This window comes from Hyaena hyaena, unplaced genomic scaffold (assembly GCF_003009895.1).
Source record: "Hyaena hyaena isolate Hyena2069 unplaced genomic scaffold, ASM300989v1 scaffold_118, whole genome shotgun sequence".
NCBI classification, from domain to species: domain Eukaryota; kingdom Metazoa; phylum Chordata; class Mammalia; order Carnivora; family Hyaenidae; genus Hyaena; species Hyaena hyaena.
Genome location: NW_024080751.1, coordinates 1221880 through 1289098, shown reverse-complemented (window position 1 = coordinate 1289098; position 67219 = coordinate 1221880). Strand labels below are relative to the sequence as shown.

Genomic DNA, 67219 nt, shown 5'->3' with positions numbered 1-67219 from the left:
AGGACACAGGTGAGCGCGGCCAGCAGCACAGCTTGGGTCCCCGCCCGGTCGAGCGAGGAGGGCGTGGCGGGTGGCACCAGGCCACGAAGGCCCACGTGGACCCTGAGCCGGAGGCACTGGGGGTGCCCGCAGAGCAGTGTGGGGGCGGCAGCAGGGCCCCCTGACTGTGCTGCTCCTTGAAGGCTGTCCTCCCGCGCTGCAGGCCCGGCTGGACCCCCCAGCCTCCTCCTCTCCATGCCCAGGGGCTTCCTGGGGGGTTCTGCACCCCCAGGGCCTCCCCTCCCCAGGCCTGGCCCGCCGGCCACCGGCTCTCACTCTCTGAGAATTTGGAGCCCCGGACGGGGTGGGGCTGGAGGGCTGGTAAATGGTGTTTGCAACAGTGATGAATGTCACTTTTCAGGAGCTGCGTGTCCCCAACTCGGTGACCGACACCCCAGCACAGCCACGCCACCAGGGTGCAGACTCTGGAGCCCGGCTCCGGCCACATCCCAGGTCATTCCCGGCTGAAGACGGGGAGGGCCGCTGCGTGTCCGTCTTGGGCCGGGCTCGTTTTAGGTAACTTAAAAAATTCATTTCCTCCTTAAATACCACTCAAGGGAACTGGCAGCTGTCACCTCCCCCGAGTTCCTGAGGATTCAGCGGCGGCGTCTGCAGCACTCTCGGTCCTCGCCCACGCGTCCTGGGCCCCGAGTCCCTCGGCCCCAGATGCTGCGCCGGCCTTCGATCCGAGGCAGCCACACCCGCGTTTGCGCATCCACTTCTCTCCACTCACTTGCCTGGAAAATCAACAGGGTGGGGGCGCGAACACCAGTCTCACGCTGTGTAACCATCTGAGGCCGGCCGAGCGCACATCTCCCACCCCCACCCCTGCGTCCTCAGCGGGGTTCTGGGGTCCAGCAGGGCGGGGCTGCTGGGAATCCCTTCCGTGTCAGAGGGGACATCAGTGGAGGGTCCCCTCTTACGACGGCAGACGGGTTTGCCTTGGGAACCCACTCTGCTCTGTTCCAGCCCACGTATCGCAGGCTCGGCTGCCCGGCTGCCGTCCAGGGTGGGCACGTGACCCGGGGAGCTGGGGGGAGGGGGTGATTCTGGGCTGCTTCAATCCCAGTGAGGTGGATTATTGAGGACAGAGCCAATGTGGGGGGCAGAGAGAGGACAAATCTCATCTTGGCAATACACTTTAAACACTTCTTAAAAAAATATTTATTTTTGAGAGAGACAGAGACAGAGAGAGAGGGAGAGAGAGGGAGCATGTGTGCACAAGTGGGGGAGGGGCAGAGAGAGGGAGACACAGAATCCAAAGCAGGCTCCAGGCTGTGAGGCGTCAGCACAGAGCCCGATGCGGGGCTCGAACCCTCAAAGCACAAGATCATTGACCTGAGCTGAAGTCGGACACTCAACTGACTGAGCCCCCCAGGCAGGCGCCACACCTTCTAAATCCTTGATCAAGCTGTACCTGAAATTAGCATGTCCTGACCTTCCAGATTGTGTTTTCTGTCACCTGCAACTGAGGGTGGCCGGCCTCAAGCTGAAGCAGCAAGTCGGGGCGAGGTGGGGGGCCTCACTGGGCCCACACCCGGCAGCAGAGAAGACTCCAGAAGCCCATCATGAGAAAACCTCTGACAAATCCAACTTGAGGGACTTTGTACAAAGCACCAGTCCAATCCTCCTCACAACTGCCAAGGTCACCAAAAACAAGGAAAGTCCAATAGACTGTCCCAGCCGAGAGGGGCTCGAGGAGACGTGGTGACCGAGTGTCATGTGGTCCTGAGACAGAAGGAGGACACCGGGACGTCAGTGAAGCCCCGCCCCCGTCACGGGTGCACACGCTCCTTCCCTGTGACAGACAAATGGACCATCATGACGCGAGAGGAGAGCAGCGGCGTGTCCAGCTGGGGGCGCCTGGGGACTCCCACACTCACTTTGCAGCGTTTCTGTAAATTAAAACCCTTCTAAAATGTCCGTGTGTGTTTAAAACAGGAAGGAGGAAAACAAATCCCAATTTTAAAAGTCACCGAGGAAAACAGAGACCAGTGAGCCTTCGCTTGGTGTTGCTCTCAGCTCTAGAAGGAGCAGCGAGGGGCTGAGAGGCATGCGGCCGCCAGCGCGTGGTCGGGAGCTTTGGTACGGGTCCACGCAACCACAAAATCCCACAGAAAGAAAAATACAGGTTCCCGGGCCGGGATGGGGCAGACGCGCAGTCGGGGGTGAGAGCCGTTGGCCACGAAAAAGATGACAGTTTACATTCACGGCTGTTGTGCAGAGAACAGCCAGGGACAGGGGGTGGGTGAGGTCGGGACCCCCACCGACGGCCGGGCTAGGGCAGGAGAGGCCACCTGAGACGGCATCCCCCCCCGCCCCCCCCGCCAGCCTGTGGCCGGCAGGCTCCCAGGGGCCTCTCTAGGCCCGCACGCGATCCCAGCTCCGTGCCCCCTGAGCAGCCGTGGGGACAGGCCCGGGTGGGTAAGGACCAGGGCAGTGCCCCGCCCCCAGCTCAGGACACCCAGGAGGACGCGCAGGGTCTGCAGGAGTGCGGGACCTCCCTAAGGGAGCAGGTGATGACTCGCATGACCTCTGTCACGGCAGGAGACCTTCCGCAGGGGTGGAGCGACAGATCAGGTATTTTGAGGCCCCCACCCCAGCGGAAACCCGGCCCGGTGACCTGACGTCAGTGGGAGCCCCGGCCCCCGTGGGCTGTTCTCGTGGAAAGCAGGGAGGTGGTGAGGCGTCCGGCCAACACACCCCAGCTTCGCCCTACGGGTCCCCACCGGCCAAGGTCTTCAGGAGCGGAGCGGAGCCAGGGAACAGAGTGCACCCCAGCCACCGAGCGCCCCGCCTGCCAGGCCGGCGGCCACCGCGGCATCACGGTGATTGGCACCGACGCTAAACATGAGAAGATTGCTTTCCGGGAAAACTGCTGATACCCGGACTCTGGCGAAGAGAGAGCTGGAGGGAGACCGGCCTCCCAGATCCATACGACACGTGACAGCTCAGACTTTAATCAATTTTCAGCCCTTGACACGAAAATCATCTTGATTTATGAAATCCCACAAGTCAGGTCTTTTCCAGGCATCGCAGCGCAAGCAGGGGCGTCCCCCCAGGCGGCTCCGCCGGGTGCGTGGCAGCCTTCACTCCGGCCCAACGCCCTCCGGGGTGCCCGCCTGGCCCCTGGGGACTGATCTCCAGATGCAGCTACGCAGCCCAGGCCACACTCATGCCCGGCGTGTGTGAAGGACGCTGCTCCGGGCTCTTCCCTTCCGTCTGCGACCTGTGTGTGCACGTTGGGGGCAGCAGTGGCCCTGAGACAGACCCCGACCTCAGGGTCACTGCCCAGTAGGTGCAAGATCACCAGGTGGGGGAAAATCATTCTCTCCAACCAACAAGTTTGTTCAGGGCTGTTGATGAAGCTCTATAGACAACATTAGCCTCAATCCCTTTTAAACCATATAATTACATTCCATCTGCAATCATTGGTGACCAGTGCCAGACCCTCAGCTAATTATTTAAATAAGCAATTGAACCAAAATTTAGAAGTCTTGCATCACTGTCTACCCAAATCCCTGTGACAGAGAAAATAACAGGGATATGGTGAATGGTTGTATTGCTCCGGGATGGTGAGCCTGCCCAAGCACCACAAAGGAAAGACTGATATATTTGACCACAGAAAAACGTAAAACATCTGAATGGTTAAAGTTACCATAAACCAAAGTTAAAAGCAAATGGCAAACCAGGAGAAAGTGTTTCAATATATTACAAACGGTTAATAATGATCTCATAAGGCAATACATTTTTAAAAAATTTTTAATGTTTATTTTTGTGAGAGGGAGAGATAGAGCATGAGTGGGGGAGGGGCAGAGAGAGCCGGAGACACAGAACTGGAAGCAGCTGCAGGCTCCGAGCTGTCCGCACAGAGCCCGACGCTCAAACTCACGAACCGTGAGATCATGACTTGAGCCGAAGTCGGATGCTTAGCCGACTGAGCCCCCCAGGTGCCCCTTAAAGCAACACATTTTTAAAGGACAAGTGTGCCCACAAAAAATGGGCAAAAGACGTGAACAGGCATTTCACAAACTGCACTGCGGCCAGTGAGCTCACGATCAATACTTCATTTTGCTGGAGTCTGAGAAATGCCACAAAGGCATCAATGGCGTTCAGTTTATCTTCTGTCAAACTGGCAAACAATTCTGGCCAAAGAACAGAGAAATGACCCCTCATGCCCTGTGGGCAGAAGTATGTGGAGGATGGGGGTGGGGCGATGGGGGGCATCTGGATACGATGAACCAAAATCCTAATAAAATTCATAGAACTATGTCCTTAAAACACGCATTCCTGCGTGAAGATCTGCACGCCGGCACCTCATCCCACGTAACACCTGAAGCTGGAACAGTCTCCACGCGTAAGCAGGTTGTGGCTGAAAGGGACGTAGCCACTGAGATGCGGTAGAAGAACACTTACTGACACAGAATGTAACCCAGGGTGCGGCCGAGTGGGGTGGAGAGAGTTCCAGAAATAGCGGGCAGACGTGCGTGCAGTTCTGTGAGAGTCCGTCAAGCAGGCAGTGGAGGGCACGGGGCGTCCCTGCTCTCGGGCGAGCAGCGGGCCGTCCTAACTTACCTGCGGCAAATCAGAAGAAACGACCAGACGAGCCGGTCAGCGCCCTGCTCTGCCGCCGATTGCCCCTCTGTCTGTTCCCATCAGCCTTGTTCTCTAAGTCACTGTCAGCTGGGTTCACAAGGCAAGGAGGCGGCACGCACGGGGGGTGGCGAATACAGGGAAGGCGGGCATCCGCTCGCCAAGCTGGTTATTGTCGTAACAGGTGGAAAGAGCCGGGCGCGGAGGGGCCGCCGTTACAATATTTCCCTTGCAATTAAAACTGATTCTTTAAAAGGCAATGCAAGTGACGGAGAGGTAAACAATGTGAATGCAGACTGTTCCCCGCGGCGCCAGCGCCCACCGGGGTTGAATGTGGGCTCTGCGCTCGCCAGCGACGGACCCAGGACGAACCACCTGACTTCTCATTTTATCCTGATCTGTGACATCAGGGAAGTGATCGTGTCTGCCCCCTCGATGCACTTCACTGAGTTCGGATCCACTTTGGAAGGACTTGGTAAATACTCACGCTACAGTTAACCTTGGTGTTGCTGCCGTGTTTACTCGAGGAGAACACAGCCTGTTTCCCAGGGCACGTTGCATGGCACAGATCCCAGAAATCCGGGCAAGGCGTGTGCGTATCCAGGAGCCATCAACTCCGCTGCACCTCGCTCCCATCAGAAGCGCACACATGGGCTCACTGGTGCGCCCCCTCCAGCGGGTGTGGCGGTGCCGTTCAGAACGGCCCCAAAGTGGTCGGAGCCCAAACGCCCACAAACAATTTAATGGACAAATTGCCCTGTGTTTGTACAATGGCACACGATACAGCCAAGCAAATAAACAGGGTCCGACTGTGCGACAACCCAGGTGAGCCTCTAGAACGTGGCGTTGCACTCGAGAAGCGCGACAGGCAGCGCGAAGGACCCACAAATCCGCTTCGGCAAAGCACAAAGCGGGCGAGGCTGGAAAGCCGCTGGGCACTTGCTCACGGAATCAACCGCAGAATGGCCGTATGACCCAGCTCTCCCCCTTATGGGCACGGCCCCCGAAAGAACGAGAGCTGGGGCTTGAAGAGCCCCCTGCACGCCCGTGTCCACTGCCCCACTATTCACAGCAGCCTAGATGGGGCGACCGGCCAAGCGCCCATCGATACTGAATAGGTAAAATAGGACGTGGTCCGGCCCTAGGACGGGCTAGAATTTACCTTACAAACGAATTCTGACATGCCGCAACGTGGGTGACGCTTGAGGACGTGCCCTAAGTGGGGTGAGCCAAACACGGAAGGACAAATACTGTAGGATTCCAGTGACCCCAAGGTTACAGAGCAAGGTCACCTTCCACCCACAGCGCCGCGCTGAGGCCAGGGTCCCTGAGCTCCACACGGTGCAGACCAGCAGCGGGCCGGACACCTCTGGGCACCTGCTTCTGCTCATCCGCTCAGGGTCTGCCCTCTGGGCGCCGGCGCCCTGACCTGATGCCCTGCCCCTCCCCTCGCTGACCTGCGCACCGCCTCACACCTGCAGCCTCCGCAGAGATGCCCCAATGTCCTGTGGCCGCTGGAGCCAGTGGGCGGGGCAGGAGCAGGACTGGGCAGCAGCCTGCCCTGAGGCCCAGGGCCGCTCACATGCCCCGGAGTCAAGGGCACACAGAAGCGGGCTCCTCCCCGCCCTGCACACCGGCTCCCTCCTCCACAGTCCCCCTTCCTCAGGGGCAGCTTCCCTCTCAGCCACACCTCCCCGGAAGCTTTTCCAGGCCTGGGGGGGGGGGGTGGGAGGAAGAAGGTGGGACGGGGGGAGGGGGTGTCCAGCCCTGGACGCTGCGGGCCTGCCCCACATGTGGCCGTGAGCTTCCAGGGTTTTCGCTCGCCTTCCTGACATCGTCTGCCTTCTCAGACCCCAGCTGTGTCACCGACGGGTGACGGGAACTCGCTCCTCAGTGCCGCCTGCACTGGCGCCTCCCTGTGCCCAGCCTCCGGGTCTCCCGTCCCATGTGGTTGCCTGCTCCTCCCCCCACTCAGGGTGTGGCCAGGCCCAGGGGGCCACAGAGAATCCGAGACCTCTCTCTCCCCCTCCCAAGAGATGCTGGCTGCTGGGGGAGTCCGGGGAAGGCTGGGGGCCGGTGCCCAGGATGTGCACATGGCAGACACACACCCTCTGCTCTGACGCCGGGCTCGGCTCCTGGACCTGGGAGGCGTGGCCCCCGGGGGCCGGGACAGGGAGGGAGGGCCACTGGGACCCTGTGTTGTTAGGACAGAACACAAACTTTAAAAGACAATGGGACTTCGGCGTCCAACTCCCTCATGTTCAAGGTAGGGAAACTGAGGCTGGGAGAGCAGGGCTGGTGGAAGGCTCCGGTGCTGGCTTAGGACAGGCGGGGCCAGGAGAGAAAACTAGGGGTGCTGCTGGCACCGGGCCTGAGCCCAGCCCACGGGTCGGAGGCCAAGGATCAGGACTGCCCTGGGCGTCACTGCCCAAGACGTGACCGGCCACAGCCCCAGGGCCTCAGCCATGGAGGCCCCCCGGGATGTGCATACCGCCAGGTTCCCAGGCCCAGTGACCATGTGACCGTGGCAGGTGGCAGGGTCACCCCTCAATACGGCCCCCAGAATCTCCACCGCGTCCTGACCTGCTGCGCGGCTCACACACCAGCTCGCCCTCCCGCAGCCTCACAGAAGCGAGGCCTCCATGGGGAGCACCGTGGCCTCGTTTCTGCTGTGCCCTCGGATTCTCACAGTGTCAGTAACTGATGCTCAGGCCAGAGCTTGGCTTGGCCGGGACGTCGGCACAAGTCTCAGGTCAAAAAGGCAGTTCAGCCATCGTGGGTACGGCATCAGCGGGTGGGTGGTGCGGGGTCTGGCCCTTCTGCACTGGGGGTTTCACGCTCCAGGGATACCAGCGTCTCAGCCGTGGCCTGTTACCACGGGGCCACGGGCTCCGTCCTCAGGATCCGGAAACGGCTCCCAGAGAAGCGGCTCCCAGTCAGAGCCGGTCGCTGAGACGGCGGCACCAGAGCCGGGCCAGCACAGGGCCCCCCGCACGGTGACCAGGAGGCCACTGCGCTCCTGGGGCGGTTCCCTGGGTGGCCACACCGCCAGCCCGAGGGCCCCCACCCCGCTCAGACCACAGAGGTGCGGGCAGCCTGTGCCCCCCTGCCTCCCCGGGCGCCCCCCTGGGCACCAGGCATGTGCATCACGCAGGCAGGCCTGGACGGAGCGGGCGCTGCGGGCACCAGGCTGACCATTTGCCTTCCCTCTAACTCCTCAAGCCGTCAGCGAGATAGCGGTTACGTGTAGAGGAGCCTCCTCACTGCGGAATCGCAAGCGCAGCCTTGCAGAGCCGGGTGGGGTCCCAGGAGGAAGGGCACCTGCAGACGGGGTGGGGGTGGGGGGCGCTGGGCAGGACCTGAGGCCATGCGTCCCTGGGCCGGATGGCCTGGCAGGGCGGTGGCGGGAAGCCCACGGAAGGGCCCGACTGCGCATTGTCCACACCCGCCGCCGCCTGGAGACTCACACCTTCGCGATGGTGATAAAAACAGAAGCAAACACCAGGGACCAACCCAGTTTTCTTTTAAAATATGTTTTGTTTTGTTTTGTTTTGTAGGCAAGAATGATGCACTTAAGCTGCCTTTCCTGTAGGGGCTGTGGGCGGTCAGTCCCGCCAGCGCTGCGTGTTCTCCTGGGGAGAGGGCGCTCCGGCTTCCAGAAGGGCCGCCCGCCTCCTGCACCGGCGCCTGAGCGCAGCGACCCTGCGGTGTGGGCGGTGGGAACCTACTTAAGGAAACACCGTGGCCGAAGCCCAGCCAGCGGGTCAGCGAGGGGGGCGGGTGGGGAGGCTGCGGGCGCCTCCCCGGGGTCCCCCAGCGCCGGCCTCCAGGGGGCACCGGGGATGCGGGAACCTTCTGGGGGAGCCACGGCCCCGCTGCCCCCCCCCCACCCGCCCCCGCCACGCGGCGCAGGCCGGAGCCCGGCTGCTCGGCCGCCGCGGAGCCGGGGTTCCCAGGAAGGATTTACAGCCCCTCAAACGTTTCCACTGCAGCCCCGGGTCACAGCCGCGGTGACAGTCACTGCGTCACCTGCGGCTTCCTGAGCGCGAGGCCCGGGCTGAGTCATGCGGGGTCACGATGCTCCCGGAAGTGGCCTTGATGGGAGGGAGGGTGACGAGCCAAGCGGGGGCCCTTCGCCGAGGGAGGGGGGGTGAGGCAGAACCGCACCCCAACACCCCGACCCAGGGCCGCCGGCCCCCCAGGGATGGCCTCCTGCCCAAGCCCCCCGCCCCGCCCCCCCCTCCCGGGGCCGCACAGGAGGGGGCGGCGGGCACGAGGCGGCCGGGGACGGATGGGGGGGCTGAGGCGCCCGCGGTCCCCGGCTGGCAGCGGCTCCGATCCACCCGCGGCCGCAGGGCGCGGAGGGCAGCGGGCGGAGCCGCTGGAAAGTGCTGGTGCCAGACGGGGTGCCCGCGCCCCGGGTGCGCTGAGGCCCACGCCCCTGCTGCGCCAGCCGTGCTGTTTGCCTGCAGTTGACTTCGGGGTTTGGAGCAAAGGCCTCCGGCCACCCTGCGGGGACGGAGCCCCGCTCACCCCCGGGGCCGCACCCCCGCACCCACGCGCCTGCTCTCCGAAGAACGCAGTTCTCCGAGGCTCCACTAGGTGGCGCCGCAAAACCGCCGAGGTTTGGTTGGGTTTTTACACTTTGTGCACCTGGAATAAAATAGTCCAATAAAAATATAGACACGTGTGTAATTTTACATGAAATGGGCGAAGTTAATTTTAACAATATGTCTTACTTATCTGGGCAGAACAAAATCTGCCTTAAGGAAAAAAAAGAAAGAATATCTTGTTTAATCCAATAGAGCCAAAACTTATCACTTCCACATGTGATCAATATAAGGAATTACTGGTGAGATACTTTCCTTTTTTCTGTAAGTCCTCAAACTCCTGTGTCTATGTTACACTTACAGCACGTGTCAATTCACTCACTAAATTTTTATCAGATATGATTGTACTTAAATTTCATAAAATGTATCATCCCTAATGGACACTCATTTGCCTAAGTTTTTACAAACATACTTAGAGGTTTTCAGTAACTGAACTATCATTAACATTAAAAAAAATTTAATGTCTATTTATTTTTAAGAGAGAGAGAAACAGAGTGCAAGCAGGGGAGGAGCAGAGAGAGGGAGACCCAGAATCCGAAGCAGCTCCAGGCCCCGAGCTGTCAGCACAGAGCCCGATGCAGGGCTCGAACCCCTGAACTGTGAGATCACGACCTGAGTCGAAGTCGGGTGCTTAACCGACTGCGCCACCCAGGCACCCCCGTCATTAAAATTTATAAATCTGACTTAATTGAAGTCAGATTAAAGCACTCTGTGGCTGCTGAATGGGACTGGGGTTTCAAGAGCCATGTTGCCAGCCCCTGCCTGCAGGCAGCCCACCCGGGTTAACAGCCATGAGGTGATACTATCCACGTTCCAAGGGGTGAGCAAGGACTCGGAGGCCCCACAAGCTGGGCCACCAGGTGGACCCGGCTGCTCTAGGAGACCCACTCTGATGGGGTGCAGAGGCCCTGACAAGTCCTGCAGAAAGGGCCCCAGGAGCCCAGAGTTCTGCTCTTCTCTCTTCATCCCTGCGTCTGTGGAGGCCCCTCGCCCCCACCCCGGGCCTCTGCCCCCAGGCAAGGGAAGTGGCACCCCCAGGGGCCGGAACCCACAAGGACCTGGACTCTCCCCAGAGCCTCCGGAAGGAGCGCCCCGTGGACGCCTGCAGCCCAGTGAGGCCCAGGGTGGACTTCGGCCCTGGGACTCTGACGGTGAGTGTGTGTCGTTTTCAGCCCTGGGCTCACGGTGGTTTGTCACAGCGGCAACAGGAGGCTCCCGTGGCCTTTGAGGGAAGAAGTGTGCGTGTTGAGCAGGGGGAGGTCCCTGAGAACGTGGAGGGTTTGAAGCAGGAAGAGATACAGTCTAATTGGTGTCTCTTAACTGTGAGCACCAGCTGGGAGGTGGCCCCAGGGACCTTGCGGGGGGCTCACACGGCCCCTGCACCTGGTGGCACAGCCTTCTTCCCACTCCCTGCAGCGCAGCTGGGCCCCCATCTTACAGATGGGCAAACCGAGGCCCGGAGCGCTGCCTGTGTGCTGGCCTTCCTGGTGGGCGCTGGACGGCAGAGTGGCGCAGACGGGTGCCTGCAGGCATACTCAGGCGCCACGTGTGCCTTTGGCCGTGGGCTTTCTCTTTCAGTATCAAACTTGGCCTCGAAGCCCCTCGCTCGGGGGCCCTGTCAGGTTGCTGGGTTGTCCGCAGCTCCGCTCGTCAAGTTCACGTGCTGCGTCCAGGGCTGAGCTGTGCATGACTCCTCTGTGGCTTCTCCTCAGGAGCATTTGGAGCCTTCCCTGGCACTGACAGAGGGTAACTGTGTGCCGGTATGACGCCCACGTGGGCGCGACAAACACGCCAGCCAGCGAGGGCGAGGCGAGCGTCCGGACCGGCGGTTTCCACAGGCACGGGTGGCGGCACCGGCGCGGGGTGGCGAGCGCGGTCCGTGCTGGGCCCACCCCTCCCGGGACTTGCTGCCTCTCCTGGGCTGCGTGTGTTTTCTGTTCTAATGCTTTAGCTCCTGTTTAAGCTGCTGTAGGTATTTACCTGACTTTCAGGTACTTTAAAAAGGAAGTTTACCCAGGGAGGGCTGGGCAGGGATGTGGCTCCTGGCCACGTTTTGGTCATGTCAGGCCATCACTGGGGCTTCCCGTGCTTTCTGGAAGGAGGCCACTTATCTCCAAATACATGGCTTTGAGTCTGCACCTCACCAAGGACCGAGTTTCTCTTGCACAACTGGCTTGTGTCCGTGATCACAGTCTGGGACACAGCTTTCCTAGCCGCCCGAGAATCCAGAAACTGGTTCTAATAAAGACTGCCAGGTGGGGCTCCCGGCTGGCTCAGTCGGTGGAACATGCGACTCTTGATATCGAGGTTGTGAGTTCAAGCCCCACGCTGGGCGTGGAGCCTACTTAATTAAAGAAACAATTATAAAGGTTCCCGGGAGTCAGTGTTTCTCCTCACAGGCTGGGACCAACCTGGGAAATTCCTCTGTCAGACTGCCCAGGGCAGAAACTTCCCGTGCTTCCTGGCCTGGTAATTTTCCAGAGCTGCAACTTTCCTGTCCAGGGGCAGGAAGGGCATTCAGTAGCTGACAACCCAACCAGAAGTCACAACCGCCCAGAGTGGGATCCGGGACGTGACTCAGCAGCGCAAGGGAAGCCGGCGAGCAGGGGCAGAGGCAGCTCTTGACGGGAGGGGGGGGAGCGGATGCCAGCTGCTGGGGGGGGGCGCCTCTAGAGCCGTGGCAGGTGGCCCGCGGGGAGGTCTGACTGTCCCCCGCTGTCAGACCACGTGCATCTCTGGCCACACGTGAGCGTCACTGACCAGGTGCAGAACATTCCAGGGAGCCCGCTGTATGGGTGGCAGGGGCTCTGCCCCACTTCCCCCAAATGAACTCTGAACCAGAGCCGGACTATGCCGCACCGAGTGAGGGGGTCCTCTTCCGGGCCAGGCACAAGGCAGGAGGTCACCGCCCGCCCGCCTGGGGCCCACGTGGAGAGTGACGGGGACGCGGCGGTCTCCAGTTCAGCTAGGAGACCCCCGGACTCTGTGCGGCTCCTGCGCTCCTGCCCCACGGCCTCTGCCAGTGACGAGCTCAGCCTCCGCCCTGCACCCAGAGGCCTGTCCGATCGGGCCCCTGCCCGCTGCTCCCCCGGATGCGGGTGCGGCCGCAGCAGCGCCCTTGAGCGAGCCTCCTCTTCTAAAACGCTCTGGGAAACTTTGCATTTGGATATTTTTTAGGGAAGTTCTTTATTATTATCCAAGAATGTCACTAACAAAAAAGGGAAATGCCCGTCCATACCACAGTACTTCCGGTTTCACCAGAAAGACCAGACTGTGCTGCTACTGGAGCGTGGCCGGCGCGGCGGGCCCTTCACTGCAGGGGGCCCACCCTCCGCACAGGGCTGCCCGGGGCGCACGCGGTCAGCGGCGCGGGCACATGTTTTGGAAGCACCCATGTAGGCGCCCGGCTCTTACTTCCTCCCCAGAAATGAGGTCAGCGAACACTCAGTGCAAATCCCCACCTTCTGAGCTCAGTTGTCATCATGAGCCCTCCTCCCACTTGCAGGCAAAACCGCCCACGGCGCAGAGCAGGGCGCAGAGAGTGGCTAGCGGTGCCCAGCGCCTGCGCGCCCGGAGCCCGGAGCCCGGCCGGCCGCGGTCGGGGACCAGCGCAGGGCAGGCCGGTCACTGGGGGGCAGCGCCTGGGACCAGCGGGCACTTCTGCTCCGCCATGCACAATGGAATGCCCCTGTTGTGATCCTTCGGTTTAGAGCTTAATGTTGTCCTAACCGAAGACAGAACAAAACGCGACAGCGGAAAGCCAGCCTGGGCGGGCCACCTCGCCGTCCGCCCGGCCGCAGCCCAGGAAGAAAGCTGCTGGAACGCATTTCCTCGTGGGGCTGGTCCCACCGAGGGTGCGGTCGGGACCGGAGAGGGTGCCCAGGAAGGAGGAGGCCGGCCACCCCGCTGTAACCAGGCGTGCGTGGGGCCGAGGGCAACCCAGCCTCCAGACACGTGATCGTGAAGTGGGATGTCAGAAGAGACTAGAAAGACATGCCCCTCCTCTCTCCATGTCCCAGACACCCCCTCCTTCCCAGTCTCCTGCCTGCAAACCCCAAAAAAGGGCCCTGCTCTTGGTCTCGGTAAATACCACCTGTCACAGATAACACCCCATTTTCCACCTCCAGCCTGACTCTCCCCAAAGCCCAGAGCTGCGTGCCCAGCTGCTGACCTATAGTCACCATCACCACCGTCACCACCGTCATCACCGTCACCACCATCATCCCCATCACCACCATCACCACCATCCGCATCATCCCCATCACCGTCATTACCATAGTTTGCCTAGAAAGTGAGGGAGCATCTCCCTATACGTGGGACCCAGGAGGCTGAGTCACCCCAGACAGTTTCTGTCACTGTGAGGGAGACCTGGACGGAAGGAAATTCACATCTCCCAGCCATGTGGAGACATAGTTAATGGAGGTTCTAAGGAAAATCTTTATTAACATTCTTGGTGTTTTTCCATTTCCCTGATCTAAGGCAACTGGCTGTGAGTCACCCATCGCTAGAGGTTGAGTTAAGCAGGCCTAGCAGCCCCAACCTCACTCGGCCAAGTGTGAAACCCGCCATCTGCCCCCCCCCCCCCACCGTGCAGCTGCCCCACATCCCACTGAGCAGCCCACTGCACAGACACGCACATCTTGTCTGCCACTCCTCTGCTGATGCACGTTTGGGTGGCTGCCACCTGTTGGCGGTTGTGAACAATGCTGCTGTAAACATGGGTGTGCAAGGATCTCTCTGAGCCTCACTTTCAGGGGCTGTACCGAGAGGCGGGCTGGCCAGCACACGTGGGTCCATTTCTAGTTTTCTGCGGGACCGCCACGCTACTTCCACCGCGGCGACACCGTTTACATTCTCACCAGCAGTGCTTGGCGGTGCATTTTCCAGAAGCTCCTCGAAGCCGGGATGAGGGGGTTGCTCCACATGAGAAATGCTGACATGTGGCCTGAGAAACCGCGTCTGGGCAAAGATAGCCCCCGGGGCCTTTGGCCCCTGCAGGAGCCAGGTTCAATGTCACCTGCCGACAGGGAGAGAGGGTCCCCCGCGAGCCGGGGCCAAGGGTAAACCGGGACTCCACCTTGGCGGGGGAGGGGCTGACTTCCACACACTGGGAGCAGCATGGGGGAGGGGCTCGCCGTGAAGGGCCGGGCCCAGGGCGCCTGGTGGGCAGGCGTCACCCCTCGGCTGTCAGCACCAGGGCTGTGGCTCCCAGCGCCCCAGCCGACTTCCCATCTGAAAGCACGCTCTGTGTGGCCCGAGCTCGCTTGCCCACCTGGGCTGACCCCTCTCCCGGGAGTGGCACCTCTACCCAACCAGAAGCTGCCAGGGCCTCCTGTAGGGCACGGGGTAACGTGGGCACCTTCCCTGGGGTTCCCAGCCTGGGGTTCAGGGGGGAGGGGCGTCCTCCTGCGGGTGCAGAGGGACATAGTTGGAGCTGAGGCGGCAGGAACCCGCCTGAGGCTGTGCTCACGGGAGATGAGGAGGCCGGAGCTAGTGTGGACACGGGGCCTGGGCTCACGGGGCAGAGTCCAGGTGACCTGGGTGAGGAGCCAGGTGGAGGAAGAGCGGGGGGAGGAGGGAGGGGGGAGGAGGGAGGAGGGAGGACGGGGGAGGGGGAGGGGCAAGGAGGAGCCGCAGGCTGGAGGCGGGGCCAGAAGGAGGGAGCCAGCCCCTCTCCCGCGTGGGTGGCGGGTTGCCGTGAGCCTGGCCCGGCTCTGGACGGAGGTGAGTGGGAGGTGACTGAGGTGGTAATTGCTGGGTGCAGGCGGCCACCCAGGGAGCTGGCGCCAAGGCGAGGACGGAGCCCATCCTCAGGAGCGCGGACTCCTGGGCTCAGCCGGTCACCAAGTTCCCTTCTCCCCGCTGCTCCCAGGGGCCAGCCTGGGGGCACCTGGCTTCTGGGGGGCCTGGGCCCCCCTGTGCCTCTTAAGACAAAGGAATATATGACCAAGTCGGGGTGTCCAGGAAAAGTGTCACCTCCCCCTCCCCCTCCCCCTGCAGCCCCCTGTGCTGACAGCGGCCACCCTCCCCCACCTTCTGCTAAAACAGGCGCCGCGCACTGTGCAGGAGCGCGGCTGGGACCCGCCTTCGCGACACCGGCCTGGCTCGGGTGCGGATCTCCGTGTGCGGTTCTGTGCCTTCCAGGCCCGGTGGGGAGGCTCTGCCGGGCTGTTCCCCCAAAGCCTGGGGCAGGGGACCCCCACCAGTGCTGATGTCCCCTGGGCCAGCTCCGTCGGGGACACAGTCGCACAGGTGACTATGTGTACTGTCTGCATCAGCCGGCCTGGGGGACCGGCCCCAGCCACGTGTCCACACCGGCACGTGGCCGTCGGCAGGGGGACGGTCGTGAGGATGTGTCTACGTGGACGCGGTGTTGAGGCACGGCCACCTCCTGAGCTGCGCCTCCCCCACGACGTCACTGGCCAAGGCCAAGGGAAAACAAGAAAAATAAGGAAGAGCAGCCATGTCACGGAGAGACCTTCCTCCTTTAAACTCTTCCCGTGACCCCGCTGTCCTGTCACTTCGGCAGGTGAAATTCCTGAGACAAAGGAGGAGGCAGAGAGACAGACACGAATGAGACAAGGAGAGGCCGAGGGAGAGACAGAGACACAGGGACAGAGACGGAGATGGAGAGACACAGAGATGGAGACAGAGGCAGAGATAGAAAGACAGAGACAGAGATGGAGATCAAGATGGAGACAGAGACACAGAGACACGGAGATGAAGACAGAGACAGAGATGGAAAGACAGAGAGACAGAGATGAAGATAGAGGCAGAGAGATGGAGAGAGATAGAGATGGAGACATTGACGCAGAGATGGAGAGAGATAGAGATGGAAAGATAGAGATAAGAGACACAGAGAGCGACAGAGACACAGATGAGGGAGACAGAGACAGAGATGGAAAGATAGAGACAGACAGAGATGGAGACAGAGAGAGGAGAGATGGAGACAGACAGAGACAGTGAAACAAAGATGGAGAGAGATAGAGACATAGAGAGAGACAGAGATGGAGAGCAAATCATCGAGGGAGAAGAAAGCTTGGTCTGGAGGGAGGCAGGACCCGGGAGGGCAGATGGGGTCGTATGGAGGCTGTGGGATGTCCTGGCTGAGGGCTCCGGGTCTCCGGGAGCCCTGGAGGTGGGACGCTGGGGAGGGGCACGGATGTGACCGTGAACAGGGTGGGGACAAGCTGACTTTCTGAAATGCTGAGGTGCGCGGGGGGCTGTCTGCACCGGAGCCCAGAGCGGCCCTGGAATGACATCGGGGAGGCAGGCATTTCGCAAATACACGAGGATCCACCGGGGGACAGCGGGGGGGGGGGGACAGGGGTTCGTTTCTGAGCGGGTCCCTGGGGAAGACGAAGACACCGGGAGGGAGCCAAGGAGGAGGCCCCGGGCCGTGCCTGCGGTCAGGGGTCAGCGGAGAGGCCCCCATGGGCACCTCCCAGGGGGCGCGTGGGGAGGCCACTCGCGGGTCTTGGAAGTCAGAGCTCAGAGGACGCCGCTGTGGACACAGGTCTGGGGCCCGGGCCACGGTGAGCCTGCCTCACGGGCTGAGGGGACAGGAGCAGATGAGGGCATCAGGCGTGTAAGGGGGGGCGGGGTGGGTTCCCGGGAGGTGCCGGGATCCGCTGCAGGGAGGTGAGGGGTAGGGGCTGAGGTCAGTCTAGGCGGCGGGGCGAGGTCTGCACCGGAGGGTGAGGTGACCTCAGGGGGCCCGGGGGCAGGACGGAGGAGGCACCACCCAGGGAGGGGAGGGGTGAGGGAGGCAGGGGGCCTCGGAGGGCCTTGCTGAGCCCCCCACTTCCTGTGACGGGCAAGCCATCTGGGATCCGGAAATGAAGCCAGCTCTGCAAATGCCCTGCGGGCGTCCGTGTTCCTGGGTTGATAGAACATTCAGGCCTCTGGGCGAGCAGAACAGCGTTTCTACCCCGGGAAGGGGAAGGCGCCCAGCAGTTCTGCAGGACGCTGGCCACAGGCCACCGAGCCGTGGAGACTTTGCGAGAGATCTCCTCGCCACTGAGCGGGCTCCGGTGTTGGGGGAACTCACCCGAGCCCAGCCGGCCCCCGATCCCGCACGGCCCGGTCAGGGCAGGTCGGCAAGCTCGCAGGGTCCTGGTGGCCGCCAGGGCTCCAGGGAAGGAGTCTCCGGGACCAGAGGGCTCTCTCCTGACCCCTCCCCCAGGGCGTCCTTCCGGGGGAGGGGGGGCTCTGCCAGCAGCTCTCTGCTCACAGCCAGGGAGCCCGGGGAGGGCCTGGTCCCTCGGCGCCCCCAAGCCAGGCTCTGCAGGGCCACGCACCCCCTCAGGCAGAGTCCCAAAGTCTCAGTGCTCCCGCGAGGGTGTCCCCGGGCTCGAGGGCCTCCCTCACGGCCGCCTCCCTGTCTGCAGCGCGGCCTGGCTCCAGACTCAGTGTCCCGTCTCCTCGCAGAGCGCGGCCCCTCCTCTGTGCGGCTCCAGCCCTTCCCGCTGGCGCCCGCCCTGGCCCAGTGCACGCTGCCTGCCTGCGGCCGGGGGCTCCCCCAGCCGCCCCCAGAGCCCCGAGCCGCCTGCCAGCCTCGCGGAACCGCCGTGACAGCGGCGTCCCCTCGCTGCCGTCCCACCAGTCAGCCACCTCCTGGGAGGTGCTTCCTCTGGGAAAGGGGCTCCCAGGCCCCTGCAGCTTGTCTGCCGGGACGGAGCCATGTTGTCGGGATGGAGGTTGAGAAGGTCACGGGGCGGAGGGGGGAGCAGGGAAGAAGGTGGCCCGAGGACTCAGGCGTGGCTGACTGGCGTGGCTCAGCCAGACTGGGTGAGCAGAGCCACGGGGCTGGAAGGGCCCAGCTCAGGTAACCGTTCTGGGACCGCGACGAAGCCATGCCAAGCAGAGGGGACCCTGGGGCCGGCACCAGGCTGTGGATGGCCAGGATGCCTCCCACGGCGGGGAAGCTGAGACAGCCCGCTGGCGACTGTGTCTCAGGAACGCGTGTCTCTTCTTCCTCACCCCCAGTGCCTCACTTGCGGCCTGGGGTGTCAGATGCCGGATGGCCAGATTGCTGGAAGGTTCTGTAGGGAGCATGCGGCCTGGCAGGCACCAGGGTGAGGCCTATGCCCACGAACAACGACCTACAGGGCCCAGAGATGTGGCTTCCAGGAGCGGGGAGAGAGACCTGGTCCTTGAGGACTTCCCGGAGGAGGTGGGATAGAGGTGTCCATAGTCAGCAAAGAAGGGAACTTTCAGAAACAAGAACGCTGCAAGTGTGCGCACGGGGACGCGACGGCCCAGGCGGCGTTTGTGGTGCGGGGGGGTCCCGGCTGGAGCGGGAGGGCGGGCGGCAGGTCGGCCTGGGCAGGGGGCGTGAGACAGGACAGGGACACTGGACAAGGGAGGGCGGCCCACGCGCCCCACTGAGACGCAGAGGCCCCGCCCCCGTGTCCCCGCCCCAGTAGGGTCTTTCCCTTCCTGCGGCCTTCGGTTCCTTTTGTTGATTGTCCCGAGTAGCCGTGGCGGTCGCGAGGAGCCTAGGGGCAGGGGTGCCGCGGGCAGGGCCCTGCCCACCCAGGCCGCTGAGGCTTCCGACAAAATCAAACATGGAGAAATGCCCAAGCAGGCCCACAGATAACTGCTGACGATCTGAATGTTTGCTTTAACTGTTTTCAGCACAAAACGGCCTCCGTGCAGGATGACCTCGCCCGTCAAGGCTTCACACAGGACGGCGCTCCCTGGGCGGGCGTGAGGGCCGGCGGGGAGGCTGCACCCCCCCCCCCCCCCCCCGCCTCGGCAGATCTGCGAGGCTGAAATAACAACTCACCTAACGTGAGGTCATTCTGGAATGCGAGGTCTCTGCCGAATGCACCTTCTGACCCCACCCCCCGGCCGGCCGGCGGGGCAGGCGCGGGGCAGGCCTGGGTGCTTCCCGACGGCCTTCCTGCTGGCACAGACCCTTGCCTCTGCGGAAGCGAAGGCAGAAAGACCGCACAAGTGGATCCCCACGAAAGTCAAATGATCCTTCCAGGGAAACGCTGGGCGCCAAGGCCCTGGGTCTCGACGAGGGCTGGGCTCCGCAGCCCCGGGAGCCTGGCACCTGCTGTCCGGCGGCGGGGCCGCCAGCGCAGAGGGGGCTCCTCCCACTCCGTTGAGTCTGCCTTTTCTGGAACTCATGGTGCCCCAGGCGTCCTCAAGTGACATCCTCAGAGGGCACGGCCGTCTGCTCAGGCAGGAAAGTCTGGGCTCCTTTCTCCACCAGAAGCTAACGTCTAACACCAGCTTCTCTGAGCAGTGACTGGTTCATCGCTGGCTCCTAACAAGAACACGACGCCTCCTCTGCCTGCCTGTCCAGCGTCGGGGGCACTTCTGGTTTGACCGCTAACTTGTCCCAAGTCGTGGGGAGAGTTTCTCCCTCTGTCTTGGCCTCTCTTCTGATGGCAGGAGGAGATGCGCGGGTAAATCCAGCGGGCGGACATGGACAGGGGGTGTCGGCAGAAGCTTGCGCATCTCTGTTCTCTAGGGGCATTGAGAGACAGCCCACAGCCAGGGCTGACAGTGAAGATGTAAAGTGCCTGATGCAAGTCTCCTGGAGGGGCCCGGACACACGGCGGTGCGCCCCCCGCAGGACCACAGGGGAGCCTGTGCGACTTGGGTACTTTCTTTTCCTTCTAGTAACTTCCTCACCCTGCCCCCCAGAGAACTGACTGAGTTCAGAAGGTTCCAGGGCGCTTTATCAGGCTGACTTGTTCTCAAAGGCCACTGTGCGGAGTGACCTCTGCAAGGCCTCCTCCCTGCTCTCCTGACCCGTCCCCTGCAGGCCAAAGGACAGGGGTGGCTTCTGGAGAGCAGTCCCACGGCGCCAGTGGCCCGGAGTGTGGGCCAGCACTTTCGTCCCCCTGACACCTGCCCGCGGCACCACACTGCCCCCTGGGACAGGCCGCACAGGGCGTGGTGTCCAGCGCACAGCGCTCCCGGCCCCTCGAGGTACCAAGGCACTGGGTTAACATTTGAGAACCAAAGGCCTGAGTTTTGCATCGATGTGCCTGGAACGTCCACTCCTGATTTACCTTTCAAATTGCGCCTGTGGGCGAGTCCCGGAGGAGGGGCCCCGGCTGGGAGACTGTCCAACGTGACCCTGGGTTCGGTGGGGCCCACGGGGAGGGCCGTGAGCCCAGGCTCCCTGGGGCCAGTGCTTCCCTGAGGTGGACCAGGGTCACCGTGGCGGGTGGGTGACGGAGACAGAGCCTGGACAAGGGGGAGCGGAGCGAAAGTGAGTCACAGCCGGACGCAGCTTCTCTTCCCCTTCCTCACCCTGCCCTCTGGCCAATCCCGTCCAGGAGACGGGCTCCCCTCCGTCAGTGACAGCCGTCCTGGCACCCGTCTCACGCCAGCCCTTCTCCGAGCAAGAGGGCCCGCGGCCGGGGCTCAGCAGGCAGCCGTCCTGGCTGGGGTCTAACCCCCTCTCCGCGTCCTTTCAGCTGTGTTCATGCTCCGTGATAAAGACACGTTCACCTTTTTAAAAAGAAACTCACTCTTAGTGAAATGCATTAATTGTCCCAAGGAAAATCATCGCATATACAACAGTTTCAAGGGGTAGAATCCCAAATGAACTTGGAAACAGTCAGTCCAATCTGCTCCTGACATCTGAAATGCTTTCATGGCATCGGCCAGCCCTGTTCCCACACTTCCCAGGATGGGGAGCTCACTACCTATCAAAGGCATCTCTGGTCAGCTCTGCTGGGAAATGCGGCTCCCCGCAGACTCCACACGGAGGCCGGGTCTGCACAGCAGCGCAGCGCCCTTTCCTCAGGCAGGGGTCTCTGCAGACAGCATGCCCCCATCTCCCCACAGCCTCCTCTTCCAGGCAGACCAGCGAGGTTCCCCCACCAGTTCCTCACACTCTCAGAGAGAACGTCTCCACCTGGGAACCCAGGTGGTGGGTCTTCCTCTTAAAGGGCCGTGCCGGGAGTGGAGACCGATGCTCCAGGAGTGGCCAGACCTCGGCCCAGCTGGCAGGCACGGAGGCTGCGTGGAGACAAAGCCAAAACCAAGGACCCGGGGGCCGCTTCTGAAGGCAGAGCATTTCATAAATAACGGGCAAATGTGGACATGACCGTAAGGCCCAGCACCACCCCTCCGCGCTGTGGCTCTCCCCCCCGCTCCCTGCACACACAGGAAGAGGCCAGCACCCCTCCACTGCGGTTCCGCCCACCCCAAGCCCTGGTGCCCCCTCACCAGCCGAAGGTCAGGCTCGGTCATTTCTCCCTTACTCAGCCTCCCTCAGGATTTAAACACACACGGTTGTGAGTTTTGTAGGATAAAATAAATTCTCTTAAAATAAATTCGTTTTGTGGAAACTGGAAAGGTAAAAATTGTGTGACTGTCATCTGCAGTTACTACATGAGTTTGGCAACCCTGGGCGGGCCTCTGTGGACCAGCACCCCCGCCCCCACACACACACTGTGCGGAAGAGACCACGGCTCAGAGAGGCCAAGCCATGTGTTCAAGGCCACGCGGTGAAGAGCCGGGCAGAGATTCAAACAGGAACCCCCTTTCCACGGGGGTGGGTCTGGTGCCCTCACCCCTGACAGCGCTGAGGTCTACAGACGGATCATTTTACCAGAAGGATGCAGGCAGGAAACGGGGCTCGCCAGGCAAGGGTGCTGGCCTCCCCGTCTGCCAGGGCGAGCCCCCAGACCGGCACCCCCCCCCAACTCCTTGGGAGCGCAGGCCGCCGGGAGCCCCCCTTCCCCCACCCGGCCCCTGGAGGCCTTTCCGAAGAGTCGGGCGGGAAACCTCACTTCCTCCTCCACGGCCGCCACCGCCGCCTGGGTCCCACACGCGCAGGTTCAGCTCTGAGTCACACACGCGCGACCTGGGGCTTCACCGCTGCGCCCCAGGTTTCCGGCCCTCGGCCGCGGACGCCGGTCTGTCGCGCTTGGGGAGGGGTCGGCCGGCGCGCCGGGCAGGGACGCCCCGGGCCCGGGGCCGCAGGGGCGCGCCCCCGCCCCGCCCGGCCCCGCCCCGCCGCTCCCCATCGCGGGGGGCGGGCCCGGGACGCGGCGCGCCCATTGGCCGGGGTAGGCGGGGCCCGCGCCGCGCTCCGGGCGGGGGCGCGGACGGCGATGAATGGAGCGGGGCGCCGGCTGCGAGCGGCCGCCAGAGCGCGGAGCGCGGCGCGGCGGCCGGGCCTCGGGACGGTGAGTGCCCCCGGGGACGCGGGCGCGGGGCGCCGCCCGGGCCTGTGACGTCAGGAGCGCGGCAGGTGCCCGCTGACGCCGGGCTGGGGCCGGCGGGCTCGAGGCGGCGCGGGCGGGGCGGGACGCCGGGCACCGGCGGCGCACCCCGCGGCCCGCCTGCCTCCGGGAAGTCCGAGGCAAACGCACCCCGTGGCTGCCAGCTGCCCAGGCGGGCAGCCTCGGGGGTGGAGCGGAGGGCGACGGGCCGGGGAGGCCAGGGAGGGCGCGGCCGGGCTGGAGGCCGGGGCAGGTGGCTGCGCGCGCGCGCGGGTCCCGGACGGACGCGCCTCCCCAGGGCGCAGAGTGGCGGCGAGCCGGGTCCAGGAGGGAGTCGCCAGGCGCAGGAGTTTCTCGCGGTTGGCCGGGCTTTGTTCGCGCCGACTGCGCTGGAGACCCCCGCGGCAGGGGCGCGGCAGGGGCGCGGGGGGCGCTAGGCTTTGGGCCGGGCACGCGGGGCCTGTCCCCGGCCCCTCTCCCCGCGCCACCACTCCAGGCGCGTGGAGCCCGGCGCGGCGCGCGGCGGGGGGACCCGGGCGCCCGGGTGCGAGCAGAGAGCGGGGTGGGGGATGGAAACGAGGGTGCGCACCCGCCTTGGGCGCCGCGGGGGCACACTTGGCCCCCGACCGGGAGACCCGAGGCAGAGCGAGCTGGCCGCGTGGACCCGGGCGGAGACCGCGTGCTGGGCCCTGCGGGGTGGGCGCCACGAGGGCGGAGACCGGCCGCGTGCACGCGCTCCCCCGTGGGCGGCACACGCGGCGGCGGGCACAGGCCTCCCCGCAGGCGCGCGGGAGCCGCAGTAGTTTTCCATCTGACCGAACCAGCGTCTCGCTGTGCTTTTGGGAACCCGGGTTCCCTCCGTCAGATGAGAAACTGGCTCTGGGGAGCCCGGCGGGACCCCCGGAACCACGAAGATCTTATTCCCTGTGCAGGGTGGGGCCCATGCTCTTCAGAGGAGAGAAAGTCTCTGGTTTGAGCCGGCTTTATTTTCGAACCTGACAATATCGATGGTACTAACGGAGGAGAAGCTGTTTGCTGAGCACTGAACATGGCAGGTCCTGTGCTAAGTGCTGTGAGCGTTGCCTCATGTAAGCCTCACGGCAACCGCGTGAGCTACTATCACTCCCGTTTCACAGATGAATAAACCAAGGCACTAAGAAGTTATGTGACTTGAGCATGGTCACACTGCTAGGACATGATGGAGAGGTTTTATTTAATCCAGACTTGGTGACTCCAGACCTTTTGCAGCTCTGATGCTGGGGGGGGAGGGGGGGAGCCAGCCCAGGTGACCAGGCCTGACACAGAGCAGTGTCCCTAAAGGTGGGCCCGTGGCTAAGGGGACTGGAGCATCTGGCGGGGATGGCCAAGGCCCATGGATGCAGGGAGAGGAGGGAAGGGCCCTCTGGTTGGACCCCGGGCTCCTTGCCGCTCAGCCTCAGTACTGCCTTCCTGCTGCGCAGGGCTGGTGGCCACTACCTGGAAAGTTTTTATGGGGCTGCTTACCTCCTGGGTGGCTATGACCTAATCCACTCTGGGCGTGGCTCCTCAAGCAGGTGCCTGGGCAGGTCCCCACTGAGCCCCTCCCAACACCACGGTGAGGTGGCTGCATGCCTGGAGGTCGGGCTTGACATTGGCCGAGGGAGTGGCACTCAGGGCTGATGTTCTGTCTGCCGGAGCACCTGACTCTGAGTGATTAGGCTCAGAGTCTGGCTCTCCCGAGTCTCCCTCCAATGGGCCCTTGCCCTGACGAACCACTGCTACAGTCTGGGCTCTGGGTCAACGTCTGGCTTCCAAGCGATCTAGAAGTGTCTGTGAGCGGCCATCCATTTCCCGGATCAGTGCTGCTGAGCCGGTACTGGCTCCAGGCTTCACGGACTTGAGCTTTGGAGGCAGCGTGGCGCCGGGCGCCTCCCCAGGTTACCGGCAGGTAGCGGAGCAACGCCCGGTGCTGGCGGCCAGGAGGCCGCTCGACAGCTGGCCCGGCGGAAACCCAGGAGACTCGCCCGGCCACATTTCTGCTTCCTCTGTTGTGGACAGAAACCACGAAACGATTCCCTCCTGAGCCACATGGCCTCCTGTTCCCAGGCGTGGCAAAGAGCCCATTGTCTGCTTTTAGAAGGGGAGGCACAATAATCCTCAGAAATCCAGCTGCTTTTGTTCTGGAACATTGAGCTGCTTGTCTGGCCTCGGCATGGTCGTGGTGAGCCCACTTTGGGGCAGGGCCCGGGCTCCAATGCGGCAGGTAATCGACCAGCTCACCAGGACCCTGCCCGTGGGCACAAAGGAGGCACCAGCCCCGGCCCCTGGTGACTGGGGCTCTTGTGTGTCAGTGGAGCCTGGGGCTTGCCAGCCGGAGAGGAAGCCGGCCTTCTGGGCCCCGGGTCATATCCCCTCCTCGGCTGGTCATGGGGACTCTTCCTGCTGCGGGCCCTCAGCCTGCTGTTCTCAGATACCCCTCATTTCCCCTTTGTGGCCACAGTGCACCCCCCCCCCAAACTAGCATTACACAGAATTAGCCTCTTGAACCACATTTCTCGGGGCTGGTGGGCCCTTTGCACAAAGCACATGCCTTTTGAAGATGGTGCTCATAGCGTGGCCAGGAGGGGCCCACGGAGGACCAGGCACGGAGTGGGGCCTGGCTGCTCCGCTTCGGGCTGTCCGGACAGTCACAGGCTCCTGGGCTGGAGAACTTCAAACGCGTCCTCTCCTCCCTCAGGGGCCCCCTTTCCTCACTGGCTTTTTATCCAGGGAGCATTGGGCGAACTCCAGGCCGCGTCCCTCGGCTCAGTGCCCTTTAGGGCTTGGGATCAGCTGTGCTGAGGGCGGTGCCTGTCCCCCCCCCCCGCCCCCCCAGGCTCCTGTGCAGTCTGTGCATTTTGGCCCGGCGGTCTGCCTCTCAGCAGCTGCTCCCAGCCTGTACTTGGACCCCCAGGCCGCGGAGGCCACCTGGATGGGGCCGAGCCCCGCGTGTGCCCCGGCACCTCCAAACCCTGTGGGGGCCCTTCTGCAAGTCCCCATTTCTCATGAGCCCCAAGTGGTGCCCAGACCCACCTGAGTCGAGGGGCTGGGTCCTTCCCCTGGAGGCTCACTCCCTTCTCCCCGTGATGCCACACTTAGTTTAAGTGGAGAAACTGAGGCACGGAGAGGGCCCCCACCTCCCCAAGTGGGAGCACCCGCCTGTCTGCAGCGCGGCCTCCCTTCGTCCCTCCACAGACCGAACACTAAGAGCCGGAAACATGAGTGAACTTGGACCCCCCTCTCTCCGGCCCGGCCCGCCCCCGCCCTGCGCTCCTGCCCACTGGTGGAGACAAGGCGGGGGCGGGGGCGTCCATGCGGGACAGCCCCCGAGGGACAGGTCCCCGGCTCTCTCAGACAGCGCTTCGTTGTTGACCTCCGCACAAAGTGGCCGGCTTCCTGCTGACTCAGGCACGCACGTGGGGACGGGCCAGCCCAGAGCCGCCGCCGCCTGCTCTCTCAGTAGCCATGGCCTCATCGTGAACAAGTGGAAGCCCCTCCTCTCCCTCAGTCAGAGGACAGGACACCAAGATGGACCTAGGAGGCCAGAAAACAGCTGCCTGAAGACTCCCCGAGTCACAGGGGCAGTGGTGCAGGGGTGGGGGGGGGCGAGCGAGGGAGGGGGAGGGGCAGGAAGGGGACCCACGTGCAGGAGCTCAGGCAGGGCTGCCCTGCGGTGTGGCCCATGTCACAGTGGCATGGGCTGTGGCTGTCGACCTCAGGGCCATCAGGTGCAGCGAGGGAGCCCTGCCGGCTGGGGCGCGGGAGGAGGCAGAAGTGACGCCGGTGTGTGTCCCTGGCTGCCACGTCCCCAGGGGGCAGGGCCCAAGATGGAGCCTGGGGACACCTAACAGGAAGGGGCAGGCCCCGCCCGGGGGGCATTTGCTGGCCGAGGAGGACCAGCGGCGTCGGGTGGCCCCGTGTCCTTCCCGCCTGCTGAGTCTGCAGGCCGACCCCAGGAGGGGAGTGGGCGAGCGAGCAGAGGGGCCCGCGGGAACCTGTGCCCCTGCTGCCCTGGGTGAGACCAGGGCCCCGAGCCTCCCGCACGGTGGCCCCGGGCCCACGCGGCAGCTGTGGGGGTGGGGGGCGGGGACGAGCGGTGCCCGGGCTTCTTGGAGCCCAGTGGCTCGGACTCGGGCAGGTGGAAGGGATGTGTGTTGTCCTCCTGAGCGAGTTCACACACACGCACGCACGCACCCGCACCTGCACACGCACACACGCCCTTGCTCCGCCCCCTGAAGCCGCAGGTGCAGAGCCTACCGTCGCTGCTAATCCTAGGCACCTAATCCCACAGGGTGCGTCTCCCGCGGGAGCAGGCAGAGGGCCTCTGGCGGAGCCCGGAGGGTGGGCTGAGTCCCCGCGCCCCTGGGCTCCCTGTGAGGGAGCTGCCTTCTCCCTGCGCAGCTGGAGGAGGAGGGCGCCTGGTCTCTCCTCCCGGGTCTGGAAAGCGCTCCCAGCCTCCTGCGGAGCGTCTGGTGGCCTCCGACGCGCCCCCTGGAGGCTGAGGGCAGCCGAGCAGCAGGGAGAGTTGGCCCAGCCTGTGAGCAGGCGCTGCAGCTGGTGAACGGGCGCTGGACGGAGCCCCCAGTCTGCTCCAGTCATGGGGGCTCCGCCCTGCTGCTGGCACTGTTGGGGGTCACACGGCTGGGGCTCGTGTGGGGGCCGTGTCCCTCGTCCTGGGGCAGCGCGTGGGGCTCCATGGTAAAAGCCCCCCCCTCCCTTGAGACTGGGGATCTCAGTGGCTTATGCGCGCGTGGGAGAGGCCTCAGCCGGCGCTGGGCCGCAGGTGCCCATGACCACAGTGGTGGCAGGTGCCCTGCCCGATGCCCCTGGTCTCCTCCTTCCCCCCGGGGCCCCTGCGTGCTCTCCGCAGCCTGTGCTGCTGTGATTGGTAGCGGGCAGTCTGCAGCTGGCTCTTAAATGCTTCCCTGGGTGTAGGGGGGCTGTGAGCTCCTGGTGGAGGGGACAGTGTCCTGGGGGTCCCCAAGCCCCACTGCCCGGCACAGCCTCCCAAGCAGCAGGTGTTGGCGGCAGTCAGGGTTCTCCAGAAGAACACAGTCAATTGGAGATATTTATATGGAGAGATTTATCATTAGAAACTTGGCCGACACATTGTGGAGGCTGGCAGTTCCTAAATGTGCAGTCGGCAAGCTGGGGCCCCAGGAGACATAAAGCTGTGGGTCTGGCCTGAGAGCCGGCAGGGCGGGCTCGAGACCTGGGAAGAACAAGGTCCTAGTTCAAGTCTACACTTGATCGTAGCCCAAAGGCCGAGAAGTGATCCTAGTTCAAGTCTAAAGTCAGGAAAAAGCCAATGTCCCAGTTCAAAGGTAGCCCAGGAGGCGACACTCAGGGAAGGGTTAGCTCTGCTGCTCCGTCCTGCCGTTCACCGGGTCGGACTCAGTGCACCCCCTGCACTGAGTCCGCCAATTCAGACACTAGTTTCTTCCAGAAGTGCCCTTGCCCACACATCTCGTGGCCACCAGGTTGACAGGTGGAATCCACCATCGCGCTGCCCTTGGCTCCAGGCCAGGCTCTGAGCAGGGGTCTTTGGGGAAGAGGGGGAGGAGTCGCCAGAGGTGAGATGCTCTTGGGGCCTCCTGGGCGAGGATACCTGTGGACTGTACCTGGAGCCCCCTCGCGGCCTGTCCCTCCCGCTGTGGGTCGGTCTGCCCCTTGGCTCCCTGCTGGGCCACCTCATGTCTCGACACACTCCCCCTCTGCCGTCCGGCTGCACTGCCCGGCCCCTCTGCACCGGCTCCAGGGGGTACCTTGGCTCCAGCCAAGCCCGGCTCAGCTCCACAGTCAGGCCCCAGCAGCAGATGGGAAACAGACACACGTTTTGTACAAGCCGGTTCGCATGGACAGAAGCTAGGCGCCTGTGCACGTGCTCACGGGAGGAAGTCCCCGACCCGAGCCCAGCTGTGGTTCCCGGTCCCCGTCTCCACATGCTGTCATCACTGGGTCCTCCCGTCCCTGGCACCTTCTCACCGGCCAGCCCGCGGGGGCCTGACATACAAACAAAGGTCAGTGGCCACAGAGCCACCGGCAGGGAGTACAGCCGTGAAGTCACCTTCTGGCTGAGCCACACTGGGCATCAGCTCTGGCCTTCATGGAAGCAGATCCTGGAAAGAAACGCCTCTGGGCGACCTGAGTCACCCCCTCGTCACCCACAGCATTGCGCACAAGGGAGCTGCTGACCAGGAGGCCGAGACAGAGCAGCTCAGTGCCCGTCGGCTCGGCCACGATGGCCACTCCTCTGTGTAGGACCCCGTCTTCTGGCAGGTGACACGTCGGCAAGCTGCGGCGTGACCTTCTGTGCATCCACATCCAGAGCAGAGGCTCTGACAGACTAAGCTTGCGCTGGTGCCCAGACCCTGGTACAAACTCAGAAATGTCCTCCCCAAGCCCCGTGACACTCGGGACCATCCTTGTGGCTGTGAGATTCCGGGTGTTGCTTACCCCAGACTCGCTCAGGACCCCGCCACCTGGCTGCCGGGAGGAGACGGTGCTGCCAGGAGGGGACAGTGCCGAGCACCACCCACTCCTTGCTCCCACTTTAGTGCCAGGACACCGGGCAGGGGCTGCCTCCTCATTTCCGACCAAGAGGGCCCGTAAGGGTGAGAGCCGCACAGAGGAGGAAGTCCAGCCTCCAGACGGCACAGGAACCCGGGGGCAGGACCACAGGTGTAAGACAAGGTGGCAAAGGCTCTTTACAGCTGCTGACCTGGCGGGGACAGGTTGTGCCGGAGTCGGGCTCCCGGCGGAACCACCGTGTGCGGGTGGCAGCCACACGTGGGTCATCAGCTAACACCCCCACTGGCGGCTCTGTTTGCTAATTTAAATAATGGGATGCAGAGGATTTGGCTTGAGCTGTATATACTCACGTCCAAGGTCATCCACGGTGCTGGTGCCGGTGGGGTTTCGCCACTGACTCAGGGTTCTTGTGTGGCTTTGATTTCAGACCGTCTTGCGGCGACATCCCTACTCACAAAAGTGGCTATCCCACCGCCTCCTGAACGCTGCTGAGGGCCTCATTCTTCCCAGTCACCTGCCCTGCGGCCCCCTGCAGGGGTGGAGCTGAGTGAGGCAAGCCCCACGCCGGCACTGCAGCTGTCCGCTGGCGGCTGGTGTCTCCACCGCGCACTGGAGACACCGACCCATGAATAATTACCAAGGCCCCGATACTGGCCCGTCATCCCCGCCGGCTGCTCTGCTTCGGGGCTTGTCCCAGACAGTGCATGCATCGTGCGTGCGACGGTGCAGATGGCTGTGTGTGCACACGCTGACCCGTACGCACTTGTGTATTGGTACACATTGTGTGTGTGTGTGTGTGTGTGTGTGCACGTGTGCGCGCATATGGAGGAAAACCCAGTGTGGCGTCAGCACAGGCTGGCCCGTGGGCCTCCGCATTTTGGGTAACGTCCATTTGTGGTACTTCCTGGTATGGCTGTTTCGGCAGCCCGCTCGCGCCGGGGCTCACACTGGCTGCTCTCTTCTGCGAGGCCCCCGCTGTGGTCCGTGTGCCGGCACACTCAGTGTCTGGGTGGACCTTTCTGGGGAGACCACCATTTGCCCCATTCAGGGCCCAGTAAGGCCAGGCTCCCTGACCGGCTCCCTGACAGTCTTGGCTGGCAAAAGTGCACAGGAAGGCAGTTCCTGATGCCCTCACCTCCATGTGTGCTGGGGACTGGGTGGAAGTGAGTCCCTGTGGCCTGATGCTCTGAGGCCAGGGTCTGGGAGCAGATGCCCGAGACGGAGTGCGGCCGCGAGGGAGGACCTGCTTGGGGCCTCTCGCCTTGGCCGCGGGCCAGTGTTCTCGTGCACACGTGGTGTTCGCTCTATGTGTGCCTGAGTCCAAACACCAGTCACAGCGAGCTGGGGCTCACACTGATCCCCGGATCTCACCGCAGTCACCTCTTCTAAGGCCCTGTCTCCAAGCACACCCCCGTTCTGGGGGGCTGGCGGTCGGGGCTCCAGCACGCCGTCCTGGGGGGGACACCGTCAGCCCCTGTGAGCAGAAGCAGCTGCACTGCAGGGGATGTCGGGTGTCTTCTCCTGCAGGAGCGAGAGCAGCTGGCGGTTTAGTTCCGCGGGGGCGCCGGCCCAGCAACCGGGCACGGGGAAGCCGCCATGCACCCAGCGGGGGGTGCTGCCCTTTCTAATGGCAGGTAGGGTGGGGGTGGACGGGGGCCCCCGGGAGCCTCGAGGTGCAGGGTTGCCCAACCCCAGCCCGGCTCCTTGGGTCGGCGGCAAGTGCGGGCGGGGAGGGAACAGGGCTGGCTGGGGCTTCGGCAGGAGCCGAAGGAGCGTCTGCCTTCCTTCTGACTCGTCCGTGTTCCTGCGCACATGGTTCGCGGCTACACTTTGAAAAACCTGCTGTGGGCAGCTGGGTAGCGAGCACAGCAGCCTCAGAACAAACCAGACCAGCTCTGAAGCCCCTTTCAACCTTCTCGCGGGCCACGCCCCCTCCCACGTTGCTTTCCAAGCGCTGGACTAAAATGTGTGTCTCCTTCATGCTAAGGGCACAGAAAGCTTGCAGGGTGTGAGTTTAATGGGGAACTGAGGCTTGATGGTCAGTGTGGAGATTGCGTGCACACAGGACGCCCCTCCCCCGCCAGCGGCAGAGCACACAGCTCAGCAGACAGAGCCCAGGCCAAGGGGGACAATGTGGGTGGGTCACTGGGTCCCGCTGGGCCTCAGCCCCTCTCCCCGACTGGCTTGCGCACGTGTGTGGCTCTGGGAGGTTTGGCCCTGGATTCAGGAGAGGGCTGGTCAAGGAAGGTTAAATCCCATCAGACTGGGTAGTGGGCACCAGAGCCATCAGCTGCCCCGAGGGACCGGGCACGGGGGGTGGGGGGGCCATTCAGTGCGTTCAAGGGTGGATGGAAGTTTTCTAACCCAGAAACTCTTCTCACAGAACAAACCAGCCACCGGAATACTGTCCAGTGACTTCCGTGACTGCTCCTGGGATCTCCTGGGCGGAGATGCCTCAGCACTCGATGGGGGACAAGCCCCTGGTGTCCATGCCACAGCTGGTGTTCCCGAGCCCACTCTCAGCCGTGGACAGTGGGAGTGGCCACAGCCCCCCAAGCAGCCGGGCGTCCCTCGGCTCGCCCCTCAGTCACGGCGTCCCGTGCTCCCCCGCCCACAGCCCCCTGGACTCCTGCAGCCAGCCGCTGTGCCAGCCGCCGGCCGGGAAGCGTGAACCCCGGGCGGCCCCCGAGATGTGCTACGTGGCTGCGGGGCCACAGAGCATGGCGTGTGGCTGGCGGGCCTTCGCACCCAAGTGGCTGCAGGCCTTCAACACGCCCAGGGGCTTCCTGCTCTTCCTGTGCGCAGCCGCCTTCCTGCAGGGCATGACGGTGAACGGCTTCATCAACACGGTCATCACCTCCATCGAGCGCCGCTACGACCTGCACAGCTACCAGAGCGGCCTCATCGCCAGCTCCTACGACGTGGCCGCCTGCCTGTGTCTCACCTTCGTCAGCTACTTTGGGGGGACCGGCCACAAGCCGCGCTGGCTGGGCTGGGGCGTGCTGGTCATGGGCGCCGGCTCGCTGGTGTTCGCGCTGCCCCACTTCACCGCGGGCACCTACGAGGCGGAGGGCGCCCAGGGTGTGGGCGCGTGCCCAGCCAACCACAGCCTGGCCTGCCCGGGCCGCACCTCCGGCCTGTCCAGCTACCGGCTGGTCTTCATGCTGGGCCAGTTCCTGCACGGCGCGGGCGCCACGCCGCTCTACACGCTGGGCGTCACCTACCTAGACGAGAACGTCAAGTCTAGCTACTCCCCAGTCTACATCGGTGAGTGGGGCGGCCGAGGGCACGGGCGGGCGCAGCTCCCTGACAGCCACGTGGGGTCGCAGGTGAGGCAGCAGGTGAGCGTCACGGGGACCACCGTGGGGGACGGTGGTGGTCCCGGCCGACCTCAGCCTGACCCCCAGCGCATCTTGGGGGCCTGGGGGGTGCACGGAGTAATTAGGCCCACGGCTGGCTCGTGCCCCAGGTCAGCCAGGCATTGCCATGCGGCCCCTGGGGCTAGGCTCGAGGCTCATGCTCCCGCTAAGTCACCCACGTTTATGTGGGGTCAGATTTCGGGGTTTTCAACCTCATGGCACCACGTCCCTGCGTCCCTCCTGCTGGGCCCGGCTTTCCCAGGGAGAGGGGCTTGGGGACACTCACAAGAGACTGACTGGCACTCCAGGGCCATCCCGACCTGGCCAGCTGACTACAGCCTCCTTTCCACCTTGTGCTCGGTCCCTCAGTCACCTAGCGGTGCCGACCAGGGACGCTGGGGTCTCCTTAGTCCAGTGACACCCCCGTGGGCCTCCGATGTGGCATGGAGCCCCCCGCGTCCTGCACAACTGGGCTCTGGGGATCTTTGCTCTTTCAGGAAGAAAGGGTCCAAATGATATCTGCGGTTGGCTGGGTCAGGAAAATTTAAAAATGTTTTTAATGTTTATTTATTTATCTTTGAGAGAGAGAAAGAGAGAGCGCAAGCAGGGAGGGGACAGAGAGAGAAAGAGGGAGACAGAGAATCCCAAGCAGGCTCCACGCCATCAGCAGAGAGCCAGACACAGGGGCTCGAACTCACCAGACGTGAGATCGTGACCTGAGCTGAAGTCGGACGCCCAACCGACTGAGCCCCCAGGCACCCCAGGAAAATTTTAAAAGCAGCCAGATTTCAGACACCACGGAGGCTGCACGGATGAAAACCCTGCTCTAAAGGGTCCGTGTCGCAGGGGCAGACCCACGGAGCCGGGGCTCCTCTCAGGTGGGCTCCCGTGGCTTCTGAGCGCCGGTGGCTCACGAGCCCCCCGGGTTGGTGGATGCAGCCGGCCTCAACCTCTCTGCTTCTCCCCAGCCATCTTCTACACGGCGGCCATCCTCGGCCCTGCCGCCGGCTACCTGATTGGAGGCGCCCTGCTCAATATTTACACAGAAGTAAGCCGACGGTGAGTGACCCCAGCTGAGTCTACCCCGCATGGATGGCACCTCATCTGGGCAGTGGCTCCCTCAGAGCGGGACACACAGCAGGAGGAGGCCTGGGCTGGCCCTGCTGTGGTGGCCCCAGGGTCTGGGGGGCAGTCCTGGGGTCTAGGGGGCAGCCCTGGGGTCTGGTGGGGCTGGCCCTGCTCTGGTGGCCCCAGGGTCTAGGGGGGCAGCCCCAGGGTCTGGGGGGGCAGTCCTGGGGTCTGGGGAGGCTGGCCCAGCTCTGGTGGCCCCTGGGGTCTGGGGGTGGGGGGCAGGGACCCGGAACCAGACGAGACCAGGTCACCATTTCTCTAATACCCTTTGCGGAACTGAGAGCAGATTTTGTGTTGCCGGTGTGAGCTTCTGTGTGGGGTTTTCCACACCAGGCGGGTCTCTTCTGACATCTGTCAGGGATCCCAAATTCATCTCTGGCCTGACAGACTTCCCGGGGTCAGCACGGACCTCACGGGTGAAGGCTCAGCCCTAGGAGACCACCCCCTACAGACTCCAGCCTCAGGCACTGAGTCCCCACGACGTCTGTCCTGCCTGGCTACAAATCGGGGTTCCCATGGCCCCACCCTTGGGTTTCAGGAGCAGCTAGGACAGCTCACAGAACTGAGGAATGTGCTTTACGCATCAGATTGCTGGTTTATTAAGCAGATTATGACCCAGGAGCCGCCAGATGGAAGAGACACAGAGGCCAGGGGTGGGAGGGGGTGCGGGCTTCTGTGGCGTGCAGTGCTCCGCCCCCACACCTCCCCGTGTCCCCCCGCCGGGAGCTCTCCAGACCCCTGGGTTAGGGTCTTCTGGACCAGCGTGCAGGCTGCCCAGTGTGGGCGCCCTGAATGCACGTGGGCAGGACGCTGACCCCAAGTGTCTCCCCCCGCAGGACGGAGCTGACCACCGAGAGCCCACTGTGGGTCGGCGCCTGGTGGGTGGGCTTCCTGGGCGCGGGGGCCGCCGCGCTCCTCATCGCCGTCCCCATCCTCGGCTACCCCCGGCAGCTGCCAGGTGGGTGTGTCACTGTCCCCTCCTCCTTTGGGCCTGCGGGGCGGGGACCCCGGGGGAGTCCGGGCTCTTCTCCACTGGCCTGCCGGGCCCCCGGCCACGTGCAGCTGAGCCCCAGGCCCCCCAGCCATGCGGCTCCTCCCCGCGGGGGCGCCCAGGACAGCTGGTTTCAGCCTGAGCGAGCGCCCCCCTGGCTGCTCCCAGCGCGTGTCCTGTGTCCCGTGACCTTCCTCTTCTCTGCCAGCTGGTCACCGGTCACCGAGGTGCACGCCCACGCCACGTCTGTCCCCACGCCCTCCATCCACGGGGCCTTCCCAGACCTGGGGGGCGGGGGGGGCTGAAGCTTGACGTCTGTGTCCTTCCAGGCTCCCAGCGCTACGTGGTCATGAGAGTGTCAGAAACAAAGCAGCTGAAGGACAGCGGCCACCAGGCGGCCACCAACCCCGACTTTGGGAAAACCATCAGAGACCTGCCTCTGTAAGCACCTTGTGGGGGACCCGTGCCGTGGGTCCCGCACATGCTGGACCTTGACCCCTGCTATGAGAGTCTGTGTGGCCCCTCCAGGGCTGTGGTGAGCACACAGCTTCTAAACCTCCTTTGTGGCCCCGCAGACTCGAGGCCTCAGCCCCGAAATCTGGTTCTGATGGAGGGCCGGGGCCCCAGCTCCTCACTCCACTGTGTCCTTGACCTTTTCATTAAGGTCACCTGCATGTGCCTGGGGTTCCTGGGCCCGTGCCCTCTCTCTGCCTCGAGGTCTGAGGAGCCCGGAAGGGTCAGGACTGTCTCCCGCCCTCTGCCCTCACTGTCCTGCACCAGCCCCCACTGCTCCTGTGCGTGACCCGGTCTGTCCCCTCTCCCTCCTGTGTGTGACCTGGTCATGTCCCCTCTCCGTTGTGTGTGGCCTAGTCTTGTTTTGTGGCCTTGATGTCCTGTTGGGAGGAAATGACCTTGGCCTGCTCTGGTCTCAGGGAGACTCGGAGCCTGGGGGACTCCTGGCCGCCCACACCCCTCTTCATGGGACGAGGCAGTGCACAGGGGACTCTCCCGGGGGTGGGGAAGGAGGCCCCCGGACGGCCACCAGCCTGACTCCTCGGCCTCACCGAGTACTCCCCTGGCCTCCTGGACTCTGGAGCCAGAGCCCAGGAATGGCCGTGTTTCACTGGCCTCGCGGGGCCAGGGGACGTTGGTGGCAGGAATGAGTCCCCGTTGCCTGCCTTCCCCAGGGAGAGGGTGAAGGGGCACCGGGGCCAAAGGCGGCCTGCGAGGGAAGCCCCTGTGCTGCAGCTGTCCACGGCCCTGCTTCCCCCGTGGAGAGTAGGGTCTCCCCGCACCCACAGCGAAGTGCTCTGAGCCAGAGCAGGGCCGCCAGTGGCCCGCACACGGCACTCGGGACCTAGCAGGTCAGCAGCTCTGGGGACAGCGGGCCGAGAGACGGAGGTGTGTGTCCGGCTTAGCCCCCCAGCCGCCGCCGGGGACGAAATAAATACTGGCGCGTGTGCTCTCCGTCGGCGTCACGGCGGGCTCTCCCGCAAGTCCAGCGCAGGGTTTCAGCAGAGCAGCCTAGAGCCGGGGATTAAGAAACGTGGGAGCCTGTGCACCCCAGGGAGGGCCACCCGCCCTCCCCCGCACCCCCCAGGGAGGGCCCCCCGCACCCCCGCACCCCCCAGGGAGGGCCCCCTGCCCCCCCGCACCCCCCAGGGAGGGCCACCCGCCCTCCCCCCAGCCTAGCCGAGGGCCCCGAAGCCTGGGCCAGTGTGAACACGGCTCAGGGTAGAGACCAGCCAGACCCAGGGCGTCCCCCACACACGGCAGGGCCTGAGAGCCCCGACAGAGGAGGGGGCCCCAGAGCCCCTGCCCTCCAGCACCCCTCTTCTTCCCTTCAGGGACACGGGACCCAAACAATTAACCAGGAAGCATCGTTTCCAGTCCTCCAGCTGGAAAGTCAGTTTGCAAGTGTGCCGCCCTGGGGTGGGCCAGACGCCGCGAGCCGCGTGGAATTCTTTCCTTCGCTCGCTCGCGGCCGCGTGTCCCGGTGCAGAGCCTGGCTACGGCTGCTCCGCACACCCTGCTTTCCAAGGTGCAATTGCTGGCCTGCGACAGGTCCCCCGAGATGTGAGCAGGGCCGTTGGGGCCCCTCCCAGCGTGAGCCTCACCAGCAGCTGGCTGTGCGGGGCCAGGGCCCACGAGGGCGGGCTCCCCCCACGGCACAGCCCTGAGCTGCAGACTCGGGGGGTGTAACCCCCAGAGCCGCCCCCACGGCAGGCTAGCGATAGTCATGTAGTGCCAGGATTTGCTTTCTCGTAGGTGCGGGAGAGGGAGGGTCTGCGCTGCCATGACCCGGGGCTCCAGGGAAAACGCTGCCCCCTGCCCGCACGACCCCTGGGACCAGGGACAGAAGCGCACCAGCCGGCACCTCTGTGCACACGTCCCGGCACCTGCCGCCCGGCTGCTGGGAAATCAGAAAAACAGGCGCTAGAGCCTTGTGCTCAGGCGACCGGCTCACCCCCGCCCCCGCCCCTCGAGGCTGAGCTTCTGAGCTTCCGGACACCCTGCAGCTGTAATTCATACGTTTCCCACTCCAAGCTGCGTGTCCTTCACTGCCCCGCGAGGGCAGTGTATTGTGTTTTGTGCTGCGCGTGGAGTCGGTGCACCTGGGCGCCTCCCCTGCTCGGCCTGAACCCCCAAGAGGGAGTGAGCGACCCTCGGAGAATGTGCACACGCGAGGGCAGGTGGAGTGGGGCAGGGCCTGGTGCCCAGCCCGCTGCTCGGCGAGGACACAGGCGGGCAGCGGGCCGGGTGCTCACAGAGGTCTCTCCACCCCGCGGTGAGACCTGAGGCCAAGAGCGCCCCCAGGGCCGTGCAGGGCTCCCCTCCTGATCTCCAGACAGACGCAAGGCTGGCCTCACTGGGGAACGGGCAGGTTGGGGCAGAGGTCCTTCCTCAGGACCCACAACAGCACCCCTAAAGTACACAGCAGCCTGCGCCACCCAGAGGTGCCTTGGAGGGCCCCCCGTCCCCCCTTCTCCAGGGCTGGTGGCTGAGAAGGGACCCTAGCTCTCAGTGCCAGTCCCCGCCCACAGGGACCTGGCCAGTCCTGGACTTGGGGACAGCCACCTCCCCCAGCCCCCCGCTCCTGGCTCTGCCCCCAAGTGATTCCACAGTGTGGTTGCTCGGGTTTCTCCCCATGCCAGAGCTGAACTGTGGCCGAGGCGGAGATAAGGTTGATTTAGTGGCTTCCTATCCTGGAGCCGGTTCTCCACCAGCCTCACACCCCCTCCTGACTGCTCTGGGGTAGATGCGGAGGCCCCCAGCTCCCCAGCCCACTGATTGCCCTCTGGACGGGCACTTCCCCTCTGGCCTACTCTGACCCTCTGTCTCTTCTCTCTCGTCTCCCCATCCAGCTCCATCTGGCTCCTTTTGAAAAACCCCACGTTCATCCTGCTGTGCCTGGCTGGGGCCACTGAGGCCACACTCATCGCTGGCATGTCCACGTTTGGCCCCAAGTTCCTAGAGTCTCAGTTCAGCCTGAGCGCCTCAGAAGCTGCCACCTTGTTTGGTGAGAAAATTCACTGGACCTTGGGTGTCCCCTGACTTCATGAGTTCTCAGATGAGCGAGGGCTCCTTGGAGTCTCATTACGAGTCCACACCACTCCTCTCCTCCTGAGGACATGCAGGGTGTGTGGTCCTGCAGGGAAGGCTGCCGGAGTGGGCGTGGGGCTGTTCGTGGATCTGATGGTCCTTCCCGAGAGGTGGGGGGCACCGACCGCGGGTGCTGACCTCCTGGCCAGGATCCGCTTCAGCTGGGAGGCTCGGGCCAGCTCAGCTCGTCTGTGCCACTTGCTCAGCACCTCCATCATCCCTGGCTTGTTGCAGAAAGGGTTTGGGTAGTGGCGCCCCCTGAGGACCCAGACCCTCACCTGGCCTCACCCGTGAGCCAGGTGGCTGGCGTCCCAGGATTTCATGGGACCGTGAGGCTGGAGCCCCTGGACCTGCCCAGCCAGAGCCATTCTGTGGCCAGAGCCAGGCTGGCCTCCCCGAGAATGAGGGCCCTGCTTAGGGTGCCCCCTGACCTTGCCGAGAACACACCAGGCAGGACGTGTTACCAGACAAGGGGGTGATGTGCATCCTGGCCGGGAGGGTCAGCACCCCATGTGGAAGGTGGGGAGCTTCTGAGCAGCACATGGGCCAGTGCAGGCCGCCCCCGAGCCCTCAGGGTTCTGTTCCGGCACAGGACCTAGGCGTTCGATTAGGGGCCCCATTCCCCCATCTCATGCCCCCAAACACCCCTCCTTGCCTGGCCTCTCATCTCCATCCACAACTGCCTCCCCTTCCCCAAAGCGGCCCCCGCCCTGTGCCGACATCCCCGCCCAGAACGCCTCTTGCTCTCGGGTCCCCTGTGCTGCACCCCCAGGGCTGGAAGGGGTCCGTGTCAGAGCTGGCTTTGGTCCTTGCTGGAGAGACAGGCCCACCGAGCCCCCCTCCCATCTGCGCCCTGTCCCTGGATGGCCTGGGAGCCACGTGCCAACAAATCCCAGCTTCGTATGAAGCGGCACCTGCCGCAGATTTCCCCGGATGGGGCTCTCGGGCGGGCTCAGCAGAGGCTGAGGTGTGCTGGACCACAGCTGTCCAGGGCGGGCCCCGATCAGGCGGGCAGGGGGCCGCTGGCGTCCCCCCAGCCCTGCCCCACCCCTGCGGTCCCCGAAGCCCTCACCGAGCCCATCCCCTCTGCTGCAGGGTACCTGGTGGTGCCAGCGGGTGGCGGTGGCACCTTCCTGGGTGGCTTCTTCGTGAACAAGTTCAAGCTTCGTGGTGCGAGCATCATCAAGCTGTGCCTCTTCTGCACCGTGACCAGCCTGCTGGCCATCTTCGTGTTCTTTATGCACTGTCCCAACGTGCCCGTGGCGGGTGTGACTGCCGGCTACCACGGCAGGTAAGGGCCACCAGGTGCCCAGGGGAAGCGGAGACTCCAGCACAGCCGTCGGAGGTCCTGGGGCCCAGGGGGTGGCGGCAGTGGGGTCGGGACTCGGTCACCATTTGGAGAGGGTCACAGCTAAGGGGCATCCAAGACAGTCCAGCATTGGCCCTTTCGAAGCCCCGGGCTCCGTCCCAGCCCTAAGCCTGGGGTTCACATCGAGACCCCGGCCCCCCAGCTGCTTTCCACGTGTGGACGTGGAAGGTGGCCCAGTGTCGGCTCCCAAGTGTGGCCGTGTCATGGGAACGTGAGCACAACAGTTGTCAGGCGAATGTCTAAAGCAGCACCGACAGGGTCAGTGGGGAGGCGACGGACTGGACCCCCACGTTCCCCACAAGAGGGCTCTGCCACCCCGCGAGGGAGGTCAGCCCCCGGGAGGGTGCTGGGGGAAGCAGGAAGGGTCAGGAGGGGTGTGGGCTTTTCCGCTTGAGTGGAGAAGAGAAGGAAGCCCTCGTACTTGTGATCGCCACTACGGCACACATCCCTGAGCCGAGCGGGTGCACAGCCGTCCGGGGCTGGCGCCTGGGGGTGGGGGGGCTTGGCCCCGTGCGCTTGTGCTGTCCGTGTTTGGCGCCCCCTGCCTGCCCATCAGCCAAGTCAGGGGAAGCGCGCCGCGCACACAGAGAGCAGAGCGGAGCGTGAGAACGCCCAGCGATTCTACGGGCAGGAGGCAGGGAGGAAAAGGCGGGCATGGCCGGAGGGCTGAGTCCCCAGGGCTGGGCGCCCCACCTGGCCCGGCCCCACCGCCCCCTCGCCTCCCCCCTGCAGCCTCCTGCCCGAAGGCCACCTGGAGCTGACCGCCACCTGCAACGCTGACTGCAACTGCCGGCCTGAGCTCTACAGCCCCGTGTGCGGCTCCGACGGCCTCACGTACTTCTCGCCCTGCTACGCGGGCTGCCCCGAGGCGGCCGAGCCGGGCCCCGGCGGCCCGAAGGTGAGTGTGGCCACCACGCCCAGCCATCTGCACCCCGGGGGCCCCGCCCCTCCCTCCGGTAACAGCGCTGTTTGCGCCCCCAGGTGTACCGAGGCTGTAGCTGTGTCCCTCAGAATGTTTCCTCTGGTTTTGGCCATGCTACTGCAGGGAAATGCACTTCAGCTTGTCAAAGAAAGCCCCTCCTTCTGGTTTTCATATTCGTTGTAATCATATTTACATTCCTCAGCAGCATCCCTGCGCTGACGGCAACGTTACGGTAAGCCCCGGGCCCGGGTTTCGCTCTGGTCCAGAACCTTCCCTTGCAGCGCGCCGCGGTGGAGCTCTGCAGATCCCGCGGGGCGCGTGCCGGGCCCCCTGAGCACCGCGGCAGGAAAGAGCCACTGCCTCTGTGAGGTGCCTGCCACCCGGGGAGGTGGTGATGCAGCCTGGGGCCTGGCCGGGACTGGCTGCTGGCGTGGGGCTGTGGCTTGGCAGACGGCCACGCTTCCCTGGGCGCTGACGCCGCTGTCTCACCTTCCAGGTGCGTCTGTGACCGGCAGAGATCGTTTGCGCTGGGAATCCAGTGGATTGTGGTTAGAACTCTAGGTACTGTGCACTAGGAGCAAGCCACGCAGGGTCGTGTGGTGTGGTCGCTGCACGAGGGCACCCAGCGTGTGCCTCCGCACGCAGCCGGTGGGCTTTCAGAACAGCTTGCGCCCCCTTTGGAGAAGGACGCCGTTCCCTAACCGTCCACTAGGGGGACCCACGGTCATGTATTTGCCTTTTCCTCATTAGCACAAAGGCTCCAACGGAGGGAGTCAGAGGTGGTGGGAAGTCCCCCGAAACGGGACACTTAAGTCCAGTTCGCACCCCCTGAGAACACCAGTGACTGACGTCACCTTTCTGGGTCTCGTCACCGCCCACCCTCCCCGTCTGGCCCCCGTGCACGTTGGGTACTGAGTGAGCCTCTTTCCGCAGGGGGCATCCCGGGGCCCATCGCCTTCGGCTGGCTCATCGACAAGGCGTGTCTGCTGTGGCAGGACCAGTGCGGCCAGCCCGGCTCCTGCTTCGTGTACCGGAACTCGGCCATGAGCCGCTACATGCTCGTCGCCGGGCTGACGTACAAGGTGAGTGAGGCCGACGCGCTCCCAGGGGCGCTGCGGGGAGGGCATCCCGGAGTCCCCTCCAGGGGCCAGGGGCCTCCCCCCGCGGGGCCCCCGTGCCCGGTTCCCAGAAGTCGCATCCTTTCCAAGACACCACGTGGCCTGAGAGCCCCAGGCCCACGAAGCCCCTGCCCACCGGGCCCCCCCTGCCGCCCTGGGACTCTGGTCAGCTGTGGCTTTGCAGACATGAGACCCGGCTCCGTCCTGTGAGGGCAGATTCCCGCAGGCCTGTCCTCATCTGGGGGGCGGGGGTGGGGCTTGATGGGCCCCTGAACACTTCGCTCGTGACCTAGCTTCAGCCTGACCCTGTGAGGAGAAACTTCCTGCTCTATCATGTGGCTCGGGGCGGGGGCGGGGGGGGAGCACAGTGTTTATAGTTTGGATTTTCCCTGATTGGAGGGAAAGACAGAAAACCTTCACCATAAAGTGAAATCCTGGGGCCAGCCTGTAAGAGTGTCCCAGTTTCCTTCTCTGGGGGCACCTCTTGCGTCCGGCTGGTCTGGGAGCATCTCCTCAGTCCCCTGGGTTTATCTCCACTCGGATTAGCATAAAAATAGCCACGTGTGCAAAGGGATTTGCGTGGCTCCGAGAAAGGCCAGGGGGCAGCTGGAGAGGGAGGTGGCCTCCTGGGAGCTGCCCCCCCGGCTGTCGTTCTGTTGTACGCCACCCCCCCCCCCCCCCCCCCCCCCCCCGTCCCCAGAGCAGCGGCCGGGACCCGGGCCGTGTGTCCAGCCGCTGACAACCCCTTGGCGTCAGCGCAGTGGTTAGAATCGCTTCTCGGGTCAGTGCTGGGTGCAGCGGGAGGAACGCACAGCTTCCCGACTTGCCCGTCCGCTCCCTGCGCCAAAGCGACACGGGCACCAGGCGCGTCAGGCCGGGCGACGCTCTCAGACACACAAGGGTGTTCCCGCCAAAGCCCAGCATCAACATGTTAAAATACACACACATACAGGGCGCCTGGGAGGCGCAGTCGGTTGAGTGTCCGACTTGGGCTCAGGTCACAACCTCATGGTTCGTGGGTTCGAGCCCCGTGTCGGGCTCCGTGCTCAGAGCCTGGAGCCTGCGTCAGATTCTGTCTCCCTCTCTCTCTGGCCTCCCCTGCTCGTGCTCTGTTGCTCTCTCAAAAGTAAACCTTTAAAAAATTTTTATAACTACAGATATGTATTTGTTTCTCAGTTCTGGGGGCCAGAGGTCCACATCAGTCCCTTCCGGGGGCTCTGACGGAGGGTCTGCTCCAGGCCCCGTCTCTGCCTCTGTGTTGTGTGGCCTTCCCCCCCGGTGTCTGTAGAGTCGCTGCCTCCTCGCCCCCGTGAGCACATCTGTCACCGCTGGGCCCCCTGAGGTCCCGGTGATTTCATCTCAACCTGATTAACTTAATTACATCTGCCAAGACCTCAGTGTGACTATCGGTCCTGGGGGTGGACACTGGGACCACTCTTCGGGGGGACATGTTCAGCCCATGACGAGCTCCTACCCCCCATCTAGTGCCAGTCTCTAGTCTCATGCTGTTGTCCATTCCCTCACTAACAGTACCGCTGTCCACGCTAGAAGCGAGTTATGCAGAAAAGATGGGTCTTCTTGCGGGAACCGGGACCTCAGGAGGACCCGGGGCCAAGTAGGCTCCCCTTTCTCCCCAGGTGCTGGGTTTCCTGTTCTTCACCATTGCCTGCTTCCTGTACAAGCATCCGTCGGAGTCTCCCAATGGCCTAGAAGCTTCTCTGCCCAGCCAGTCCTCAGCCTCCGACACCCCCATGGACCTCCAGGATGCCCCCTCGGCCCTCCAGCTCCAGAGTGATGTCTGACCGCCCATCCGTCCATCCGCCCAGGGGCATGAGCCAGCTGCTTTGCACTTCTTGCAAACCCTGTATGATTTCTCCCCGGAAGGGCTCACCCCTTGCCAATGGATGCCCCATGCTGGAGACCCTCCAAAAACCTCCCGGAGGATCCTGCGGGGACTGAGCTGGTGGGGGCCACACATCTGAGTCTCAAAGGCACCGAGGAGAAAGGACGCAAGGCACACCTCCCTCCTGGGCCGGGGGGAGAGCGTGGCGCTCTCTCCGGCTCAGGAAGACGGAGGCCCCCACCCCCTCCCTTCCACCTCACAGTCCGTGAAGGGACAGAGCCGCAAAGCACTGAATTTTCCTCAGGAGCCTCAGGGACCCCGGACACGTTAGCAGCTGTGATTGTCAAACCATCTATGCAATTTGAACCGCACTGGTCCCGTGCGGAGCTGGCGGCCACCGGGTGGCCCGTAAGTTACCGTTCTGTCCCGGAGCCTGGAGCAGCGCCTGTCACCACCTGTGACGCGCACACAGGGCTTGGGCCAGCTACTGCTCTGTAACACCGTCAACGCCGAGGGATGGGAGTCGCCAAGCGCTGAGGCCCCCGCCGTGGGGCGTGTCGCCAGCCGTGCTCCTGAACGGGCCCGGTTCAGCGCGTCTTGGGGACCAGCCTGGGCCCAACTTCCTGTGTTTCTCCTGATACAGGGCAGCTGGGTGGCCGGCTGTCCCCAGGGGCGCGGCCCCTCCTGTCCCCTCCCGTCCTCAGAGCTGCGGCGGGCAGGAGCGCTCGCATAAGCAGATATTTATGGACCGATGCTTCGCAGAACCTTATTTATAGAATCTGTTTTTTACCTGCTGGTGTGGGGGGCATAGCGGCCAGCTCAGCGGACACTCGTGAACTCTGCCTGGAGGACACTGGGACTTTCAGGGAATGTGTGGATGGCCTCTGTTAAAATTATGTGTAAATAAATCTATTTTACTATTTAAAGCAAACCTTTCTGTCCAATGTGTTTTCTTTGTATGGATGTACAGAGTTTGGTGTGTGTGTACACATCCTTCGTGAGGGTTTTTGTGAGTCTGTGTCCCCAAGCCGGTGGCAGGCTGCCCCTGAGACGAGCCCTCTGTCGGCCCTGAACCCTCCTGGGAGGGCCCCTCCCCACCGGCCCCGCCAGTGACACCGCCCCCATCGTGCCCCAACAGCCCCCTCCCCCGGGGGCCCAGCACCAGCCGGGTGGGCCTGAGTCCTCAACCCGGGCCCGCACCTTCCTGGTGTCCTGGAGTGTCAGGATTCAGATGGGGACGGCCGGGCACAACAGTGAACACAGGAGAGGTGTGCGTGTGCGTGTGCGCGTGCGTGTGCGTGTGCGTGTGTGTGTGCACGTGTGTGCGTGAGAGGGGGCAGAAGGGAGACCCCGCGCCCACTGGGCTGCCTTCTCCCTGGATGTCCAGCTCTGATGCAGCGCCTCCCGGGGGAAGCCCAGAGAGTCTGCAACCATGGCCGGGGGGGGGGTCGGGGGGAGCTCAGAGGTGTCCTGGAAACCAGTCTCACCAGCCGGCCTTGGGGGCCCACATCCCAGATGGGCCTTTCCCTCCACTCCCCAGGCTCGGATCCCGACCTGCCGCTCCCGCTGCCCCCGCTGGCCAGCGTCTACGTGGGAGCAGGAAGCAGTCTCCCGGGCCTTCTGGACCTGGTCCGAGGGTTGACGCGCACCTGCTTCCGGCCTGGCCCTGCACGGAGGGCTCCGGACGGCAAACCCGGTCTGGGTGGGAGGGCGTGGGGACAGACCGCTGGGGTCGCTGCGACCCGCCACGGGTGGTGGCTGGGACCCTCTTAGGTCCCCTGATGCCGTCTCCCGCAAACACCCTTCGTGGGCCGGCCCGCGCCGGAAATGCGGAAGCCACCCGGCGTGCTGCCACGTGGGCTGTGCAGCCCCGACGGAAATCTCTGCGGTTCACGCTCACGAGGGAAAAGTCTGTGGACACGAGATGAGGGAGAAAGGGAGGACAGTGGCCCCGGGGCGCAGGGGCCACCGTGGCCGGGAGAGCCCCGCCTGGCTGCTGCCCCGGGGCCCCCACCGCCAGCCACGTTGGCCGGAGGCCTGGGGGGGACAGGTTACCTGCAGCACCAGGTGGGGGACTTCCCACAGGACACCTCCCTCCAGAGTGGGGGCTGCTGGGTCCTGAGCACCACGCCCGCCGGCCCTCCCCAGATCCCCCATGTGCAGCCTGGGGAGGCCGCCCCTCCCGGGACGGCGGGAAGCCACCCGAGGGCGCCCACCGTGCTGCATCTGTTCACATGTCGTGTGCACGTGTGACCCTGCGCCTGCGCGCACAGACACGCGTTCACTTCTAAAGTGCTGACGTTGGGCCGGGGCTCCCTTCCCTGCTCTGGCACTAAAAGCGGCTTGACCTTGAGCAAGCAATGCTTCAGTGTTCCCATCTGCAAATGGGCCCGGATGGGGACCCACCCCCCGGGGTGAGGCAAGGAAGAGCTGATCCGTCTGGGTGGAGCTCTGGGGATGCCCAGCCACCCCTGGTCGCTGCAGGACCCCAGGCAGCCCCTTTCTGGCCTGGCCAGAGGCCAGTGGCGGTGCTGGCGGGCGGTGCCGGCGGTTTCGGGCGTGCCCTGTGCCGCTCCCTGGGGCACAGAGGCGAGGTGTGGAGAGCAATTACCCTGAGCCATCATTTACACTAGGATTTATTTTAATTGGCAGCACATTAGAACGCGCTTCTGCTGGCCCCGTGGTGCCTGTTCCGTGTAACTACGTTCTGTGCTTAATTCGTAGCGAGATCGTTTATGCACATCGTGCGGGCCGTCCCCCGGCTCTCAGGAGCTGCACCAAAGGAGGACGTCGCCGGGGCCCTGGGGGGCGACCCGCAGGCAGCCCCGACTCAGGGCCGGGATGGAAGCCCGCACAGGAGGCTCCGGGGCGGCCGGGGCCACGATGGTGATGATGAGGAGAAGAAAGCAATGACCCCGGCCACGTTAGTAACTATAACTGAGCGGTTCAGCCTGCGACGTGTGCACACACTCAACCTCCCACACCCCGCGAGGCCGGCTGGCAGTCAGCGTGAGCTCAGCAGGCAGCAGGCCTGGGGCAGACCCAGCACATTCACTTAGCCTTCCCGTGCCTCAGTTTCCCCACCTCTAAATGGGGCTGATGCCACTGTGGTTGTGAAGACGAGGGTCCCTGGGTCAGGACTACAGGCTGTGGACGTGTTAATCAAATGATTAAAATAATCATCATCCTTGCTTGACAAGTAAGGAAACTGAGGCATGAAGGGCTGAGCAGCCAGCCCGTGCCAGTCGGGGTCCCCAGAGACACAGAACCGAGGGAAGCATGTGTGTCTGTGTGTCTGTCCGATCGGGGAGTCCCGCAGTCCACGGCAGCAAGATGGAGGCCCAGGAAGCCAGTGGGGCCACACCCGTCTGCGTCTGAAGCCTGGGGGCCTGGGGACCGACAGCCCGAGTCTCAGCCTGAGGGTCGGAGCAGATGCCCCTGCTGCACTCCTGTACCAGCCATGCCCACGGTGGATGGGACGGGGCCCACCGGCTTCCTGCTGAGTCCCCAAAACACCCCCCAGACACCCCGGGAGAGCCTGCCCCCCCGGCACCGGGCCAGGGAGGCCGGCACGTGGGGTGAGACTTGGCACACACCTGCCAGGCTCTGCCGCCCCCCGCCCCCCGCCTCACGTCCCCCTGGACCCTCTGTTGGCGTCCCAGGGCTTCTCGGGGTTTGTGACCCCAAGACCAGGTGGGAACCTTCTCTGAAAGGCCGAGCCCCCTGCCCGCGGAGCCCCTGCCCTCCGAGCAAACCCTGGGGAGGGTCCTGGCCCCTGCACTTAAGGAACAGCCCAGGCCGATCCCTGCCCTCAGAGCTCCCAAGCTCACGGGGGCACCCCTACCCACCCCAGGAGTGACTCACATGCACAAGAGCAATGACGGGCCGTCGCTGCCCCTGGGAGTCCCTGCCCAGGGGGCCCCAGCCCTGTCCCCTGTAGGCCCCACCTGGGCTTTGGTGTCTTCCCAGCACCCACAGTAATGCAGGCCGCTCTGGCTGCACTTCCCACCCTCCCGGGGAGACCCAGAGCAGCAGGCATGAGCCCCGTCCGGGGCCAGCAGGGGTCAGGCCCGGGCGCACAGGTCAGGGCAGAGGTGACCCCTCTTCTGTCTGAGTAGCGCGGATGGCAGGTGATGGAGTGACGGGAGGGGCGGGTGGAGCCGGTGGGGCCAGAAGGGGAGGGTGAGGTGGGACGGGAGGGTGGGGGAGCCGCTGCTCCGCCCCTGGACCTCCCCGGGCGGCCTGGCTCCCCAGAGGCGGCCCGTGGGAGCAGCTCCGTACACTGTCCCCGGGCCTGCTGTGGCCTCCCACGGCGGCCGTGGACCCGGCAGCGCCTCGCAAATTCCGTCCGCCCTCGAGCGACCCGGGAGCGAACCGCAGTGCACGCCCACGAAGGATTTCACCGGGCAGCCCGGGGGCGTTCTGTCCTTCCGTGCGGCTCGCGTGCTGGTCAGAGTCCAGACGGGGCACCGCACACCGAGCGTGCGTCCGCTGGGGCCTGCGCTCCCCGTCCACACAGCCCGGCAGCTGCTGAGCTCTGGGGGTCAGAGCGGCACTCAGAGCAGCAGGTGCCTGACCCTGGCGTGTTCGGGGACGATCATCGCTTCCCGCTGCCTGGACCGGTACCAGCCCCACCCAGGCGAGCAGTCGGCCCTCGGACGACAGTCCCCAACACCCCCCACCCCCGCCCGGGCCATCCGCCGCCTGGCGCCTCCTCAGGAAATAAACACGTTCTTGCTGCGCCCACCTCACCCTAGAGACACTGGGGCTCGGGCTTAAAACTAAGGTTTGGGGCGCCTGGGGGCTCGGCCTGACCCTGATCTCAGCTCAGGTCATGGCCTCGGTTTGTGAATTGGAGCCCCATGTCGGGCTCTGCACTGACAGTGGGGAGCCTGCTTGGGATTCTTTCTCTCCCTCTCTGCCCCTGCCCTGCTTGCACTCTCTCTTTCTCTCCCCTAAATAAACATTTAAATAAATAAATATATATATAAAATTAAGGTTGTAAAATGAACATGTGGGGAAGTCTGTCTCATCACAAGGAAATACCCAGGCGTAGTGTACATCTTTGCAAGGAAGGTCCTCCAGGACACCCCTCCCCTCCGCCCCTCCCCTCCACCCTCCCCTCCACCCCTCCCCAACCCTCCCCATCCCCTCTTCTTCTTCTCCCTCTTCCCCCTCCTCCTCCTCCCCCCTCTCCCCTCCCTGGCTGCCTCTGACCCCTGACGACAGCACCCACGCCATGAGCAAGGACTACGGAACAAAGACCAGAGCTGTGTAGGGGACGGTGCCCTTTGGGTGGGGGGGGCTCGGCTCTGAGAGCCCCCGGGCCCGTATGCCCAGTTGTCTGGCCACAGGCATCTGGCTGAGCCACTCCGTCTCCGTGTTTGGGGAGAGGACGCTTCTGGGAAATGCCGCGTGTCTCCGTGTGAATCCAGCCCCGCGAGGAGCCTCCCTGGCTCAGGATGACAGGTGACGTCTAAATAGCTCTTGACTTGTTATCTCCAAACAGCAGCTTAAACGAGGCTTTTCTCTCCTCCCAGCTGGGAGTACGGCAGCCCCTCCCCGCCTTCACCAAGGACAGCGGCCGGCCGACTGTGGAGAGGGAGACGCACAGCCTATTACTCTTCTGATGTCCCCAGTTGTGACTGAACATCATGTTCCACGGTGTCGGGATGAGGGTCCCGGTGGGGGGGGGGGGCGTCACTGGTTCCCCTGGGGCCAGTCACAAATCTGTGATTCCTTTTTATAAAAAAGCCCGGGTGGCTCAGTCAGCTGAGCATCTGACTCCTTGTTTTTTTATTTTTTTTTTAACGTTTTATTTATTTTTGAGAGACAGAGAGAGAGCATGAGCAGGGGAGGGACAGAGAGAGAGGGAGACACAGAGTCTGAAGCAGCTCCAGGCTCTGAGCTGTCAGCACAGAGCCCGATGTGGGGCTTGAACCCACAAACTGCGAGATCATGACCTGAGCCAAAGTCAGACGCTTAACCGACTGAGCCAGCCAGGCGCCCCAAGCATCTGACTCTTGATTTTGACTCAGGTTATGATCCCAGCCAGGGTCATGGGATTGAGCCCCAAGTTGGGCTGCACGCTAAACATGGAGCTTGCTTAAGAGTCTCTCTCTCCCTCTCTCCCTCTCCCTCTGCCCCTTTTCCCCCCAAATTAAAAAATAATCTTATTATAAAAAATAAATAAACTTAAAAATCTTATTATAAGATATAAAGGAAAAGGCCACAGTAAGACTTAGCAGTCATTTACCTTTCAGTCTGAATTAGATTCAGCTATTTCACCAGCAGATTTGGATGATATGGGGCAGGGAAGAGTGTGGCAGAGTACACGGGGCCACAGAGGAGAGGCAGATGGAAAGGGTACCCGCTGTAAGAAAAGTTCCCAGAACAGGCTAGGAACCTCTGAAGACAAATGTCTTCATTTTCCTTCCTAATTTGGGCCAGTCTCGGGCTCAGACTCACAGTGCTCCAAAGGTCCGCGAAGGGGGCTGAAGGCCAAGCCGCCACGCGGAGCGCAGCGAGCCTTGGTGCCTTCGGTCCGTGAGCAGACGCATGCCGAGCCTGGCGCGGCTGCTGAGGACGGAGCGGCGGGCAGCTCGGGGCCGCCCCAGGCGCGCGGTCCTCTCCCACACGGGGTACATGCTGACATCTGCCGAGTGGGGGCTGCGGAGGGGGCGCACCGTGGGGGGCAGGGGGGCAGTACAGAGCGTGTTTGAGCCGACATCCGGGGAGCGGCAGGCATGGGCGGGGGCATCAAGACTGCCCAGGGCCCAGACAGCGGGGGGCGTCTGGGGAGCCGGGACAGCCGCCCTCCACCACCCGCACTGTGAGCCGAGGGGGCAGGCGAGGGCGGCCCGAGCCACGGGCTGGGCCTCCCGCGGTCCTCGGCCATGCCCCCAGGGACCCCGCTAGGGGACGACCTCTCTAGCCAGACTCCATACCCAGGGGCAGGGCTGGGTCTCAGCCACACACACCTGGAGGCCTTGCAGAGTGAGAGGCACCCCGAGCCGGTGCTGCCGTGTGGAAGCGATGGCCACAGCCAGGGGACCCCAGGGCTCCCAGCGGAGGGCAGAAGCTTCCAGCGTCCCTGAGGTGCCCCCCGGCAGGGCAGACGGTTATCGCTCCCTGAGAACCCCACCGTGAGCACGCATCTCAGCCAGGAGCACATCTGTACGGAAGTCTGCAAAATCAGACTCTGCTGAGCTTCCCTCTTGCAGACAGTCCTCGAGGTCCAGGCCGGGCAGGGCGGGGGCCCCCACCCCTCCCGTCGGGGGCACAGCCTGGGCATCCGAGAACCAACCGTCAGCCTCTCCCTCCCGGATCCGTGGACTGGCTTTGACTTCCGCCTCCCGGAGGGTATCTGGGGGCAGCCGGGATGTCCACACAGCGTCTCCCTTTTCCATTCACCCTTCATGTCATCACAGGAGGCTTCATGGAGACGCCGGAACGGGGCGGACGCCATCCTGGGCACGGAGGACACCAGCCATGCGGACAGACAGGCAGACACTCAGGGCCTCCTGGAGTGGACGGCAGATGGTGGGAGGGCGTGGCAGAGGGGATCCCTGGTCCCCACCCGAGCTCAGCGGTCACTCTTGAGAAGCATCTCCATCCCCCACCTTCCGCTTTTATGGGGTCCAGTCCTTTCCAAAGACTTCCTAGTGGTCTTAGATGCCCAGGACTTTCCAGAAAGTCCTAGAAAACCATGGAAAGTCTTAGAGGCTAATGAAGGGGAGCGGACGCTGGCCTGGCTCAGGGACCCCTACTGTGTTCCAAACAGAGGTGGCCGGCACCCTCACTGCCCAGCACCTGTGTCCATCAAGCCGGCCCTCGCAGCTCAGGTGACAGCACAGTGCACACCAGGCGGGGGGACCCTGTGGCCAAGGAAGGGGTGGAGCGGCAATGCCTGGTGACAGCTCCCCACCACCTGCTTTCCTCGGTGCACCACGTGTCCCACCTCAGTGACTCCTGTCGGCCTGGAGGGAGAGCTGCTCCCGGGCAGCACGGACACAAAGCAGGTGTCTATGGGGCCCCCCACCCGCCCTGCCTGCCCCCAGCACTGCTTCCTGGTCCCCGGCCCGTACTCGGCGTGCACTCCGGCCCCACGTCCATCTGGGGGGCGCCCAGGCATCTCCCCCGGTGCCCCCGAGTCTCATCAGCTCCCACCACTGGCCTGAGAGGCAGGGCCACGTCCCTTTCCCACGGGGAACACGGAGCTCAGGAGAGGGTGTGACCTGCCGGCAAGGCAGGAATGGCCCCCAGGCCCCCCGACCCTGTTCCCTCCTTGGCCTGGGGAAGGCTCTGCAGGAGCAGCCGGAACCCCGCCAAGAAGGGACGCGGCCGAGGCCCCTGCGACTCCACGACTCTGCGTCATTACCAGGGAGTCACTCTCCTCCCACAGTGAGAGGCGCTGCCTGGCATCTTCCGTCTCCACACAGGCAGGTGACGCTTCCGTGGAATCGTTCTGAGCGGACAGGAGGCCCCTCCCGGCTCCGCGACTCGGCCGCGCGTGCTTAGCGGGCAGAGAGGACAGCCACTCAACAGGCAGTTTTGTTGAGCCCAGACCTGCTTGTGCTAACTGTGTAGAAACGGCAAGAAAGGAAGCCCAGGTCCCCTCACCCGCCTCCATGACCTGCTCGGCCCCTGCCCCCAAATTCCTTTGTTACCATTTTCCGACAAAGTGAGACGCCCCTTGTCAGGGCACGGGCGGGTCGGGAAGGGGTGGGCTGCTGGCCTCGGGGTGACTCCCCGCGTGCTTAACTGAGGGGAGACCGCGGGGAGCTGACTGCCCAGAGCCCCCAGGCGGCGGAGCAGAGGATGGGCCCTGGGGGGGGGGGAGCGGGGGGAGGACCAGGCCCGGGGGGAGGAAGGGCCCGGCCCCGGGGAGGGGACCAGGACCCAGCTGCTCAGGCGGCTCAGGTGGGACCTGAGGGCAGACGAGCTGGGGACCTGGGGAGGACGTAGCACTAAGAGCCTCGCGTTGCATTTTCTCAGACGCGTGTTTTTCTCGAGTAAGTCGGCTGTGTAGGCAAATCGGTGGGAGACGGTGGCGTGCAGCTATGAAGCTAATCGTTAGCTGTCACAGGAAGGAGCAAATTATCCCCACTCCGCTCCCGGCAGACCGACGCAAGAGCTAATGTCTTCATCATCAAGCCTTGAAATTTCCAGAGAAGGCGGGAGTCCGTTCGTGCGTGACTCCATCCGCATCTTCCGACCGGAGCGTGAGGCCCTGGCTGCCAGGCGGCTGCTCTGCCCCTCCCCCACTTCACGGTGGAGGACTCGGGACTCGGTGGCACCAGAGCCCGCAAGTGACCTCTGAGGTGCCCACGGTCACAGCGCCCGACTGCAGGTGCCCAGTGGAGCCAGGCCGAGGGAAAGCAGGCTGTGGGGGGGCTACAGGCGCCCCAGGACTCAGGGCTCAGGGCAGCGTCCCCAGAACCAGCTTGGCAACCTCGAGGGAGAGTGTCTGCCCTTCCCACTTGCCGGGGGAAGGGGTCTGAGGGTCCACCTTGCGCCCCCGGGGCCGTGGGAACGGGGTCTCTGATCTCCTGGGGGCAGGAGCCCTGGGTCTGGGCGAGCAGGGCAGCGATGTCCCCGTGGGGTCAGTGCCAGCTGCGCGGCAGAGCAGCGCAGTTTGACCTCCTGTGAAGACCAGCAAAGGAGGAACAGATGCCCGTCCCGGGCCAGGCTGCTACGCGGGGGCCATATTTGGAAGAAGATGACAGGAGCCAGACTCCGAGCTTCTGGGCCACGAAGGATGTCGCCAGCAAGATGATTTGCTCCACAACAGCCAGCAGCCGTGGCCCTTTTTAGAAGGAAGACGAATAAGCTGTCGTGTCTCGTAGTCATCACACTCGCTGCGTGAGTGGCCACATGAGCTGCGGCCGTGTGTGCCGTGTGCAAGCAGGTTCCGGAGGGGATGCGGGAAGAGCACTGGGAACAGCAGCCGCAGAGCATCCTGCAGAGGTGTGTCGCTGTGAGGACAGTGGTGCCGTGCGCGTGTGAGTGTGCGCGCACAAGTGTGAACATGTGTTAGTGCACACGTGTGGGTGCGCGCGCGCATGTGTTAGTGTGAGCATGTGTGCAAGTGTGAGTGTGTGCACGTGTAAGCATGGGTGCACACGTGTATGTGTGGTTTGTAGGCATGTGAGTGTGTGCACACGCGTGCATGGGAGCGTGCGTGTATGAGTGTGCGTGCGTGCAGTCTGGTGTACTTACGATCTCAGCAGACCCTGTCCATCTGTGAGTGTGTTTTAATTGCTCGTTTTCCTGGAGCACGTTTCCTCCGCTAATGCTCCCCTTCTCCCGTGGCGATATTTTTAAGCGCAGGTTGCAGAGCCGCGCTCGTGCGCTACAGGACGAACACGCCTCACAGGTGGGACAATCCGCCCCCCCCAGAGCGTGTCCCTCCCCCCCCGGGGATCACACTGACGGGGACGGACTGCCGCCTGCAGAGCCCTGGGCCCCGCCCGCAGAGGGGGCTCCCAGGTGGGCCGAGGAGCTGCGAGCTCTCGCCCACACGCGGGTCGTCCTCCAGGCGCCCTCAGGAGGCCCGGGAGCAGGGATGACAGTGACCGCGAGTCCCCCCGCCTGTGTGCAGCATGCCCGTGTCCGCTGGGAGCCGGGAGGGCCTCCACGCTGTGCTCAGTGCTAATCGAAGCTCCCAGACACTCACGGCCTCGAGGAAGAAGAGCCCTCAGCCCGCAGTCGGCAAGGAAGGCCCCGGAAGCCCCCCAGGCGGACTGGCCAGCTCTGCCCCCCTCCCCTTCTGCCGGCCTGGGTGCCGGGGGAGCGTCTGCCTTTGGGTCTGTCTCCGCCTTAAGATCTCCTCAAAATCGTCCAGCTCTTCAGACGTTTTTGATTCAAGTCAACAAAACAGTAAATTCCTCGCCCGCCTCTTGTCACCCGTGACCAGGACAGCCGACAGGCACCTGAGCGAGGCCACAGGCAGCTTCCCCAGCCCAGGCGTCCCGGCCCTGGGCCCCAGAGGCAAAGCCTGTGCACAAGTAGCGAGGGGCCCCTCCCCGACCGGGCCGGGAGCTCAGGGCACACACTGTGGCTCAGAGATCGTTTCAGGGGACAGACAGTCACCAGCGGGTCCTGGGGCCACCGACCCCCGTGTGAAAACCCCGGGTGCCAGTGCTCTGGGCCCAGGGACAGCTGTCTGAAGGCCTCAGCCCCACCCCCCGAATCCGGCCCTGGAATGTATGAAGACACACACACTGCAGGCCAAGGTGACCTCTCGGCTGTGACAAAGGGCGTGCGTCCCAGATGCTGGGGGTGGGCCGTCTCGCCCGGGAGTCCTCAGAGCAGACCACCTGGCCTGGCTGCCGTCGGAAGGAGCAGAAGCCGGGGACACAGTGAGAGGTCGCAAGGCCCCTCTTTGAGGACAAGGGAGGCCTCCGGGAGCCGGGACGGCCCGCCTGACCGCCAGCCAGGACTCGGGCCTCGGGCCTGCAGCCGCAGGGCCCTGGAGAGCCGGGCGACTCTCCCCAAAGCCCCGTCGAGGGCCTGAGCGCCGACCCCTTGGCCTGCAGACTTGACAAGCTGGCCGCGGGGACGCAGGGCGCACCGGAGGGGGTGGGAGGGGACTGGCCGCTTTCCCTGCGGGAGTGTGTGGTCCAGCGGGCAAGGTCACCATGTGCCAACATGTGACACTGATGTGAGGGGCTCTAGCCCCTGCCTGGCATCTAAGTAGGGAGGGGAGAGCCAGCCGGGCTCGCCTGGGCCCTCCCACCCGGCCGTGCGGGCGTTCTGCCCAGGCTGGCTCCGCCCTGAGGGCTCCCGACTCTGTGCCTGTCCCTGCACCCACTGGACCCAATCCCCCTGAGGGCGCTGGTCCCCTCGCACCCGCTCCCAGGCCGCCAAGCTCCCCTGTCCTGGGGGAGGTGCGTAAGTGATGAGGGAGGCTTGTAAGTTCATAGAGAGCTGCCTTAGGGCACTTTGGGGGAGAGGCAAGGACCCTGGGGGTGGAGGTCCCAGGGAGGTGGGGGGCCCCAGGGAGGTGGGGGGCCCCAGGGAGGTGGGGTCCCAGGGAAGGGGGGTCCCAGGGAGGCGTGGTCCCCACACCCTCTCTCTTATTTCTGGGCATCCCCCTATGGCTTCCGCCTGGGGTCCCACAGCCATTAGCACCTGCCAGAACGTAGAAGCCGGAGGAGGCTTTAACTAGAGTGGGCGCCTTTCTCTGCACACCCGCTGGCCAGAGCGCATGCCCACACACACGTCTGCCTGCAGAGCCGGGAGACTCAGGGTGGAGGGGACAGGGACACGGGAATGCCTGTCGATGCCCCCTCGGCTGGGCCCCAGCGGCCATGGCTGTCGGGGGTCCCAGACTTGCCGTGGGGGCCACAGAGGAATGCACGGGCTGCCGGCCTGCTGCTGGCTTCTGCAGACCCCTCCTCCATCCTAGGCTCGTGAGTGCACTTGCCCTCGGCCCCCCAGCACCTGGCTGTGTGGGGAATGGGTGTCGCCTCGCACAGGCCATCGGAGCTCCAAGGCGAGAATGACAAAGGAGGCTCTGGTTCAGGTTTTATTTCTGGAACTTGTATGAAGTCACTAGAAGATGAGAGACATTTCTTCTATTTAAATATTTCTAGGCAACTAGATTCCTGATTACAGACAAAGGGAGCGCGCCTCAGATCTGCAGAGAAAGAGCTGGAAGCGGCAGCATCATGTTTATGCAAACTCCATCCTCCTCGCCAAGGAGAGAAGAAAGGCGGAGGAAAGAGATGTGGAAACCGAGCTGTCCAGCCCAGTCCAGGGGCCGTGGGGGAAGCTGAGGGAGGTGCCTGGGGCGGGAGGGGGGGAGGCCTGGGGAGGGGTCCCCGCACCCTGCCGTCGGAGAGCCAGCTCACTATCGAATCCCCGAATCCCCGTCCCCCTTCCTCCCAACAATAAATAGAAGCCTCATATTGGCCGAATGGGATCCTTTCAGCTTTAAATTGCCTGCTGTGCTCACGAGCGTGCCTGGGAAATTCAACCCCAAATCGGCAAATTTATAAGCGGCACAAAAACTCAGGCTCCTCAGATGAGGTGATGTCCCGCTTCTCTTTGCACACTGAGCAGATGGGATTGTTTGTCCTTCTGAGTTAGACGTGCTGTGTGTGTGTGTGCGTGTGTGGGCACGTGTGTGTGTGCATGTGCATATGTGTGTCTTTTGTCCAAAGCAAATAGGGACCCTCCTTCCAGCGTGACCTGGGGGGGAGGGCAGCAATGGCCTCCGGTGGGAGTGTCACCCCATCGGTTCCAAACCTGGTCCAGAGAAATGGGTCTGCAGCTTCCGAGGCGATTCTAACCGGCATCCTGTGTCCGTCAGCCCCACACAAAGCCAGGGGTGCAGAGCCTTCCCAGGAGACTTTTAGGGACCCGAGCTGCACTGAACAAGCCTGGAGGTGAGATGTTCTCATCTCTCCGGAGATGATCTAACGCGCCCCTTTCCTCCAAATCACCAGCTTCCTTGCGCGTCTCCTTGCAGAAGCCTTCGGTGTTCCAAACAGGGCTCCCACTGGCCAGGGCGGTGCTCCCCCCGCCCCCTTCTCCGCGGGAAGCCCCAGTAGCTGTCACTGAGCGGCTCTGCTGGACGAATCTCCAGGATGGGCTGGGAGAAGGGGCTGGTTCTGTGCAGGGTGCCGCCTGCGATGGTGTGGGGGCGAGGGTCCCAGAGGAACCAGCCCCCAACCTGTGCCCCGAGTGCAGTCTGCCATGCACCTCTCTGCATGGACCCTGCAGCGCACAGGGGATGAAACCCCACACCTACACTCGCTGAGCCCCTGTGGCCTCGCCTCTCCATCCTCACCTCTGGCCATGGGGCTCTTTCCAGACCACCCCGTGCCCCCCGCCAGCCAGGCCCCCCAGCCCTCCTCCCACCACGCCCATACCCCCATCGGAAAACACGTGTGCACAGTGGGCCCTGAGTGCTGGGAAAATGGCCTCATGTCAGTGGGAGCTGACCACACTCAGGAAGTGCTGGGCAGGGGGGCAAATGGACGGCGGATGCAGGGGGGCCTCAGGAGAGGGCCTCTGGTCAGTGGAAACTCTCTTTGACCCAAGGGCGGGAGCGGGGTTCCCAGGGCCGGCACGGCGCCCGTTGTGACAGCGCCCACATGTCTCTATTGCACATTCAGCCAACAAGGGGCCGCCCAGTCACGAGCCTGAGCAGCAGCTCCCGGGAAGGGTCATGTTGGACGCACGCACCCCCTCTGGGGGCCCTGCTCACTCTTGCTCTGGGCACCACTTTCTCTGGAAACCACACGCCCGCCTGGGGAGGGGGCTCAGGGCACGAGCAGGAGGTGGCTTGCCAGTTAAGGTCTTTGGGGCCCCTGTGCCTGGGTGCCCAGCGCACGCACACGCGCAGGACCGTGAGGGGCCAGGAGCCGGGCCACCAGGATGGGCCTGGAGGCCGGATATGCGGTGAGCACGCGGGCGTCCGTGAGGGAGGCCCTTCTGCCCCTCCGCCAGCTCAGCGCGCACTCACACCTCGCTCACGCTTGCACGTGTGTTGCTCTATTTTTACAATTTTCCTTGGAATGGTGTACATTCTGGAACATATGCAATTTCCATGCCGTGGATGAGAAAACCTTCAGCTAAAGCCCCGCACGATGCACATTACGTTTCTTCAGTGTCTCCAAAGCGGCGCGCTCCCCGTCCCTCGCAGGAAACATCATCCTGATGTGCTGACGCGGCGCTGCCGTTAACTTTTTTCTTTTAATTTAGGAAGATGTCTCTTGCCAGCAGAGCTGTCCTCCAGCCAACGGGGCCCAGAGGAGGGAGAGGCACACCTCCAAAGCAGAAGGGGCCCCAGGGCGCCAGTGATCCAGGCACCCAACTCCCGTAGCCAGAACAACACTCCTTCGGCCACCAGGACCATCGCTCCTGAGCCGGGTAAGTGCCCCCCACCCCCCCCCACAGCTGTGGGGCGGGCGGCTCAGGGGCCTCAGCGCACAGGGGACGGCCAGCTCCCCCCACACCTCCGCAGTATCTGGAGCGTGGGGGCAGGGCAACGGGCCCCCGCTCCCCCGAGGTTAGCCAAGTCACCTGTCACCCCAGGTGCTGGGCACCCGCCAAGGGCACGGCCGGGTCGTCCACAGACACAGCCGGCCCCGGGGCCAGCCCTCCCCACACCTGGCCAACACTTGCTTTAAAGGGTCTCAGCTGTTTAGGAAGTGATTGCATCAGGGGAAGTCAGCGAGAAAGGGCCAAGCCAATTGGAAGGTTCCAGCTCTGCGCCGTCTGGGGTGTCAGTACACGGGAGAGCGGCTCCGCGCCGGCCGCCAGGGAGCCCCCGATGAGGGCCTGCTGCCCGCTTTGTAGAGCGAGGCCTTCCAAGTGACATTTCCTCCATGGTTTTAAGCAAATGCCTTGTCCTAATATTTGTGCTAAGTTGACTTTCATGATTTTTTAAGCTCCTGCATTGGCTCAGAAAGAAATCTTTGAAAAGAAGGCCAGCTTAGTGGAAAGGTCAGGGGTTTGAAAACCAAACAGTGAGCTTAAGCAGCTGGGCCAGAGCGCGTCTCCACCGCGCTGTCCTGGGCAGCAAAGGCACAGGCCCCCGTGGTCACAGGCTGCTGCCTTCCCCTTGGGAGGCGGCTGGGAGAGGTGCCCAGACGGGCGGGCCCTGGGAGGCGTGTCACCTGTGTGCCGAGATGGCAGCGAGCCCCCGGGCTCCAGCGCGGCCTGGCGCCATCACTTCCTCTTGTGACCCTCACCCCTGCACCCCCCAGACCTGCGGACTTAGTCGGTGGTCTTGTCTTCCAGACAACAAGCTGGTCTAACCCGGCGGGGTTTCCGTGTAACGCTCGGTGTCCTGGGCGCCTCACGCCCTCCGAAGCCAGTGCAGCACCATCAGCAGCTCCCACCCATGGGCGTTTGCTGAGTGTCCGCTGGGGGCCAGTACTGACCGTGTGTGCCACAGCCCCCCCCACCCCAGGGAGCATCTGTTCAACCGCCATTCCCATTTTACAGATGACAAATTGAGGCACAGGGAAGCTGAAGCCAACGCCCAGATATGACAGAGCAGGGCCAGGAGGAGTAAGCTGCGTCGTTTGCCTCCAAGCCTCCTGTGCTGCTTCCCGAGAAGGGACGCTCGTGTTGTTTGAAGGCTGCATTTTTAAGCAGGTCGTTTTCTGTGCTAGGACCCCCGATGAGGCTCCCCTGCAACAGGCAAGCCCAAAGCCAGTTCACAACACGGGAACAAGCACAGACCCACTGCAGAACACGCGGTGGGCAGGGCTGGGGGGCGGGCCGGGGGCTGGGCAAGCTTCTTAGGTCTCGCTCCCTTCCTTCAACCCCGTGGGCCTATGGAGGATTCCTGTTAGCACAGCGGGGACAGCCAGTCAGGTCTACGCAGGGACAAGGCCAGGCCTTGAGGTTGTGACCTCCAGGGCCACCCTTCCCAACCCCTGCTGGGCATGGGCTCAGAGGATGACTTGTGATGATCAAATCCAGGCGGTCGTAAGGGGGGTGGTGTGCCCACTTACACCCACCCCGGGGTGCCAGGCGCAGGAACCCAGCCGGCTGGGAGAGGGTGCTGTTTTCCTCCCTGCTTTCAGCCCGCCTCCCTCCCAAGGGTGCTGGAACCCTCCTGGAGGGGCAGCGCCCCAGCCAGACCAACGGGGCTCACCTCCCTCACCCCTCTGAGCCAGCCAGAAACGCCCTGGGGGCAGGTCCCTTCCTGGGGCGGGTTGGGGGGCCCCTGAGAAGTTGGGAAACCGGGAAGGGAGGGCGTGCCCCTGGGAGAGGGTGCCTGGAAAGCACCACCATCCCCTACGCAGCCCCGGGAGCGGGGAGCGGCACTCGGGCTGGGCGGGGACAGAGGCTGGGGCCGCCCCCGCCCCCCGCCGCCCTGCGCGCCGCGCCGCCGCCGGTGGAGCCGAGGAGGCACGGAGCCCGGGAGGGCTCGGGCGCGGCGGGCGGGGCGCGGGGCGGGCGTGCGCGGGGAGCGCGAGGGAGGAGAGCGCGGCGAGGAGTGAGCGCGCCGGGGCGGCCGTGCGTGCGCTCCGCTCGGCGCCGCGGGCTCTCCGTGCGCCCGGGACCCGCGGGGCGCGGAGGTCGAGGGAGGAAGCCGGGGCTAGCGGGGAGCAGCGGGGCAGCCCCGGCCCCGGGCCAGCGCGCCTCGAGCGCTCGGCGCGGCGCCTCCAGCTGGACGGCGCGCCCGCCCTCGGCCTCGCGCCCACCGCGCCGGCCTCCTCCGCTCGGTCCCCGCCGGAGCCGCGCCCACCATGCGCCTCAACAGCTCGGCGCCGGGTCCCCGGGGCGCGCCGGGCGCCAAGCCCTTCTCGCTGCCACCCTCGGGGCTGGAGGCGGCGCTCCTGGTCCCCGGCTTCAGTAACGGCTCCGGCAACGAGTCCGAGCGCCTCCGAGCGGCGCCCAGCAGCGACCTGGATGTGAACACGGACGTCTACTCCAAGGTGCTGGTGACTGCTGTGTACCTGGCGCTCTTCGCGGTGGGCACGGTGGGCAACTCGGTGACGGCGTTCACGCTGGCGCGCAAGAAGTCGCTGCAGAGCCTGCAGAGCACCGTGCACTACCACCTGGGCAGCCTGGCCCTGTCGGACCTGCTCATCCTGCTGCTGGCCATGCCTGTGGAGCTGTACAACTTCATCTGGGTGCACCACCCCTGGGCCTTCGGCGACGCCGTCTGCCGCGGCTACTACTTCCTGCGGGATGCCTGCACCTACGCCACCGCCCTCAACGTGGCCAGCCTGAGCGCGGAGCGCTACCTGGCCATCTGCCACCCCTTCAAGGCCAAGACCCTCATGTCCCGAAGCCGCACCAAGAAGTTCATCAGCGCCATCTGGCTGGCCTCGGGCCTGCTGGCCATGCCCATGCCCTTCACTATGGGCCAGCAGAACCGCAGCGCCGACGGCCACCATCCCGGTGGCCTGGTGTGCACCCCCATCGTGGGCACCGCCACGGTCAAGGTCGTCATCCAGGTGAGCAGCCGCTTTGGGGGAGGAGGGCCGGGAAAGAGACCGGGGTCTCACCTGGGGGCTCGGGTCACAGGCACCCCTTTAGGGAAGCTGCAGGCGTCTCTTTCCCTCACCCCAAAAGTAGTTTCTGGTCTGCGTCCCCCCGGGACAACGCGCTAGAGAGTGTCACCAGGAAGTTTTACTCCTGCGAAGCTGGGAAGGAGATGGGGGGCAGGGGGTCCTCAGGATCAGCCTACCCCCCTCTTCCCACGTTGCATTGCTGAGCTGCCAGACCTTGCCCCCCCATCTCATCCCCCCCTTCTATCAAAGGGGCTGGGTCTTCAGATCAGTGACCTCTCTGAGGGTCCCCGGATGGGCCTCAGCCACCTCCAGACTCCCCTGTGCATGCCCGAGGCCGTCCCTTTCATCAGCTTCTCAAAAGATTGTGTGACCCCAAGAGGCTGCGTCCTTCTCCTCTGCGGCAGAGCCCCTGGGGTCAGCACTGCCCCCACCCCCACCGCCGTGCCTCCTGGCTGCCTCCTGCTCACAACTTGGGAGGTGGAGCTGAGCCTGACACCACCTGGGGTCGGTTCCTTAGGTAAGCCTCGGTTTCCCCATCTGTGAACGGGGGTGATCACAGCCATGGCCGCAGTGGCAGAGGATTCAGGAGAAAGCGTGGGGGGCGTGCCTGATGCCTCGGGGCACGCGGAAGTGCTCAGGAGCAGTCATGCTGGTAGTGGTGCTGGTGACAAAGTTGCGTCAGGGAAGATCGTGCGGCACTTGGGCGCGGCGGCGGTGAGGGGCCTGCGTGAGGCGGGGCGCTGGAGCCGGGTTGGGAGCCAGCCCTCCAAGGGTCTGAGCAAGGTGCCGCGGGAGCCCAGGCGGGGGCCCTCCCTGGGAATCGGCTTGGACGAGGCCTCCTGGCAGACGGGGGCGAGGGGGGCTCTGGCCCTGGAGAGAAGGTCTCAGGCCGGGACCACCGGGCAAGGGCCCTGAGTGCGAGGAGGTCCAGGCGGCAATGCCACTGTGGACGGCATCACGGTCCCAGGACCAGGCAGCCGTGGCGGTGCAGGGTGGGATGGGGCCGGGGGGCCGGGCGGGGCCGGGGGCCACTGTCCCCGTGAGGCTGTGCGTCCGCACATCCCAGCAGGACTCATGCCGCAAGCAGGGCGGGACCCGCCGTGTGCACGCCACCCCCTGGGCTGTGCTGACCCTCCACAGGCCACTGGCGAGAGCTTGTGGCCACGGGGTCCCCTGCGTGGAGAGGCACCCCCGCCCCTGCCACAGGCAGCAGGGAAGTCAGGAGAGGCGGGTCGTCTGTCCGCCCTGGAGGAGTTGCCGCAGCTGCTGCCCGGGCCGCGTTTTCTCCCTTGCTCGCTCCCTCGCCCGTCTCTGCTCGGCCGGCCTCTCCCGCCTGTGCTGGGGGCTGGGGGCGTAGCAGCCACACCTCCTGCCTTCAGAGGTGTAATGCGGCTGGTTCGGGTCGGCAACTGAGTCGGAGCGCTTGCTGCCTCCACCCCGGGGGACGCCTCCCCTCGAACCCCCGCCCCTCTGGCTCCCGGTGGGGACCGGGGGCCTCGGCCAGGAGCGGTCGGATTTGGTTCTTCAAACACAACCACGGCAGAGCAGACTGGGCACGCGCCCCCCAAAGTGTCCTCTCCGTTGGCCTTGCGCAGTCAGATGCCTAAGTGACACGCTTCACCTCTCAAAGGGCCACCTCTCCGAGTCCCCGTGCTCAGAGGGTGCCGCACCCACACGCCCAGAGCGCGCCCGTCCTGGCCGTTGGGCCTCTGGGCAGATGTGTGCTGAGCACTGACTGCAGACAGGCCCCACGTCGGCCCCACGGACCGAGTGCTGCCCCGGCGCCTACTGAGTGCTCCCTGGCTCCTGACAGCCTCCGAGATGGGCTCCCTCCAGGCGCCCTGCCCTCCGTGCCCACGGCTGAGGGTGGATGCGAGGAGCGCAGCCGGGCCCTTCTGCACGCCCCCCTCCATCTCAGGAGAAGAGCCCCCGCTTCACGTTCCCCACTCGGGCTTCTGGGCCGCGTGGCAGGACGGGGGTGCGGGGTGAACACCCAGTGTTTTGAGCAGCGACGTCTACGCAGCGGGGGGGCTGGTGCTTGCGTCCGTCCTCGGGTCGCCCTCTCACCGGCGTGGTAGGAGTGAGGAGGCCGTGGCCAATCGCGTGGCCCCTCTTTCCGAAACAGGGGCCTCTCCCCACGTGTCTCCCAGGAGGCCGCCCGCCCTCCCCACCCGAGGGAGCCCGTCCGGGGCACTTGCGTACAGAACTGGTGCTTAGAAACGAGGTAGTTTCGGATCAGATATTGGAGCAGCTTAGACTAGTCCTTGCTGAACACATCTCGGCGGCGTCTAAGGGCGCAGCCTGGAGCCGGGCTGCGCGGAGCTGGTGCAGAGGCCCCAGACCCCGGGCCCCCAGTTGACCGGGGTGTCCGTGAGGAGGAGCCCGTTCCCTGTCAGTCTTTCCAACAGACTGGTGGTTACGGCGAAGCCTTCAGAGTGGAAGACACGTGTGTGCCAGTCACTGAGGTGTTCTCCCACTAGAAAGTTCCAGTGAGAGACAGCGCTGCCTCCACTGTTCACACAGGTGTCGGCCCGGGGTGGGCAGCGGGCCGCACAGCCGGGCCGCCCCCGTGCCCGGGACTGGGTGGTGTTCGAGCCCGCGGCAGCCCTGTCTCACCCCCACTCTCTGCTGCCGCTCGGGTGGGGCAGGGCCCACGCACGTCCGTCCGTCCGTCCGTCCAGTGAATGTGTCCGGGGCGCTTACTGGGTGCGGCAGGTTCCACAGAGCAGCCGGCCGGGGAGACCGGTGACCCGTGGGGGCAGACACCTGGGCACTTTGAGCACCTGGTTCAGATCTGATTGGCCGGAGGCTGGTCCAGCTCCATAATCCCGGCGGCCCCCCGGCCCTGACCCAGGACTCAGCGGCACACAGGCCGCCCGCCCACCAGCTCTGGCCTGGTTCCAGCCCCGGCTCCCTAGACACGAGCCTCCCCCGTGTTCTCCCAGTTAAAGCAGCAGCGAGGGGAGCGCTGACCTCCTCCAGACCGGGTTCTAAGCCTGGGGGACTATCCACGTGTACGCAAACGTACAGGTGCACACACACAGGCACACACACACACATACAGGCATGAACATGGGGATACCCGAGGAGGCACACGGAAGTGCACGCGCGTGTACACAGACATGCAGAAGGACACATAGACACGTATGCGTGCTTGCACATGCAGATGCTTCCATACACGCACACATGCGTGAGCACACAAGTGCACACACAGACACGTATGCATGCCTGCACACACAGAGGCCTGCACACACACAGATGCACGTGCACGCAGGCTGCACACAGGCATACACGCACAGCGTGTGCTTGACCGTGTGCCCGTGCAGCGTCCTGTCCACCCTGCGGGCTGTCTGCACCCCTCAGTTTTGGCAGGTGCTCTGGGAGGCCCCGTCTTTTCTGTCAAAAGTACAGAGGCCTCTGTGCTGCTCGGGGCACGGCACCTGGGGCACCGGTGTGTGCAGCAGGCAGGTGAGCAAGGCCGAGAGCCCAGCCTGCTCTAACAGGTGCGGGGCGCACCGACCCCCAGGATCAGGATCAGGGCCACCCCACCCTCGGTGCTGAGGGACACGGCTGGGCAGAATCCCAGGGCCCCAAGCCAGCAGCCACGTGGTGCCCCGTGCGGCCTTGTCCTGTCCGTGGCCAGTGTCCCGGGGCAGTGGGGCCTCGCCTCCAGGGAGAGCCGGCTCTGCTGTTTCTTGGTAAATGTGCAGTCTCTGTGCTGCTCAAGCCAGGGGTAAAGTATGTCCCCCCCTCGGAGAGATCTGCTCTGTGACCAGGGCCACAGGGAGCCCAGAAGCCTTCCCAGGGCCGAGCAGCTTCGTGCCCACCACAGTGCCCCGGTGAGGGCAGGGGCGGGGGCGCTGAGCCGGGACGGCCCCCCCACAGCGCAGGGCAGGAGCTCAGGGGGGCAAGGGGGGCCGGTCGGCGGCAGCGAAGGCTGTGGAGCTGTCACTTCGTCGCTGCGGTTTCCAGCCCCTGCGGTCCCCACGGAGGCTGCGCGGCTGAAGGAGCCTCTCCTGGGGGCTCCCCGCTTCTCTGTTCACCTTCCCAGACAGACGTGCGGGGGGTGGGGGGGAGGGGGTGCACTCTCTCTCCCGAGGATCCAGGGCGTGGGGGAAGGGCTGGTGCCCCGCACCCACCTGCTCAGAGCCCGAGGCAGCTCCGTCACCGGCCCCTGAAGTCTGACGCAGTTCCACAGAGGCAGAGGCAGCCAGGACCTGTCTCCACAAAGTGGAAGAAAATTGGTTCCAATAAAATTAGAGCAGGAGACGTTTTCTCAGGACGTCTGTCCTGTGGCACCTGATTCCCCGCTCCTCCCCTGCCCGGGAGCCACAGGTTTGATGATCGCAGCTGACCGGCCTCAGTGACGCTGACACCCATGGGTGATGGGCAGCGAGCCGCAGGGGCCCCACAGACGTGACCTGCAGCGGGGGAACGCGGCGGCCCCAGGGCGCACAGCTCCCAGCTGGCGCCTCGCGTCCTCCAGCCCCGGGCACGGGCGCAGCACCCCTCCCAGGGCACAGCCCCCCGTCTCCTAAACGAGGGACCTTCTGAAATCAGCCCCTGTGCTCGCAGCAGCGCAGCCTCTCAGGTGCACCAGGCACGCAGCCTCACCTGCAAGGGGGCCGGGTTCCCAGCTGGATGCGGGGCTGGAGAGGCCATCGCTGTGCAGGCCGAGAGCCGGCCGTCAAAGCCGGGCACTGCCCGCGGTCCGATGGGGCCGCGAGCGGACCTGTGAGCTCAGAGTTGGGTCACGGGGCCACGGTTCTGGGACCCGACGACCAGAGTCCAAGGACAAAGTCCTTCCCGAAGCCCAGTCCCCAGTGGTGAGGGGCCGGCGACGCCCAGGGGCTGTTCTCACTGCCTGAGGGCAGACTGTCCCCCGAGGGCGGGCGGGCAGGAGAGGTAGTCGAGGGTGGGCCCTGCTGGGGGGAGCCTGGGGGGCTGGGGGCCGGGTGTCCCCACCTGCTCATCATGTCAAGGCTGGGGGAGGGCTTTGTTTCCCTCCAGCACAGAAAGAACAGTCACACACCCCATCTGGTCTCCTAGCGGCTTGTGTTATGGGGAGAAAAAGGCATCTGAAGCCTTTCTGTCTTGTTTTCCGTGGCGGTGACGGTCACACCGCAGGAGATTACGGCTCAGCCGTCTTCCAGCACAGCCGTCCCCGCGGCCAGCACTTGGCCGTCAGTCGGGAAGGGCAGCTGCGTCCCCATTAAAACCAACTGCTCCCCGCGCAGCTCCCCATCCCCCGCCCCGTCCACCCCCCGCTTCTGGCTCCAGGTGGGACTGCTCCCTGCCCCCACCCGCGGGCTCTCAGGCCTGTCTTTGCCGGGTAGATGTTGGAGTCCACGAAGGAACGTGCTGAGTGAAAGCAGCGCTATCAGAAAACCACCAGCTGCGGGACATTCTGGAAAAGGCAAAGTGTTGGCGACAGATTAGTAGCTAGCAGGCTGGGGGCGGGGTTGACTTCAGGCCATCAGTGTCCTGCATCCTGACTGTGTCCCTTACGTGACTGTTTATCCAAACTGGTGGAGCTGTAGGCTGGGGAGTAATCCTCTGACTGTGCATTACAGCTCAGTGAGGACGCCAGAAACCAAGCTGAGGGTGCTCCGAGGCCTCGCCCGTGAAGGCCCTGGGGTGGGGGGGTCCTGAAGGCCCAATGGCCTAGAAGGGCCCGAGGGATCCGGGAACATTCACAGGGAGCTTAACGCCCCGGCAGCACTGTCTCCCCGCCGCTCTCACCTCCAAGGACCAGGCAGATGCTCGGTGCCCTGGAGGCCGAGGGGCCGGAGGGCCTGACTCCCACACCCAGAGGAGCACGGCTTGCTGAGCTCAGAGCCCTGGGCTCCCGGGACCCCCGCCATCCCTGGCTCAGGCCAGACCCTGATAGAGCTGCACCC

At 64.3% G+C, this 67219-nt stretch overlaps 3 protein-coding genes and 2 long non-coding RNA genes across 11 annotated transcripts in view; 4 read left to right on the top strand and 1 right to left on the bottom strand.

Annotated features, from left to right (window-relative positions):
• Positions 1-13655: 13655 nt before the first annotated feature.
• LOC120234991 lies at positions 13656-15812 on the bottom strand. The gene is made up of 2 exons (XR_005529265.1): positions 15276-15812; positions 13656-14259 (listed from the first exon to the last, which is right to left on the bottom strand). It is a non-coding gene; the product is annotated as an uncharacterized LOC120234991 (long non-coding RNA).
• On the top strand, positions 14214-18967 carry LOC120234990 (proline-rich protein 36-like). 6 transcript variants are annotated; one of them, XR_005529263.1, is made up of 2 exons: positions 14214-14302; positions 18882-18964. XR_005529263.1 is itself a non-coding variant. In XM_039237074.1 (2 exons), exon 1 carries the CDS (start codon positions 17081-17083, stop codon positions 18071-18073), a length of 993 nt encoding a protein of 330 aa, XP_039093005.1. In that variant the 5' UTR covers positions 17065-17080; the 3' UTR covers positions 18074-18480; positions 18882-18960. The 6 variants fall into 6 exon arrangements, 2 of the variants coding, with proteins under 2 accessions (XP_039093005.1, XP_039093006.1); XR_005529264.1 differs by lacking the exon at positions 14214-14302 and adding an exon at positions 15710-15771 and having other exon boundaries at positions 18882-18959; XR_005529262.1 differs by lacking the exon at positions 14214-14302 and adding an exon at positions 16307-16380 and having other exon boundaries at positions 18882-18963.
• A 1152-nt stretch (positions 18968-20119) lies between these two features.
• Positions 20120-21568, top strand: LOC120234992. The gene is made up of 2 exons (XR_005529266.1): positions 20120-20192; positions 21142-21568. It is a non-coding gene; the product is annotated as an uncharacterized LOC120234992 (long non-coding RNA).
• Positions 21569-22322: 754 nt separating this feature from the next.
• SLCO4A1 (solute carrier organic anion transporter family member 4A1) lies at positions 22323-44260 on the top strand. 2 transcript variants are annotated; one of them, XM_039236994.1, is made up of 12 exons: positions 22323-22408; positions 31377-32260; positions 33321-33411; positions 34320-34441; positions 34804-34915; positions 37840-37994; positions 39173-39368; positions 40179-40344; positions 40428-40600; positions 40865-40929; positions 41302-41450; positions 43124-44260. In XM_039236994.1, exons 1-12 carry the CDS (start codon positions 22338-22340, stop codon positions 43286-43288), a joined length of 2349 nt encoding a protein of 782 aa, XP_039092925.1. In that variant the 5' UTR covers positions 22323-22337; the 3' UTR covers positions 43289-44260. The 2 variants fall into 2 exon arrangements, with proteins under 2 accessions (XP_039092925.1, XP_039092926.1); XM_039236995.1 differs by lacking the exon at positions 22323-22408 and adding an exon at positions 29458-29748.
• Positions 44261-60330: 16070 nt separating this feature from the next.
• Positions 60331-67219, top strand: part of NTSR1 (neurotensin receptor 1) — a 41547-nt gene continuing 34658 nt past the window's right edge. Inside the window, exon 1 of the mRNA XM_039236930.1 lies at positions 60331-61262. Coding sequence (XP_039092861.1) covers positions 60549-61262 — 714 coding nt within the window. The 5' untranslated portion in view covers positions 60331-60548. The remainder of the gene's footprint in view (positions 61263-67219) is intronic.

Coding starts and splice junctions, on each gene's coding strand:
- SLCO4A1 (XM_039236994.1), top strand. CDS start 22,338: ATGGAGCGGGGCGCCGGCTGCGAGCGGCCGCCAGAGCGCGGAGCGCGG. Junction 34,916..37,839: donor ACCATCAGAGACCTGCCTCT/GTAAGCACCTTG, acceptor CTCCCCATCCAG/CTCCATCTGGCTCCTTTTGA. Junction 40,345..40,427: donor CGGGCCCCGGCGGCCCGAAG/GTGAGTGTGGCC, acceptor TTGCGCCCCCAG/GTGTACCGAGGCTGTAGCTG.
- LOC120234990 (XM_039237074.1), top strand. CDS start 17,081: ATGAAGCCAGCTCTGCAAATGCCCTGCGGGCGTCCGTGTTCCTGGGTT.